Here is a 72,089-nt window from a genome sequence, read left to right on the forward strand (position 1 = left end):
TTGAATCTTAGAAGTGTGTATATTCGACCAGTCATCCTTAATAGTCTGTACATCTCATCATTGCCTCAATATAACTTTAGAAACTGCAGAAATCACAAGAACCTTAGCACATCTTCATATCTTTTCTCACTCCATTAAAAGAAAGAAGAAAGCATATGCATATCTGAAACCTGGATTCTAAGTACAAATCTCTACCCTTCAAAAATGCATTCTACCACTGCAAATCTTTTTAAGTAAGTGAGAATTACAAAGTAACAAAGGGCATAAGAAAAAAAATAAATTAAAAGGGATTTAAGTACTACATCTGAGTTCAACACACTTGGATGATTCCCCATGGAACATGTTATGGTTTTTGTCCCATGTGAAAGGAAGCCAAAGCTAATTATAGAACACAGCACTGGGCAAGCAAATGAATCAAGCTTTGCACTGCTGCATGCTCACATCTGCAAACTAACAACTATGGGTCTGTTAGAAGACTCTTCTCTAACAATAAAATGATACCAAATCTAAGTATAGTTGCTTATCTTAGGATAAGTAGATGTAACTCAAAAAGTCCACTTCATAGAATTCATAACTGTGGGCTAAATCAGCACACATCGAAGTCAACCTTAGAAGGAGACCATTAGCTCAGTATATAACACTGCAAAAGCCAACTTGCAGTATCTGTGTAGAATTTATGTATGCAGTATATGATTTTAGCACTGGAAACAAAATCTCAAATATTGAGGCTGACTTATTATTATATCCTGTATATTATGCATGTAGCACATATGGATCATATAAAAAATAATATATAAGGATACATATGATTAAGTTTGTGCATGTGTGTGTAGGAGATAGAAAGAAACAAAGGCAGGGGGAAAAACATGCAAATAGTCGTCCATCCAGAAACTTCCCCATAAGTTAACACTAAAATTCACATGTAACTGAAACGGCAAAAAGAGCCTATACACCTACTGCACACTTAAGAACCTGTAGCACAGAAATGGTGCAGTCATCTCCATATCTGCAAGCCAAGCTGAACATTCAAATTAAGAGATTAGTTTAAGCAATCACACTGGTTGTGAGCTCACATGGTTCACTCACTTGGAAAAACTGGTTTCAAACTAAATTCTTTTCTGTTTGCCAGCAGTAAGCATTTTCAGGAAGAAATGGAAAAACACTACTACAACATTAAAAAAAAAAAATCCAAACCTGCATGGAGACTGTTTTTGAGGCTAAATACTGTGCTATGCAGTATATACTTAAATGTTCATTGCAGGAGTCTACTGTAAGGTTAATTTTCCCTAAATTAAAAGGGAGGTAATATTTACTTGCTGCTAATTCACTTGGCTGTTTGTATCATTCATGAATGGCAATATAACACTTTGAATCACGTGAAACCCCCTATAATGTCACCAGCACCATTATTACAGGGAGGAAGAACAACTTCCTGAAATAAAATTGGAACCAGTTACTTTTTCTCTCCCCTCTGAAGAACTGGAGCTCCTATATAATTTCAACTCCTTCTATTTTCTTCTATAGCTTTGTTTCTGCCTACTTGGCCATTATCTCCCAGGTGTAAGTAGGGTGGCATCATAACCTTGAGGGACGATTCTCATCACAAGACATTGCAGGATTACTCAAGCTTCTTTCAAACTAGTGCATTTAGCCCCAGGCCATAAGAAAAAACACAACCATCCCACCCTGTCAGTCACAATCATGCTCAGGTGCTTTGCTCCATTGATTTAAATGTTTAAATACCTTTCTGGATTTTTCTTTCCTACATGTTGCATTTGACCTCCAAAAAGGATAGCTTTCTGTAGCCAGCTAGCTTTTAGCAAAGCAGAATTGCTAAATACATATACAGAGTTATCAACAGGATTTGTGTAACACATAGGGAAGTCTGCAGTCCTGATTTCATCAGTCTTTTTATCTGTATTAGGCAAGATTAAAGCTAGCTAAGATAGCTAGCAGAGGAGGTGTTGAGTTGTGTAAGGGCACCATTTGACTTGGGAGAGCCTTGCTGTGCCCACTTCAAAATGGCTAAAGCCATTCCTTACACAACACTAAGCCACAGATAAATGACAGGAACTCAGTACCTGAAGAGTGTGCTCTCACTGACATAATACAGCCTTAAAGAATTAGAAAAACCCTCAGCATTGCCCAAGCTCTGCCCCTTCACAGATTATTCTAGTCCTCCTGCTAAAACCAGCAGTGCAGAATTAGACCACCACTGAACACTTTAAATATCTCGAATGCACAGATTAGCATATATGAAAGCCACTGCCTTTTATTGCTCTGAATCCAGTTTGCTTAAAAATGTATCATGAACATTGTATCTCTGGAGATCTTCCTCTCTTTTTCTATAAGCTAGACACTGACTGGATTATATCAAAAAGAGGAAAAATCACAGGGCCTTCTTTCAGCAGCTGACCACACAAACTGGAACAAGAACTTAGAAGGAAATAGGTTGGTTTGGTAGATCTTTACTGATTTCCAAGGATCCTTTGGAGAGAAAATTAGAAGCCAAAAGTAAGTAGACAGTAGTAGACAAAATCCGCTTAAATCTGTAATAGGCATTCATGTGCAGTAAACCATCAGCATCTGTCAATGCTGCTGCTGCTCAAAAGTGGGAAGTGAACTGTGCTTCCTATTAGCAATGCCTGAGTTGCATGGTATTTCCCTAGATAACTTGGAAATAGAGTTGGCATATATTTGAATTATGAGGTAAATAACTGTGTGTTCGGAAAAAACAAACATAAGAGAAAAAGAGGCACCAATCTCGTATAAGAAAAGCACTGCACAATGCATTTAGCAATTACTGCAATGTAAATGGATCTCTCATCATTAGCAAAAAGAGTTTTTATGAAATGTTTCAACTTTGAAACACTGCATGAAAAGATCAGAATGCAATCAGTAGCTCATCTTGATCTGCTTTCCATTATTCTTCTACAGAAAAAAAGATGTTTTGAAACAAGACAAAATGCAGTTCCCAGCTGTATTTTGTCATCAAATGGCTTTCATAGCTCACAGCTCTCAGCAGCTGGGTAAATACATTCTGCTTTATGGATGCTGCCTGTTAATTTTGCATCTAAAGCTTGTCAACGTTATAGAACTATAAAGCTTCAGAAAATACCATTGGTGGGAAGTTCAGTTGCTATATTATGGATAATTCATAGGCAACAGATGAAAAGGATCATGCTGGCTCCTCTCATGAAGCATCCCAAGATCTGTTCTCAACACAGAGAGCCCGTTGATGAAGTAGATAGGTAGGCAGTCAGATGCTTAGACTGTTATTGTACTATAAATGTGAGTGCATATATATATATATATAGACTTGCTGTCAGTTTTCAAGTATGTTTTAAACCATTTGTTTTAAATAACTTTTAACCTCAGGAAAGAGTAGCTTTAGCATCAGCTTCCACCCCCTTAAAAGGCACCAGTATTAAAACTAAAAAAGAAATTAAAATTGATAATAGAACTTCATGCTACAAATGGTTTTACAGATATGGTTTTAAAATATTATTTTCAAGTATTAATCTTTGTAAAGCTACTGTGCATTGGGTTTGTACCTGGAAATGTTTCCATGCACCTCAAACATGTATAACATATCTTCATGGCATAAGGTGTTGCTGGCAAGTGATATCAGCATTACTGCTGAATTTACTTCAGATATGGAAACAGTGCAGCTGTTAGCATGATCCTGCAGTACTGAAACTAAACAGCTCTCCTTCCCACTATCCCAAACAGCCTGGGTGGACCTACATAACTGAAAATGCAACTTACATCAGCTAATCTGAATCTATATGAAAATGTACTTAGAGGAGGCACCATCCCTTTCCAGTCAAAAATACTCTGATACAAAGAGCTCAGTTACCCCTTTCCACCCCTTCATGCTGTGTCCTCCCCACCGTGTTCGGTCCAGCTCCCATCTGTACAAAGATACCACTTCTTTCTCCCTTAGTCCCTTGCAAGAGAGGTTTGGGACTCTGATCTTCTCCCACACTCCATGGGTTTCTGGCATACCCGTTAGCTTCTATTCAGGGTTTTCCTCTGACAAAAAAGGCTGAAGAACCCTGGCACAGAGAACCAGTCTTGGGGCAGCTTTAGATAATCTCCTGAACTAACGACTAATAACTGATGACTAATCAGTTTGAAAAAGAAATAGTAAATGGAAAGAAAGATCATCTGCAGCACAGATTTGGACTGATGCCATTTGCTGTCAAACCTAAACCAAGTAATCTTAGCATCTGCAAAATTTCAAATCAGTTGCAGAGGCTATAAACTAAGTAACAGGACGGAAGGAAGGAAACATAGAGAACAGGGAAAGATGAACTGTTAAGCTTCTTTTGCAAACACAGAGTTTGATTTAATGTTCCATATTACTAACTTGGATTATTTGATGCCAAGTGCTGGGGTTAATCAGCGCTTTCCCTTAACAAGTCTGAATGAAATGTTCTTTCCATAGCCCTTGTAGAGATTATATAAAAATACACAACAATATTAATAATAGGGAAAGTCAATATAATTCTTCATCCACTAGAAAATTTCATAAAGTAGTTTGGTCTCTATAGGAACTACACAAAATCTGAAGCTTGTATTTTGCAGGTCTCTCTGGTGTTACCATTGCAGAGACTGCAATGGACATGTATTGGTCGGTCTAGAGAAGGGAAAAGAGTGTATGTAAATGTCCTCCCTTGAAATGGCTCTCTTTTAAAGGAGCATTTGAGTACAGTGCACCCGAAGCTAAGGAAACCAGGACTCCAATCTACTAGAAAATCAGTGATCTACCCATTTATATGCTAAATAGAAAATAGGAAATTACTTATTTGCTATTATTTATTTCTTCAGAAGCAGGTCTGATGTAGTTTTCTCTACTGTTATCATAGATACATGCCTTGTCTATTGTATATGCAGAAAAGCACCATTCAACAGCTTTTCTACTGAAAAAAAAAAAAAAACCACCACCACAAAGGGCAGCTGGTAGCAAGCGCTTAAAAATTTTACCAAGCACTGAAATACCATGGATGTTCTTCAGATCCTTCTGTTTCTTGTGCAGCACTGCCTCTGACGGGTACAAGCTCTCATGATATCTGAATTTTCTTCACTGGTTAAGGGCATAAATTAATGAAAGACAGGATTATTAGAAATCCTCCAAAGTTAGAGCATCATAGAATTTTTGCATGCCTTTGGGTTACTAGCACAGCTTCTAAGTCTTCTCTCTACTTATTCTAAATAGAAATAATAATGCCCTCTCTCAGCAGTGTGCCAGGGAAAACTGATTACTCCCTTGCAGACTAGGAAGTCTTCAGATATTGTAGCAGCAAGGATCTTATAGGCATACTGATAGCCAAAGCAACACGTTCAAAAGAGACAAAAAATACCATCTTATAAGGGTCAATTATAAATTAAAAAACATTAATCAATACAGCCAGTGCGCTCTCAATGGGCCTTAGTTTTGCTACACTTACTCGAGCAAAGTAATCATAGATATTCACTTGCTGTGAATATCTACGGTGAAGCTACTTGCACCGTAAAGTTCTATCCTCATTATGATAGCAAATGATAGCTAGTAATGATAGCAAAACCGAACCTGGCAGCTCTATTTTCCTTTAAATCTTCCTGCCGTATCGTAACTAGAATAGCACTGAAAATTAAAAGGAGACAAGGGAGGAATACAGATGTAAAGAACAGGAGCAAACATTATTATTGTCAGTGAGAATTAGGCAATCAATCTTTCTGACCACAAAGCAATTTAATTTGGCCTTTTACTGCATCCATTTTCTCTGATTAATTTTAATGATGTCAGACTTCTTGTCCCTTGGGGCTGGAAGTCTGCGGGACATTGTCCAAGTCTTTAACCCAGCTGCTGTGTCTGCCTCTTTGGTGATCCTGCAGGTGGAAGCAGCTGGAGTCCTGACACTTCTCAAACACCCAGGTGATAATCTGACAAGCGTTCTTCCTCTCTCTGTGAAATGTGCTATAGCATTAAAGGTCTGAGTTACTGCTCAGCGTTCAACAGATGCTGGCTCTTCCTGACAGCATTAATACAAGATTAGACATTGAGATGTTTTGCAAGTGATAGATGTTTAATGAAACTGCAGGTCTGTCAGGTTTCTATTGAAGGTGCTTATTCAACCAGAGCTCACATCTGCAAGAATTTAAAAGAAGAATTTATCTATATACAAAGATACCAGTAGCTTGAGTCATTTGCACACAAAATGACTCCACTTGATGTGAAAAGGTTTGCATTTTCTGACTCCTCTTACAGGAAGTCTAATCTGCTGTCATCAACACTTAAGCTTTGTCTGCTTGAAAAGTTCATTGTCTGTTATTAGGACCAAGCACAACAGCTGTGTCTCATTCCTGGTGTTCCAATGCTTTTCCTTAAAATCACATCAAGAACTATTAACAAAAAAGAAAAAAAAAGAAAAAAAGCAGCTTAAAAAAACAAAGCTTAAAATAACTTAAAAAAAAAAAAAAGGAACCTGGTGTTTAACACTTTGATTTTTTCCTTTTCTTTTTGGATATCTACTTCCCTCTGCTGCTTCTAAGTCTAATGCTCAGGACTAAATTGACAAGACAATAACACGTGTATTCTTCATAAACTGCCATATAAATTAAATAGCTGTGGATTTATTCATCTTAGCTACTCCCGTATTTTGTCCCAGTATTCCAGCCTGTTCCTTCAACATATATGTTTACTTCTATATATATATTAGTTTTACCTATTTCAAGTTCTCTCATAATATACCTGAGAGCAAGAATTCACTATGTGAAGCTTGCATACCTTCTTATCCTGACATCTTCTTTAACTACTGATAAATCAGGATCCAGATGTAAAAGTGGGAGGACAAGTTTAATAGCAACATGGATTTCTACCGGTTTTCCATAACACCAAATTTTAACAATATTGCTGTGTTCAATGCATTAAAAACACATTATCACGAACTCAGCTGCTTTGTTCTAGAAACATGGTAGGAAACCACTGAATACAGTTGCAGTAAAATAAGTATTTTGTTTTCATATCATTAGACTTTCTACATGAATGGATGATGATGAAAAGTTCAAGCTAAGCTTTCATCTGACACTTAAATCTGACAGCTTGTGGTTGCAGATGTGGTTAAAAACATAGTTATTTTTTTATTAATGTACTGGAATATAAACCTTTTTCACTACGTAGTGGGGACCATGCTTCTGTGTTAATCACTGAATAATGAGAATTTCTTTTAAGAAAAACTGAAAATACATATTTTTATCTAAAAATGGGTTTTCCATGTAAACAAATTCAATGAATTATTCAGTCAATTAATGACTGTATCATAGTAAAAATGCAAAAGGAAAGGGGGGAGAGATGTATTAGCACCCTTAGTTCTAGTATTTCCTGACATCTGCTTAGCTGCTCTAACTGAGCATTAGTTTAACCATTGTTTTTGTTTAGAAAAAAAAACCAAACAAAAAATTAATCAGATGGTCAAGAAATATATCTAAATCTGTCTTTCCAGAAGTGACTGAGATGTTCAGAAAGATATTTTGAGAAGGAACAACCCAAGTCCTTCAGGTCTTGCAGGAGCAGCTGTGGAATAATCCAAGTACTGCCAATATAAATTTAGTTAAGGTGAGTTGTCAAATCCTTCCCAGTTAGACTGGCAGTGTCATGGTTTGAACAGCTTGTTCTCTAAGAAAGAATGTAATTTACTTAAAATAACATTGGTGAGGAGAACAAAAGGCTCAAGTCCTATTGTATACTTCTCTGCAGTGGTGGGTGGCTGTTTTTTTCAGTTACTCAGAAACTGATTTTAAGCTGGTCCAGGTACCTTTGGGCCTCTGAGTAGCTGAGGTGGAGCAGCACCTATTCCAGGTTACAAGGTTTTTCTGTGCATACACTATGTTGATTGTTTTCTCAACATAGCAACACTGCTCTCACCATCTGAGACAGCGAAGGTCAAGCCCAGTACAGACATGTCTATACTGGATGAGTTACAGTGAAAGAATGTGGCTTCCCTGCCATATCTAACCCTATAGACACAAAGTTGATTGTATTTCTGGCTTTATTTACAGACAAGCTAAAAAAGAGCAGTATATTTTGGCAGGACAAGTATAGCCCTGCAAAATACAGTATACTGTATAATTTCATATGAACTGGGAAGAAAATGTGAAAAGATTAATACTTGTACTTTTAAATGTCTGGGAGAATGACCCACAGGTAGATGATCTCGTTGTCTAAAATCAAAGAAGCTACTTGACTCTTTGTCATGGTTTAAGTCCAGTCAGTAACTCAAAAAACCAAGCATCCTGCTCTCTCACCCCTTCCCCCATTTCCTCCCCCAGCTCCCAGAGGGATGGAGAGGAGGATCAAAGGAATGTAACTCACACGGGCTGAGATAAGAACAGTCCAGTAACTAAGGTATAACACAAACCACTACTGCTGCCACCAATAATAATAATGATAAGGGAAATAAAAAGGGAAGAGAATAAAACTGCTCACCACCTGCCAAAAAATACCCAGCCCAACCGAGCAGTGATCTAACCCTTCTGGGTAACTGCCCCCAGTTTTACATCCTGGGTATGACGTGCTGTGGTATGGAATACCTCTTTGGCTAGTTTGGGTCAGGTGTCCTATCTCTGCTTCCTCCTGGCTTCTCCTCCTCCGTGGCAGAGCATGAGACTCAGAAAGTCCTTGGTGAGGGTAAAAATGACTTAGCAACAACTAAAAACATCGGTGTTATCAGTGCTGTTCCCAGGCTGAAAGTCAAAACCACAGCACTGCGCCAGCTACTGAGACTGAGAAGAATCACTGCTAGTGCTGAGCCCAGGACACTCGTTAACTATGTTACTCTGCTAAACTGCTATGTATGCAAAATCCAAGAGTCAGGTGCACTTGGAGCTAGATGTCTAATTCCTACTGATGTTAAGAACAGAAATAGTCATTTATGTGGGGAGACCCTTGCAACAAACACCAAAATACACTTTCTATAGGAATGTGCACCAGCTCGGGCATTGTGTCATGCTGTTAAGTCTCCTTCAAGTACAACTTTGACTTTGGGAAGGAATACCAAAGCAAGCAGAACACCATTTCTCTCCAGTAAGGGGTTTTATCTATTTTGATTTCAGATGATTTATGGTATATGATTTTGGATATTTTTAATTTGTGTGTCATTTGTTCAGAAGAAACACTGAATCCAATCCTAGAAACTCTAGCCACATGAATAAAATAAACTACTTCTGAAAGTTGTTTATATGCATATGAGCTAGCCATCCAAGAAACTCATCATAGCTGATTGCTTTCTGAATGTAACATTATTCTTGCAGACTGGAATTACATTGCATGGTACTGCTTGTCCTAAAAAGCTTTTTTTTAAGGTTCTGGCCATTGCAGAGAACATACATTTGGGCAGCAGAATTAAATGTTAACTTCTAAGTTTATTTTAGCCAAATGAATATAGTTGCTAGGATTATTCAGATTATTTTTCCCAATGTTCCATGTACACTCGAAAGAACAATTTTACCTTTAAACATCCATTTCCTTGTCCAGTTGATACTTGCCATATAACAGTTACTAATTAAAGAGCAGATGATAACACTCATCTTGATGCAATAAAATCTAGAATACCAGGTTGGAAGGGACCTCACGGATCATCTGGTCCAACCTTTCTTGGCAAAGCATGACCTAAATTAGATGGTCCAGCACTCTGTCCTACCTGTCTTCAGCTTTTTGTCCTTAATAAGCCTCCTTTTTTTCTTGTTTTCTTTTAGTTAAGCAAGACTCTTAAAAACCTTTATATTTACACTCAGAACTCTACATTCATATTTAGGCATAAATCCTATTCATGTCAGTGGGTCTCAATAGGATTTTTGCCTGAGGTAAGTCTAGAAGATGCTGATCTGATGTTCATGCATTTTGACAAAAACATCTTCACACATTTTGAGTTCTTCAGTGCTGACAGTACTGGTCTTGTTTCTTTCACATCCTACCAACTCAGTGCATTGAATATTTAACAATACAGCTGACACGAGGTCCCATGGTATGACTCATATAAATAGCACAAAAATTGAAACCAAATCTTCTTCCATCTCTATAGTATATGTAAGGCTGGGAAACTGATCTAAACCAATAAAATGTCTCCCATATACACCAGTGGTAATGAAAAAGAAGCTAGGATAAAGAACATTTACCAGAAAAATGAAAAGATTTTAAAATATTTTGCTGCCACCTTATGGAATTTAATAAAGTGTGCAGCTCATGTTTTTGTGACATGGACATGATTTAACCTGTAATAATGTTAGTGATTGCTAACATATTAGCAATTGCTAAAATTATTAATAACAATATTAATGTTGGCAATCTCTAACATTATTACAGAGAAAGAATATATATATTTCTTTTTTCTTACTTTTTAAATTCTAAACAAGTATGTCCAATTTCCATAGAGAGATGGAATTGCACAAAGATGGAATAGCATAGATGCAAAATTAAGGCTGAATAGAGCACAAAAAGTTGTACAGTGAAACAAGGGGAACATAAAATCACAAAATTGAATATATAAACCTTTAAAATTAGTTGTAAGTAATGTTAAGTTCAATGGCTTTGTAGCAGTAGCAGTGGAAAGTTACTGAGGTGCTTAGTACATAGAAGAAAAATAGAGTACAGATAGAGAACATACTGGCATAAGATAAATCGTTCTAGTTGAGGTAGTTTTAAGAAAAACAGTCTAGAAAAACAGGACGCAGGGATAGGGAGTATCTGGGAATAGCAGGTGTCCAGGATAGGCTGTGGGTAAACTAACTGATAAGTAGGAGGACAAGGGGACTATTATGTCTCTGGTGCTAACGAACCAACTAAACTGGTGTAAACAGCTACTGCACATGCTTCCGAGGCTGCCAAGAGTGATGAAGATCGTTGGAAGAAGTAAACGACCCTCAGAGACCACCACCACAATTATGTACGCATGCGGGGAGCTTTCTGGAAAATGATGTAATCCATACGTAACCTCATGAATATGTATGTATGCCCAAGGGCTATATAAGGATGGCTTGTGTAGCAATAAAGGGGACACACGCTAGGTGGAGCTATTCCCCGTGTCTCTCGGCGCCGGAATAAAGAATACCTGCTTGTCAACTTGAAAAATTTGTTGGCGAGTTTGTTCCTGGAGTTTTCTCCGAATCAACAGCAAGCATAACTCTCAAGAAATGCCATGAAAAATCAGCAGATCAAGCATTAGTTGGTCATAAATAAATATAGGTAAACAAAGCAGCTAGCTACTCATGGATGATACATAAGTATCAATTAATCATTCACAGTTGTTAGTTTAAATCATTAAATTGTTCGGTGGATACACTGGAGGGAAGGAATGCCATCCAGAGGAACCTTGACACACTTATGAGGTGGGCTGATGCCAACATCGTTAAGTTTAACCATGACAAGTGCAAGGTCCTACACCTGGGTCGGAGCAATCCCAGGCACAGCTACAGGTTGGGCAGAGAAGAGATTCAGAGCAGCCCTGCAGAGAAGGACTTGGGGGTGTTGGTCGATGAGAAAATGAACATGACCCAGCTGCAGTGTGTGCTTGCAGCCCAGAAAGCCAACTGTATCCTGGGCTGCATCAAAAGAAGCATGACCAGCAGGTCAAAGGAGGTGATCCTGCCCCTCTACTCTGCTCTTGTGAGACCTCACTTGGAGTATTGTGTGCAGTTCTGGTGTCCTCAGCATCAAAAGGACATGGAACTGTTAGAACAAGTCCAGAGGAGGGCCACAGGGATGATCAGGGGACTGAAGCACCTCCCATATGAAGACAGGCTGAGAAAGTTGGGGCTGTTCAGCCTGGAGAAGAGAAGGCTGCGTGGAGACCTCATAGCAGCCTTCCAGTATCTGAAGGGGGCCTGCAGGGATGCTGGGGAGGGACTATTCATTAGGGACTGTAGTGACAGGACAAGGGGTAATGGGTTAAAACTTAAACAGGGGAAGTTTAGATTGGATCTAAGGAAGAAATTCTTTTCTGTTAGGGTGGTGAGGTACTGGAATGGGTTGCCCAGGGAGGCTGTGAATGCTCCATCCCTGGCAGTGTTCAAGGCCAGGTTGGACAGAGCCTTGGGTGACATGGTTTAGTGTGAGGTGTCCCTGTCCATGTCAGGGGGGTTGGAACTAGATGATCTTAAGGTCCTTTCCAACCCTAACTATTCTATGATTCTATGAGTCTGTGATAAAATCCAAGGTTATGTGTTAGAACTTGGGTCCTCTTTCCCCCAGGTGTATTGAGGTCTTTGCACAACTGTGCTGTTTTTACAATATAACTCTACATAAATAAACAAGAGGCAAACAAGTCCTAAGACTCTGTCTTCTGTCCTACATATTATCTCCATGTTTCTGTCAGAGAATTTCTTCTGCACAGCATGTGAAAGTGTAATGCATTTGGTGGAAGAGTAATACATGCAAATATAACACCAGTACAGAAAGCATGTTAGAAGTCCTTTATTATCACTAAACAACTGGATCATGTCTTATTTCAGTAAAGTAGCAATCAGAAACATTTAAACTGGAGGAAGAATAGAAGTCTGTATTTGTATGTGGTCCTGACGTCAACGGTTTTCTTTTGATGCATGAGATCAATATTCCCAGACCATTCTGCAGTTTGGTTGCCCCATCACTGCTCATATGAAGGACGGACAAGCTTGGGGACAGGCAAGGACACGTGCAGCTTGGCAAGGTGTCTGTCCAGCCAGGAGCTAGTGAGCTTGACATGTGTGCTGCACAACCACCATTAGGGGAAATATAAACTGGAGTATTAGGAGGTATAAGCACCAGGTGAATTACATCCATGCCATTGTCACTCCTTAATCTCTAATATTTAAGATTTTAATCTAAGATTTAAATCCAAAGAAGGACATTTTGGACAGTTACCCAATTGGAAGAGTAGGGTTGCTGAACCAGTGTCTTCTGCCACAGCGATATACCTGTGGTGGCACACAGGTATGTCTGTACCTTGCGGGAGCAGGTATGTGGGCTGCATGTAGGGTATGGACAGAAATAATAAATCCTGTGGATCACATATGGTTTCTTCAAAGCACAGGTGAGGTCTGACTTGGGCCCAGGTAAGAAAGTTGCCCAGTGGTGGCAGAAGGCCTCAGTGCTAATGCACAGACATGTCTGTCCTCTACTGCCCTTAACGTCTTCCCCGGCGGTCATGCAGAACGGAGGCCCCGAAGGCCTGGGCCGGCCACTCAGCGATCTAAGTCATCGGACCGCTGGTGCCACCCCACCTGCAGCCCTGGCGCGAAGGCGGAGCGCTCCGCCGGCCGGCCGCGGGCCGCCGCTGGGCCGCCCTTTGTACAGCCACTCGGCGCCGTTACTAGGCGACAGGCGGTGCCGCCGGGGCGGTGGGCCGGAGCTACGGGGCCTCTCGTAGGGCCGGCCGGCAGGAGGAGGTGCCGCCATGTCGAGGGCAGGAAGCGGGCGGAGGGCGGCCCGCCGCGGCGCGGTGCAGGTGAGCGGGGGTGGCGGTGGCAGGCCGCGGGAGGGGAGCGCTGCCTGTGGGGCCGGGAAGCGGCGGCTGTGGCGTTTGACTGCGAGGAGGTTTCTGCGACCGCGAATACAGCAATTTGCCGTTAAAGACAGCACACAGAGAAAAGCCGGTTTAGCAAATCAAAATGAAAACTGGGCAGCTGGTGTCGTGTGCGGACACCAGAAGCTGCTTCCTGTGCATGACCTGGGAACCAGTAGCTATAGGATGTGGACAGCTTGACTTACCTGGCCTTCATGGTCCTGCAAACATGTCTCTGGCTAAAGGACCAGCAGCGGCTGACAGCAGATGCCTCAGGCACAGCATAAGGCATATCAAAAAACCTGCTCTAAGGCCTTCAGCGGTGTGTGACTCAGCCTTGAATCAGCTCAGATTCCTGTCTTAATGTATTTTTAAGCTGTAAGAAAGGCTAGTTGCATTTATAACCCGTGTACGTGTGCTGTGTCCACGATGTCCTGCAGCAGGGAGTCCAGAATACCAGTGGTTCTTCCATTGTTTTGGACCTGCCACTTGCTTCAGGTTCTTGTACTGCAACACTGAATGAAGAGGTCCCTGATCACCCTTCCCTGTCACTGGTGGCTGTGCAGGCATTTTTGTTGTGCTGCTCTTGCCCAGCAAAACCAATGAAAGGGGGAAGAAGTGTCAAATGATGATATGTCATTATTGCCAAAAATGGAAAAGGTATCTGCAAGATACGTTTCTTATGACAAAGAAATACAAATTTAATACATGGATTTTATACACACACACACGCATACATATATATATAACAAAGGAAAGTTTGGGGAATTATGATAGATTGAAAATAATGTGTTTTACTTACATTTCACAATAACTTACAGTTAAATAGAATAATCTTATGTATGTGTGGGAGGGAGGAAATGATGCTGATCTTAAAGAAGTGAGTTTTCCCTCCTATGTAAGAGTTATTTGTGAAACCATTTCAGGATGAGCTACAAAAGGCAATTACTGTGCATGCAGCAAGAGAGCAAGCCACTGAATACTCAGATGACTTTGAGAGTGACAAAGATAACATGATAAATGGTAAGACAAAAATATTCTTCGTTGTTGTTCTTCCCTTTCTTAACTTATTACTAGATCACAGTCTTTGTGAGTCAGTAGATTTCATTGTCCAAGCTTTTGTGTTCTAACAATTTCTAAATCATTTAATCCTTCCAAGTTAGGAGCAGAGCGCCCAGTGGAATCAGTGGTGGTGCCAGCCTCCTAGACCAGAAGCTGTTTCCCACAGTTCCGGTGGCCAGTTTTACTTCCTAGCCATAGTGTTTACACCTGGATGGGACAGTAGCACACAGTACTGTGAACAAAAGTGTTACATGGGCAGAGGGAAAGCTGTGTTGTCTTACTGCTTTCCCAGTCTGGACAATCGGAAAATAAGGGCTGCAGGACACACTGTAGAGCATGCTAGTATGCTTGCCTTTCAGTGTACACTAACCAGGAATAGGTTTGATCTGTCTGTTTTTCTTGGGACAAGATGCATTTTATATTTGATAATATTGATACTTAGTCTAAAGAGATTGGTCAAATGTCTCTTCTTCCTCCTCATATGGTAGAGCATATTAAGGCAAATATGAGTCTTAAATACCATGATATGTTTTTCATAGAATCATAGAATAGTTTGGATTGGAAGGGAACTCAAAGATTATGTAGTTCCAAACCCACTACCATGGGCAGGGACACCTTCCACTAGTCCAGGGCAACCTGGCAACCTGGATCTGACCCTGATGGGTCAGATCCCCATCCAACCTGGCCTTGAGCACTTCCAGGGATGAGGCATCCACAACTTCTCTGGACAGCTTGTTCCAGTGCCTCATCACCTGCACAGTAAAGAATTTCTTCCTATATCTAATCTAAATCTGCCCTCTTTTATTTTAAAGTCATTTCCCTTAATTCTATCACTCCATGCCCTTTTAAAAAGTCCCCCTTCAGATTTCTTGTAGGCTCCCTTTAGGTATTAGAAGACTGCTGCTCTAAGGTCTCCCTGGAACCTTCTCTTCCCCAGGCGGAACAAGCCAAACTGTCTCAGCCTGTCCTTTCTCAAAGGACTTCCTCTGTGTCTTGTTTTCATTCACATCTGAAATGTCTTTTAAAAGTTTGTGAGATGCTTTGATTTGCCTTTGCTAACAAGACTTAGAAAAAAAGCTCCTCCTGCATTAACTGTGTTACTCAGCTATCATGACACTTTTTGTTGTCTTCCTCAAGCATTTGAACTCTGAAATTAAGCCACTTAAAAATGGCAGACTACACAAAGATAAAAGTATTTTTGGTAAACACATGAACCTTAGCATTGGAGCAGATACCTCCTTTGAGTATCTTCAGGTAGATTTTAGATGGAACAGAAGTGAAGAGACTAGAATTCTTTCTATTAGAAAGAATTACTATTCTTTCAATAGAAGTGGGTTGAATGGAGATTGGATTCTGGTAACCAAACATGCCTAGTTTTGTGATTGCTGACTTGCTTCCACTTAAGGCATAACTGCATAACAGATAAGAATTAACCAGTGAATATTTGAAATGCTTTATTTGGATTGGGCCTTTGGAAATAGATGACAGGAAAGGAAGTAGAATAAGTATCTAGCTTGGTGGCTTTGCAGAGATCAGAGGTACAGAAAGAGAAATGCTCAGAGACTTAAATCAGAAGAATATTATATAAAAAATATTTTTCAGTTTATAGAAGATACAGTTTGTGTCCCGTTTTTTACACTTGTCTCGAGTGGAAGTTGATAATGTGTTATTTTCAGGTGCTGGGGAAGAACTTAATGAAAGTTATTCAAGTGATGAAAGCACTAAGAAATCAGTTGCTGTTGAGAGTCCTCTCTCAGATGATGATGCTTCACAAAAAGCAGCAGATTTGGAAAATGAAGCTGTTGATGACTTGTCTTTATCCTTTCATGAAAAGAAGCTTCAGCAAATAACACTTTTAGAAAGTGAAAACATAAAGGATGACAGAAAAGATGGTGAAGAAGGATGTCTGAAAAGTCAAAATGGGGGTGATGACAGAAAAAATAATGAAGAATGTTCATCTGCTGAAGAAGTACAGCATGATAATAATGAAAGTGACCACTGCAATGACTTGCCTATTCTTAAACTACAAAAGAAAAGAAATCAGGAGAAAAAAATACCAATACCAAAGCCACGGGTGCACAAACCAAGAAATGCCTCAGCATCAGGTGAATAGAAACATTTGAATGTTGTTGCTGTTATTTGCTTAGCCATATTACAATATTTTAAAGTGTGTAACTTGACTTATTTTCTGTGTTAAGTATCAGCTGCTTTGGCTTGCACGAAATTTATTCAATATTCTTCTAAAAATACATGTTTTGCTATCTTCCAGCTGCCAGAGGCTAAACTGAACCAACATGGGCCAAATAGCAGGAGGTTGTTATTTCTCTTTTCCTTTCAGGAGATGAAAAACAGTTGTTTTGGGTGCTACTTTGGGTACAGCTCTTCATCAGTGTATGTCCATGGAAGGTGTGGGAGGGCTACAGAGTTACCTTCTCTGTGTGTGCATGGGACAGATTCACGCAGTATCCGCAGCATATATGTACCCTTTAATGGAAAGGTCCTTAAACAGGCATCCATTCTCTAGGGCCGGTTAAGTTGGACTGCGGTGTTCACAAATACAGTGTTGAAATTGTGATGCTGGGACATCAGAGTGCTGTAATGCAACAGAATCCAGAAAATGAGCTGCAACCAAAACATTTATGAATGATAGACTTCTCATTGTCACAAAATTAAAACTTCAAATGATCTTTTATTTTGAAGTTACCGAACCACTTTTGATATACAGTCAAATATATAAAAAACCTGAACTTTAATATTCATTATAAGAACAGCTAATTAATTTTTAATATGAAAACAAAACTTTCTGATAACAGACTTTATATACTTTTACAAATTTAAAATACCAAAGGACTTCATATTTTTTATTTACTTCCTAACATGAGAAGAATTCATTCTGTTTGATGTTGAGAAAAATTTATGACTGTCATTACCTGTGATGGAAGATTAGAGCATAATTAGTGATGTCAGCTCCTTTTTTTCATTCCACATGATGGCACCAAAGGGCTGGATATGGGAATGTGCAGCTAGGCAGATGACTCTGGTATGCTTGTATAGTTTTAGACTGACAGAAGACGTAATCCTTTTCTTCATATGAATCTTAAATAGTACAGTGATACTAGCATATTATCATCAGTAGTCAACCATTGTAAATTTTCTTGTGTTAGATAAATTGATCTCAGTCCAGCAGAAGAGGTGATTATCCAGAGATTTATCAGCTTTTTCTGCTGCTTTGATTTTTCTTGTGATTTACTGTATGGAAAAACTGTTAGCGTATTTGCAGGAATATTGTGACTTCTTAGCTCTCTTAACTTTACACTAATTACGTAGACATTACTCAGATGAGTGTGCTGGATGGGTCTGGTGATTCTCTCCTTTCCTGATACAGCATTACATGAACTAGGACTTAGCAAGAAATGCTTACATGGCAATGTGTAGAACTAGGTAAGTGTTTCTGTGTGGATCAGCATGCATAAGGAAAAAGGCAGGTAGAAAGGTTATATGGCCTGATTTTGTTGGTAGCAGGGCAGGGGGAAGAAAATGTGAAAAAGGTAGGATTACTAAGCAAGAGGAAGGTGAGAAGCCAGAGGATAGAAATCTGTGAGAAATGTTTGCATGGTGGCTCTGCTGCCCAGTGACTGACTGCCTTAGGCAGGGAGCAGAGATGTCATTGAAGAAGCTAGAAACACGATGCAGGAAGCCCTCCTCTTCAACTGCATTTCTTAATGATGTCTCCTCCTACCTAGGTTATTCTGTTCTGCACCGTGCAGAACAAATGAAGCAGTCTTCCCTTTGTACATTTGCTAGTAGATAACTGGACAAGCAGAATTGCAGAAAGGTTTTCTTATGCCAGAGCTATATTAAATATACCCTCTTCTAGATTTATGAAAACTCTGTATCTCTAAGTCTTTCTCTCTAATAGCAGATAAGCCCTTAAGTGTTGTTTCAATATGTACAGAGATAATGATAAATGGAAAAAGTAAGTTCATAGACTGTCTATGTAGAGATTTTATTAGAAGCTGTAAAACTTTCATTGTTTGTATATGGCCTCACTGTGTTAAGACAGCTGTGCTATTATTTAAATAGCTCATTTAACTGAAAATAGTTGAATCTGTCTTGACAAAAATAGTGTTCCAGACTAAAATGTCTTTAACTAGACATAACTGAAACTGTAATGTTTATTTTCAGCTGAGAATGTCAGTATTCCTTCATTAGATACCTGTTCTAGACCATCACCTCAACGAAGAAATATGCTGAAAAAAGTAGTCCTGTGGAAAATAGGTCAGAAAGAAAAATAGCTTCTAGAAAAGAATTTTCTCATTTTCGGCATCATCATCCCTAACTGCTAAGAATGCCCAAGCCATATCCAAGAAAAAACTGCTTGCCAAAAGTGATGGTGCTGAAGTAAGAGAGTATATGTGTTGATTTTTTGCCACCTGCATTGAAAACTTGAGAAACTAAACTTTCATTTAGCTGATAAAGCTTTCAGGGAGAAAAATAGGACAGAAAAAAGGAGTGGGAAAAAATGTCTGCCAGTAGCATTCTTTTGAGGGCCAGATAATAGAATGTCATTGTTTTTCTTTCTAACTAGAAACAGGATTTTGTGATGGTTTCCAGCCATATGTGCTGATTGTGCATTTATTTCTACAAATATACAATAAGATTTATACTTCTCCTAGAGAGTTCTGACACACATTCTGTCAAAGTATTATAAAGTCAAGTTAAATTATACTGATGTGCTATGATTGCTCACTTATATGTCTGTCACTTTCTGATCTCAGGATCCATGCCCAGAAAGTATTTTACCATCATATTCCATTAATTTTACTTCCCCAAATGAAAGATTTGGAGACTCCGATTTACTGATGTGTGGAGAAGCACCACCTGTAAAAGGCAGAGCCTAGATACGTACAACCAGATAATTGTTACCATTTACACCTTAGAATATCTAATGGTACAAGTAATCTTAAAATCAGCAGCATTCTTAATTTCCATTCTACTCCATTGCAGTATCTTTCTCATGCCCTTGTGTCTTCTGTTCTGATTTTGAGAATGACCTAGCCTCCTTGCAGGTATGTTCAAATACAGTATCATGCCAGGTACTGAGAGATTTGGCCTTAGAGGCATCCCAGGAATGGAAGGAAGAGGTTAAAGTTGGAGAATTTAGATTTTGTACTTTGACTTATGTCAAAGGTATGCATCATTGTCTATAAGCATCTTTGAGTCATTTAATTTCCTCTCTTGCAGTCAATGTGACTAGGGTAGACCTTTCACTTCTTGGACTTTTCCCACAAAGTTTAATATAAACTGAGCTGTTTCTTGCTTTTTTTTTTTTTTTTGTGAATCACTAACAGTTCTTAGGGGATGTGCAGACCCTTTAAGAAATATCAGATCTGTAGGCTTCTCAGCAGTATCCATTGACTTTACCTTTCTTAGTTCCGTTTTTTCCAGACTGGTTACAAAAAATCTGTGGTCCTAAGGTTGAAAACCACTGGAATGGGCTTTTAGAAACCTTTTTACACATCAGTGTACTGGAATGGGTAGATTCTCCACTTGTAGGAACAGCATAAAAGAAAGAGAATAATAGCAGTGGTGGTGTCAGGACAAAGGAGGACATAGAAACAACAATGATACAGAAACTTTAACAAAGGTAGAGGAAAAGGGATTAGAAAAAATTGTTTAAGAATGATGCTGAAGTGTGCAGGTGTAAGAATTCCCAGAAGACTGATCAAACTTGTATAGCTTGAACTGTCAAGAAAGTAACTACAATAATAATACTTGCAAGTTTCATGTGGCATTTCTCAGCTAACCAAGGGAAGGTTGGCATTTTGTATCTATTTTTCAAACAAAGCCAGACTGACTTGTGTGTTGATTCGTGTGTGTGTGAAGTTCATCCTATATAGTGCTCATAGTAAATCTGCTGTCAACAGTGCCCTGTGTGCTACATGTTGCAGCTTAATTAGAGTTGTACACTTTCTGATGCCAACAGTTTACGTACAGTTTTACTATCTTTCTTCGGGTAACTTGGAATTAATCTCTTAATCCACAATTTATATTTCTTTTGAGAATTACATCTAAAGATTGTAGAAGACTGGAATTTGGAGTTTACTGTGGCCTTTTCTGGTTTGTGTCTGAATTGTTTTACAAATTTAGATCTTTGCATTGATACAGATCTGATAAAAAGGGGGGGTTTAAGTATTATTAATAAAGTGTTTTGTAAATTACAAGTTCACTATTTAGGCATACATTTAATTTGAAGTGATGTTTTGTTTAAATCCCCACCACAGGATCTTCCCATTGTTTCCCTGTGTGTCCCGTACCTCTGAAAAACACCACACAAAGCAGTTTTTGTGACCCAAATTGTTGTAGAAATTTCATTAGTAGTTTGCTAGATGTCAGAAGAACTCTTGCTGTGGTTGCAGTGGCTCTTGCTTTTGTTTTTTCACTAGAACCATGTTTGGGTAGCAAGGCAGATGGGAAGTTTTGCCTTTGACATGCTCTCACACTCCAGAATGTTTGTTAAAACTGCAGTTGCTACTCCAGTCTTACATGTAAATACAATACAAATGAATACTCCTCTTAATAGTCCATATAGTTCTTAGAAAGAAGTATACAGAAAAAAATATCAAATTTCATAATATGTTTCAGAAAGAGATGGTTTTAGTACAGAAATAACAATACTTGGAAACAATGAAATTCTTGTTAATGTGTCTTTTCAATATTTTTTTCCTGTTAGATCAAGATCAGATCAACACCAGTGACTTGAAACTGGAGGACAGTAATAGAAAATCCTCTGCTGTGATAGAAGCAATGGTGAATGCAGTAGATGAGGAAACAAAGAAAGTAGAGAAGTCAGCAGAAGATAATTCAGATGAAATGGTGAAAACAGTGGAAGGGCAAGTAATAACTGATACAATACAGGAGGTATCGGTAAATGATCAATCTGAGCATCTGGAGGCAAAGAACACTTCAGAGGACTGTATCAAGGTATTATTCATATGCATTTTTACCGTTGTTTAGAACAATGTCCTAGAAGCACAGTGAAAAGTTTTGTAAAGTTGCTTTTGGTACCTCAAACGTGCAGACTTCTGTAAAGCTGATAATTTATGTCTGGCTTGTAGAACTGAGGTCTCTGAGAAATTCTGTGTAGTTTTAAGGAAGATATAGGAAATATCTGTTATACAAATAATTTAAAACAAATAAATGTGTGTTTTCCAATCTCAAGAAATAACCTTATCCAAGTGAAAACATCAGATTGCTGTTGTGAGGTTAGAAGAATTGGAGTGTGCAGTGTCTGTTGGCAGAGAATGGAATCCATGGTGTGACTTGAATAATGGATAAGATGCAAAGCACTTCATGCTTTATCATAAGAAAGAAAATATTTAGATATACATAATTGTTAAAGCTAAGTATTAACAATAGTTAAAAAAGTGTTGATACAATAACAGGGAAACTTCTTTTTTTTTCTTTTTACCCTGTACTGTACCCTTTCTATATTAAAGTGGCTTTCTTGCTTATTTTTCTGACATCATATGATCACAGAATATTTCGAGTTGGAAGGGACGCATAGGAATCATTGAGTCTAATTCCCTCCCAACATTGTTGCTAGATTGTAGAAATCTGTTTAATCCTGGTCTGGTTCTGTTACATAACTCTATAATTTTATTTTGCCTCTGTGTTTCTTAGAAACTAAGTGAAACAAAAGAGACTGTTCTACAAGTCAGGAAAGCTTCTTTATCTGACAGGTAAGAGAAAGATGCTATGTATCAGACTCCGCAGAGTGTGAGATGCACGTAACTGCCCTGACAATACTGCTTCATTCTTATTTTCTGTCAGCATTGTCTTCACTGCTGACAACTAAACAGAAAAAAAGTTTAGTAGATGTGGCATGCTGTTCTAACCCATGCTCAGGGTTGTACCAGATCAGATTCCAAGTCTTTTGCTAGTGTCTGTAATGAGTGTGGTCTACTAGCTCCACCAATGCATCTAGTTTGTGATATCTTTACAGGTTTTATGTTGGTTTGTAGATAAATGGGCAAGAGATTTTTAAACTTTCTTTGGCTGGATATGTTGAGTAGTGGCAATAATAAATCCCTCAGGAGAAAATGGCTTCTTCCACTTTCCCCTGTGTCCAGCCAAGTACATGTAAAAACAATCACAGTAACTTTTAATATACACTGAGATAAAAGGAAGACACCTTGGTATCAGCTACAGTAAATGGAAAAGTCGTTAATATATTTGTGTCTTGGTATTTTTATAGGTCTCTGTTTTCTGCACACTTAAAGAAAAAAGTGAAAGCTGTTCCATCAGCTACACCTGTTTCATCTCAGTATATGGGAACATTAAAGGTGTTGGAGGATAAAGACGTGCAGAAGAACAGTACAGAATTTAACAAAGCAGATAGTTTACGAGCAGCTGTTTTCCAGGTAGATCATAAAAACGAATAAAAAATGAACAAAACAACCAACAAACAAAGCTATGCATATAAAGGCCCTGTTACAGGAGTCGACACCTCCTATTTCCTGGAGATCAGTATTTCTCAGTATATTCTTTGCATATGCTTACAGTTATAATAATCCTTTTATTCTGTTGGCTATGCCTTGTTATCAAATATGGACTAAAAAGCTAGATATGAGGGATGTACCATGTTTCACAATTTATTGTGTTAGACCATTTCTAGACATGTATGTTATTTTTCTCTATTTCTACTTCTTCCTAAACATAGGTAAGTGTGTAGCTTCAAGTTTCTTTTCCTGCTATGTTCTATTAAGTTGGCATTCAGGAAAAGTGTCTAGTCTAGTATTCTCACCAGAAGGATTAATCTATGTGGATTCTGTGTAGAATTTCATAAAGATTAGTTTCTGGGTTCCAACAGATTTATCCTACTAATCTGTGGGGGAAAAACTTTTATTTACAGATGCTGTTCATATTTGTATGTGTTTAGAATACTGGTTATTGTTCTAGAATAAAATTTCAAACCTCAAATCCATACTTACATTGTCTCCATTATTTTTAAAGGTAAAATAGGCTTCATTTAGGACACTTGCATCTCTAAGCAGCCTACCAAATATTTAGTTAAACCTTGAAAATTTAATCCTGATGGCTCATAACACTTTATGCGTACTTGAAGTGTCTCTTTTGACAGTTGGATTTTATTCTCTTAATTATAGGTAGACAATTATAGTGACAATAAATGTAAACAGTGTTCTGTATACCAAGTGATAAGAATCCTTATTCCATTCTTCCTTTTTTTAATGCTTACATTTTTGTAGGTTTTTTAAAAAGATTTTTTAAGGGTTCTTTCTTAAAGATCCTTAAGCTTTTTTGTGTTTTATAGCTATAATTTTGGAACCTTAGGCTCTTTTGATCACAGTGTTTATGTGATCACAGCTTGGTCTTCCAAATGGAGTAGTTATTTAAGCAGCACATGGAAGAACTTAGAGTAATTTTGGTGGTCATTATATTGGTGCTACTCTAATAATATTTGGTTGTTTTAACAGAACATTTTTAGTTATAGCTTAAAAAGATTTCAAAAGTATAAAACTCTTCTACAATTCTCACAGAATTGGTTGGAAATGAAAAAGCACTACCTACGGGAATCAAAGAGGATTGAAAAGGAGAAAGCTGAAAATCTAAGGAACAATATTGAACAGGTTTGTTTACGTTCTTGTTTAAGAAACTGGCAAACTATAGTTCTTCGAAGTATGCTTACCTGTGCTTTATGCCTAATTACATCACTGCTATTCTAAGGCATCCTGTTTTTTCTGAATATCATGAGGTGAGTTCAAACACTAAATGGTGTGTCCTGCTTCTTATGGTTGCTGTAAAGTGTGTGTGACTGATGCTTCCCTACACATTTTCGTAAGGTATGTTAAAAGTGTGCTTTGTAGAGTAATTTTCAGGTTAGTTTACAAATACCTTGGGAGGTGCAACCCTTGAGGTGTTAAGTTTTAATTTGTCATTAAATTTGTCCTATGTTATAAAATGAGTTTGCTCCCTATTTCAAGAGATGATTGTCTGTGGAAGACTCTGTTTTGATTAGTACCATACAAAATTCTTAGATTTGGCTTTTAAGTATTTATGATGTTTCACTTCTAAGCATTTAACATGTATTTAATATTCTTCTACACATATTTTGCAGGAGTAGTTTGTCTCACTCGATTAAGTTAAATTAAAAATGAGCATTGAAATAAACCACTCTATGTAGTTAACATTTAATATTGAGTATTACTAGGAATGTTGTCTGCAAATCATTTTCCGTTTCTGTATCACTCCATCTCATCCTAAATTTGATAATAGGTTTAAAGCATACTATTTCAATTATAGTTTTATATTTAACTGTATTTAAATTTAGACTTATTTTCATTCTAGAAAGAAGCTGTTAAAAGAGAGGAAGCAATTGCATCTTTTGAAGCATGGAAAAGAAAGAAAGTAAGAGAAGCAAAGGAGTTAAGGGCAAAAAAGAAGCTTGAGGAACGTAAGAAAAGTGAAGCAGCAGAACAGAATAAGGATAAAAGTGAAGCAGCACAGAAGGTGATGTGAAATATGTACATGAATGTTTATCGGATATGGTTCAGGAGATTGTTTAGAATAATTCTGACTAATCCAGCAAGAGATAGAAACAAACTAGATTCTAAAATCCAAACATAGTGGTATTTTAAGAAAACTCATACTAGATTCTGTTCTGTTGGAAGTATGTAATGTTAACATTTGCACCCAAACAGACATTTTTCCATATTTCCGTTCAACTAATTGAACATAAAATAAACTCCATATGAATACACTGGCAATGAACTGGGAAAAAATAATTTATTCTTTTGGATACAGTGATACCCATTTCTGAGCAATGCTACAGACACATATTCCAAAATTGGAATATGCAGAAATTAGAAAAAAATAATAATACAGAAAAATCAAGTGAAGTACTGACAAAAAGGTGAGGGATAAGATTTCTAATGAATCTGTAGTTTTCTTCAGGCATTTGAAAAATGGAAAGAAAAAAAAATGGAATATTTAAGAGAGCAAAGCAGAAAGGAAAAACAGTCTGAATCAAGAAAGAAGAAGAAAGAAGAGGAACTGATTGCAGAGAAGAAGAGAGACAGCATGTCAGCAGTTGAAAAATGGTACTTCTCCACTGGAGTTTGGAATATCATAGTTTCCACATCTTTGTTTATAAATGCAACAGGTCTCCTGTGAGTGCTTGATGTGCTTTTAATTGGGAGACAATGACATGCTTGGGATCACAATCTTCAGTCCCAATGGAGAACAAATGTAACAATGAGGACAAGCTTCTTTCAGTTTAGTAACTTAAGTGCTTTCCTCCCCAGAAGCTAACTGACTAAGGAGAGATACTGCAGCTGAGGAGTAATATTCATTGAGTGGTTGATGAGAAGCTCAGCATGAGCTGGCAGGGTGTTCTCAAGGCCCAGTCAACACTGTCCTGGGCTGTTTCAAAGGGAGGTGATTCTCCCCCTCTGCTCTCTTGAGACCACAGTTGGAGTACTGTGTCCAGCTCTGGGGCCCCCAAAAAAGAGGGAAGTGGACCTGCTTGAGGGAGTCCAGAGGAGGCCACAAAGATCATCAGAGGGCTGGAGTACCTTTCTTATGGAGACAGGCTGAGAGAGCTGGTCTTGTTCAGCCTGGAGTAGAGAAGGCTCTGAGGAGACCTTAGAGCAGCCTTCTAATACCTAAAGGGTGCCTACAGGAAAGCTGAAGAGGGACTTTTTAGAAGGACATGGGTGATAGGGCAAGGGAGAATGGTTTTAAACTGAAAGAGGGTAGATTTTGATTAGATATTAGGAAAAAATTCTTTACTGTGAGGGGGGTGAGACACTGGAACAGGTTTCCCAGAGAAGTTGTGGATGCCCCATCCCTGGCAGCGTTCAAGGCCAGGCCAGGTGGGTGGAACTCCATGATATTTGAGGTCCCTTATAACCTAAACCATTCTATGATTCTGTGATTCTGTAATTTGTCATCAGATTAGTCTCATGCTTCATTATGAAGCCATAGGAAGGAAGGTAAATCTTTGTGTAAGAGTTCTGTGGAATACAAAGTGTGAATGTAGATGTATTCAGAAGCAAATGAAATGTGTTTGCTGGAGCAATTCTTTGTTAGTTTTACAAGACAACGAGTTTTTATAGAATATATTCAACTTGCTATTGCTCACAGAAGTTTTAAGTCTGTTTTTTTATATGATACTAAATAAGGGTGAAAGTAGTGCAGAAAAGCTAATGGCACACTAGAATAGTAGGTTCATGTATACCTTGGTAATATATAAAGATGTACTTTGAAGTTTGTAAATATATATTCTTGATCTTTTATCAAATGTGTAAAATATCTCTTTTGACTCAGTTAATCAGTCACAGATGCAGCATTTATTCTGTTACATGATGATCTCCTGTTCTTCCCTCTTATTATACAGGAATGAAAAAAAGGAAGAATATATAAAACAGAAGAAAGCAGAAAAAATCCAAGAGAGAAGAAAGCAGGAAATTCAACAGGCAAAGAAGGAAGAAAAAAACAAAAAGGCTGTGGAGGAATACGAAAAATGGCTGGTATATTTTTCTTTTCACTTTTTCAAAACTAGAAAGATTAATGCATTAATGAGTGGGAGCACTGAAGTACTGCTATGCAAATGTTTTCTCGTGCTGTTATGAGAGAGGCCAGATGATGGCAACATTGCGTAGCTAGCTCCCCAAATTTCTGAAGCAAATTGGTAAAATATGGTGGGCTTGATATGTAGCATGCAAGAAAACATATTCTGCCTACCTACATATCATAGCGTTTTGCATTTTACAGTTAGTCTTAATTTTTTGACATTGTGTGTCAGGAGCAACCATCTCTGAAGGGCCAGCCATCCCTGCAAAGCCAAGCAGTATCACCAGCAGCAGCAGTGTGCATATATGTTTGAATAAGCATTTAAAGTGGAGACTTGTATACCTTAAAATTGATGAAGGCACTTGTAATGAGCATATCCATTTACTAGAAAGGGTGGAATTCTGATGCTCCCAACTATGTTTTTCCTGCAGCAGCATACTTTGGTCACAGTTCTTAAGCAGAAAACTAACCTAGTACTTGAGTCCTAACAATAATGCAGTTTTGTTATTTTTCTCCTTGCTACAGAAAGGCAAACTAGGAGAGAGCATACATTGTTTTCTTAAAGATGTGTGACTTGTTAGTTAAGGGAAAACTTGGGGGTTTCACCCTCACCCTGTGGCACATTTATCATAGTGACTTTCAAGGTTTTCTTAGAATGAGAGTGCTTGTTATGTTGCCTCTCTGTTGTGATTTTTGGTATGCATCCTGTATGTATGGTCTCTGTTGCAATTTATAAGAATGGGATCAGGCAACTCAGCTGGTTTAAGGTCCTTAACATTCAGTTACATAGAACAGCAAGAATCTGCATGTTTTCCCTTCTGTTTTCAAACCTTTTTACTCTTAGGTTTAAGTCTTTTAAGATCATTTTTGACCTGTTTCCCTGTTAGAATACCTCTGATTTCTGTAACCATTGGAAAGATGTGTTTTCTTTGGTCTTCTTTGTCAAGTGATTTCCAGCTCAGTTTTGACAAATAATTAATGTCCCATCTTAGATTATTTCTTCCTGTTTTTCAAGAAGGAATTACTATCCTTTGAGTAGCTAACGCTCTGTCCCAGTATGCTCCACTTACTCAGACTATCCTCAATTAGTGTAGTTGTACCAAAGCATGAAGTTACCTCTAACTGTACATTTGACTTCTTTGCAGTCTTGGACTCTGTATGAAGGTAAAAGAATCATCCTTTTTGGGGGGGAATGTAATGTGCTGCCTAGCACATGCTCCCCCTGTCCAAATAGTGTATAAATTCATGAGGTCGTCACTTCCATGTGATTATTAATTAAAGTTTTACTATTTGGAGGAATTACTAGAGAGGATGTACAGGTGCCTACATAAGACTTAGAGTTCAAAAAATAAGCAGGTATTGGAGGATATGATAGGTACTGAATTTGTTGGCAGAGGAACCTCTAAAATTGTCTCATTTTCAGTGTCTATGTGCAAGTGTTGACTGATGTGTCTCATTCCTGGTCTTCACAGGTTTGCTTTCAGAAATTGTGCTGGCTTTTGTAGCTAAAACACATTTATTTGAGCAAGTATATCAGACAATAGGTCTGTATCGTGTTTGGCCAGAATATTATCTCACTTTGTATAGTAATAAAGAAAACGCACACCTTCACTGAACTGCAGGAGAGAAATGCCCATGAAGTCACAATGTATTCCCAATTATCAAGGGAACTAGGATGATATCTACCTACAGGCAGATAAACAAACATCAAATCTGAGAGGGCAGAATTGTGGAAGCCTTTTAAGCGTATTACTTCAAATAAGAGGATTTTGTCTGAAGGGTAATAGGATAGGGGTAATATAGTGGGAAGTATTCTACTATGTTTTCATTAACATGCAACAGAAATACATATGTAAATTCGTCCTCAGCCTTCCTGAACCAGGTGTTGACTATAATGCATGGGTAAAACAGACATAAAAATCTTGTAGTTTTTTCTAAAATATAAGTAACATTCTGCTTTTATGTTAATGGAAATCTTGTCACTTACACTTTTAGAGGTCATTTTGTAAATGTTTGATAACATGAATGCATAGAGAAGATTACTTTTTAAGCATGAAAATAAATGCCCTGAAAAAGGCTATTAATGCTTGTTAAATGCTAACATAAAAAGAATAATCTTGAGCTGAGATACTTTAGTACTGCAGAGGAAATTTAAGCTTCTGATTTATTTGTTTCTTTCATAGTATTTGCCTCTTGCTGCTCACCAAGTAGTCTTCAAGCTAATTTAGATATGTTGCTTGATAAATTATCATTTTTTACTTAATGCATAATACCAGTGTCCCGTTCTGAAAAGTAGAATGTGGAGAGAAATATGTAGAAAGTTTATAATGACAGACGTAATATGTTCTTCATTTCATGTGGTAAACATTAACCTAATATGAGCTGATGAAAAGTAAGGCTGCTTTCAAATAATTCTTGAAGATCAACGTAGTGAGTTTAAATGCCCTAGAAGTTTGAAATTTTACCTTGAGGTTGAGCGTGCTCAACACCTATTTTTGGCATTCTAAAGCTGCTTAAAAACATCATTAAATGATGTACTAGGTGAATCTTACGGATTTATTGCTTTTCTGGGTTAGAAACAGCTGACGTGCATTATTCATATCAGGTGATTTAGTGAAATCTATCTGAAAATACCTTATATATGTTGGAATTTTAATCTCCTGGCATTGCAGTATGTTAGAAATAAGGCTGTTATTGTTACTCCTCTTAAACATTGTAAGGCTTCTGTGCTATCTAAAATTCAGTTATTACATGGTAGTCATACTGCTAAAGAATGTGATCTTCCCAGAATTTTGTAAGTGAAAAATGTGTTCATCTTACTAGGCTATTCAGTAGTAAGCTTCCACAGAGAAATCAAGCTGTACAATAAAGTTGATCTAGTGTATGACAAGCTATAGTTATTGATTTAATCTTTTATCATTTCTTCCCCTTTTAGTTCAAATAACATTTATTATTTTAGGAAAGATTTTATCAGTTGTGTCTTGTGAGAATATTAACTATAGTTAGGACTAGAACATAAAGTTTTGTTTGTGTTGAAGGCAGAGAATAAGCCCAGGGAATAAGGGCTAGGATCATGAGTTATGTAAGACTGCAATTTATCTTACTGCTATCTTGAAGGAGCAGGACTTACACTGCAATACAGTTACATATATGTGTAAATACAAAACCTTTAGAATGCTTCAAAATACTGGCTGATAGGCTGCAAAAGGGGAAGGGACCAAGGCTGGATTTGGTACAATTAATGATCTTAAGCTGTTATATCCACATTACATCTTTATGTAATCAATAATGTGTATGCCAGTTCTTGGTCCTAGAAGTGAATGCACTGTTTATGTGCCAGAAAGCCAGCTGCTCAAGGGCTTTTTATCCACATGTCAAATGGGGTGCTGTGCTCTGGTTCATAATGTCAACCTTGGTTCCACCAAGAGAGAAATTGCTTTAAGTCAGTTAAGTGGTCTGCTCAAGCATGCAGCACCAACCATGAAGAACTCTCCAGTACAAATGTACCCTTAGATGCTGTCCTCACAATGATGAAATGTCAGTCATGTATATAAAATAAGCATAAGAAGAATGCTTATTTTATATAGAACAGAACAATATGCAAATTAAAAAATAATATAAATAATTGTTAATTATTTTTTAATTACATGTCTCCTGAAAATCATTAGTTATTCAGGCACAAAAAGAATATTGCAAGTATCTTGCCAATCCTTCATCGTGCTAATTGCCTATCACTGGAACAATAGAAAATATCATCACAAACTTGCAGTTTAAAGATTAGATAGATACTTGTTTATAATTAAATTGTTTAGTTCCCAATTTGTTCTAGTACATAGGAAGCGTGATTTAATGAGTACAGAATGTTACAAAGATGTATCGATGTTCTCATTACATGAGAACAACATATTTAGCATTGTGATTTAGGTATCCTCTTAGCAAAAATAGGTGATTAAAATGAAACTAATTGTATACAAGACAAATACAGTACCTAATCCACTAGGCTTTCTGTTGGGCTTTTTGCTTAGAAAGTGCTCAAAATCAGCCCATCCTTGAGGCAGGAACCTTAATCGTAAATGACATCGAATGTACAGCCTCTTGTGGTGTATTTTGCAATGTGTGACTGAATCCCTGGAAGGGGTGCACTAAGCTCCACACCTGTGTTAACTTAACTTTTCATACAAGAAAGGTATAACAATAAAGGTAACTTTTCTTTTGGCTTTTTTTGGTGGGGACTTTGTTTGGGTTTGGTTTGTGGTTTTTTGACACCTTTTTTTTTTTGTTCTCAGGAAAAGGTAGAGATGAGAGAGCAGCTTGCGAAGAAGCAAAAGAAGTTGCAGACTGTTCATGGGTACGAAGTGCTTTCTCCCTGGAATCCACCTGGCAAAGTCACATATTAAAAGAACTACTGAGCTGTCTATTGCCTTCTATGAGAAAAGATGATCCACAATGTTCTGACAATGGTAGTCATTATTTCAATAAGAGCTGATTTTCACTGAATCTGTTATAGATGTTGCATCCTTTCTTTCTAGATTGTTACATTGTGAAATGTAAATTAAAACTGCATCAAGCAGAAACAGGATTTCATGGGGACAAATCCAGTCAGCCATGTGATGCTACAAAAGAAACTGGAATGCATATAATGTAAAATGATCCAGGACTAAGACTGTAGCTGTTAATACCATGGAGTCATAGAATAGTAAGGGTTGGGTTGGAAAGGACCTCAAGATCACCTAGTTCCAAACCCCCTGCCAATTCAGATTTCCTGCTTCCTACAGGAAACAGCAGTTTCAGAGGCATGTTTTGCAGTTCACGCAAAACCTTACATAAGAACTGCAAGGGCAGAACAGTGGTACTCTCATGTGGCAACCTTAGACACTGAATATTTTTTCTTTGGAACTTAATTTAAAGGCTTCTGTGGTTGTTTGTACATGATCAAGTGAATCCTTCCCAAACACATGTTCATCATTGCTAATGAGCTAGTTGCTGTAGTAAATTATTAAAATTCCTTCCTTTTTTTTTATTTTTTCATGGCTATTTGCCTCACTATTTTGGAAAAATAGGCAAGACTACGTGTCTTTAGAGATCTTCAAATCTCTTGTTTGCCTACTGTCTAAACTCAAGCTGTTACTTACATTTGTATTTTCTATTTGAATTTTAATAATCATTCCAGATCAGATTTGCTCCTCAAATGTGTATTCTTAAAAAAGAGCAAAAAAAACCCAAAACCACAAACCAACAAACAAAACAAAACCAACATCACCAACCAATAAGAAAACTTAGTCTATAAATTATAAATGTATTTTCTCAGATGAGAATCTTGCTCCTGTTTAGACTGACAGCCTCCTCAGGAAGTCAAAGGAACATTTGAGAAGTAGACTTTTTCACTCAAGGCCTGTGCTGTTCATAAATCACTGGGATAGTCATTAATTCTGCATTTCATGTAACCGTGGGGCATCTCTTCAGAAAAGGAAAACCACAGGACTAGCAACCAGATGAATTTCTTTAGTTTCCTGATGTTTTTCTTAGTGAGAGCTACTGAGGGTTTAGAGGTGTTTGTTTTTGTTATAACTGTTTCTGTTGCTAGAATGTTGAACAGGTGAAATTTATTGCTAGAATGTATGTAAAGGTGAAATCAGAAGGATATCTATTCTATCTCATTTTTTAATATGGGCCTGTTCATTAAGTTTAGTATGACCTCTAGTTTTGTGAATTCCTAATTCAGACTTTTTGTGAAGTTTGAGATAGGAAGAAGCTGGTGCTAAAAGGCTGAAAGATATGTTTGTTAGAACAGTAGGTAACGGAGCGGTTACCATCATTAACCTAGTTTTATCAATACACAGTATAGAGTAAGGCTTGTAAAATGTACAGTATTTCTGTTGCATATAATCTATCAATCAGCAGTTTCAAGATGAATCTGCTAACCTTAACAACAATGAGGAGGTTTCACTGGTAGTTGTGGTGGATTTGGGTACAGCCACATCATCTGACAATCAGATTTGATCCACTGTGAGGAGGGGTTGCAGATTTGATAGAGCTTCTAGATTATGAGGTATTTTTATCCAGGTTCAGGTTTTAATATATTTCCTGGTATTTAATATTGCGGCTGCCTTTCACGCACCTTGTTCGTGATAACCGTGTTGTGTATTGGGGTTTTTGAGCAGGTCTGTACTGGTCCTACCTCTTGCTTTCAGTTCTGTTTCTTCCTCAAAAGAAAACTGAGCTGAACCTGCCTTTTATTATTTTATTTGTTTCTCACTTTCTGCCACTGGGTTGCACATGCAGAAATGTTGTGGCTGGAAGATTTTTGTTTCATTAAGGAGTCTGTAGAGAAGCTAGGGACCTTAGGTGACCCCCATCCTTTGATTATATTCAGTATGCAGGTAATGCACACTTGAGTCTTCCAGTGGACCTTATTGGCAATAGTGACCTTTTTGCCTCTTCTTAAGACTCAGGTTTGTGCCAAAAGTCATCACTTGAATGCTGAACTTCTAGGTAGGGCAACATTCACATGGGTCCATGATAAGTTCATCTTTTTTCATATGGGAGGAGGAAGACGTTTGTCAAGAAGGGGAGAGGGCAGGAAAGAGACTGGAGCTTTGGCTGTCTTCCTAGGCCATTTGTATTTTTTCTTGTAGGCTCTCTTTGTGGTAATACCCATGCTGGTCATCTTGCACTGCAGTGTTGCATTACCACAGAAGTTCCCAGTTAGGGAATCCCACACATCAGGTTTTTTTCAGAGATCCAGCAAATGCAGATATTTATCTGGCTTAGGCCAGTCTGTAGCACAGATACTGCAGGGCTTTCATAAACTCAGGGTCTGGATCTGACTGTTACCTCATGGTATGTCAGGCATTTCTTCCAGTAGTAGTGATATCACAATGACAGTATTGGCATCCAAAGAGGAAGAATCCACTGCTGACAGAAACTTTGAAGAAGTTGAGAAGATGTCCAGCCAGAGCAGCTTCAGTGGGCAGCAGCAGAAGTAGGCAAAAATTACAGATACCAGCAGGGGAGGTAGCAGAATTACAGCACGGGCAGAATGCCACAGAACTGCCAACTCCAAATTGATCCACCCAAATTTTATGGAAAAGTACTGAACAAATGCAGGCATTTAGGCTGGAGCAGTGGTGTGCGTCATTGGTCCTCTAGGCTTCTAGCACTTGGAGCCTTGAATACAGGGTTAGTACGTTAAGAAATTGCAGCTATAATATCATGGGAAGATGTAGGAGACAGCACAGTTTGTTGTATGGCTATCATGATCAGATCAGGAGAGTCTGAGGCAATGCAGTCAGCCTGTGAGAAACAAATTGCATCTTCATTTTTGCATTGTCTAGCTAGAGCAAGTAAGGCAGGTCCCTATGCTGACAGACCTCTGGTTGAGGGATGCACGTGAAAAGTAGGGTAGGGATAGTGGCAGAGCTAGAAAAGGGTTTGTCACATGGCTGAACCTAAACTGAATACTGCACCCTCACTGGCTTTAAGCTTTTACATGATTGGATGGAAGATTTTTGACAGGAGTGGGACGATTTTGGTGACATCTTTCAGAGGAATGATACACTCAGCACTCACATAAATTCACAGCTTTTAAATTAGAAGATGCTGAAGATCTCTAGACATGGAAAAACAGTTGATACAACTGCATGTTTAACTTCTATAATAAGATTTTGGGAGCTTTGTCTAATTTTACATTGTAAAAACTTGGACCTGTTACAGCATGATGAAAACGTAGAAAAAATAGAGCCAAGAAATAATAACATGTAGATTAATTTATATAAATGTTAAATATATCTGTATAAACCCTGTTAATATGTTTATTGATGACAGAAGGAAAATATTTTGTGTTTAATAAAGTATATTTTAGTATAATGTCCTCAATATTTTCATGAGATCCTAGGATACAAATCTTTATTTAAAGCTTTGATGCATGTAAATGAGCTAGGCGATGTCCCTAAGCAGAACCTATCCTTTTGTCATTGCTAATATGAGAAGTAGAAAGGGAACTGTATCCCACTGAAGTTGGAGTTCTGACACTACAGCAGTTTCCTCCAGGTCACTGACACATTTGCTTCCTGCCACACCAATGCAAACAAGTGTTTAATGACCACAGGGGTTTTCAAGTAAGAACCTGAAAGTTGATCAGTATCTCTCTTTTTGTTTCTTTTTTCTGGAGAATTTCATTCAGGCATTAAGTTGTTGCACTGGTGTAGTGAAGGGGCAGGTTGATAAATCATTTCCTATTCCAGTTCTCTCATCCTGGATAAGAAAAATTGTACTTTGTTCTCCATCATATAGTTTTTCTTCCATATCCGCAAAGTATTAGATCTTTTTACCTGGTCTGTGTGTCATGGGCTACGTTCTACTCAGTTAATGTGTGTGTTGAAGAGACTTACTTATATCTGACTAACAGGATGTACTAGTTTGAGTTGCAAACACCGATGGCACCCTTGCAAGTCAAGAGCTGGGCTTGCCCCATTATGTCGGTATCAGGGCGCCCAAAACTGAACATGATGCTCCAGATGCAGCCTCTCACCAAGATGGTCTTACACATGCCAAACAGAAGGGATCAGTTGTTTCCATCAACCTGCTGGGTGCACTTGCTATTACAGCCCACAGTGTCGTTGGCATTCATTGCTCTAAGAGCCCCTGGCTGATATGTTCCATTTCTTGTCCTCTGGTACCTCTAGGTCCTTTCCTACAAAGCTACTTGCTATCCTGTTGGGGCTGAGCCTGTACTGTTGCATGGGGTTATTTGGCCCTCGATACAGGACTTACTTTGCCTTGGTAGAGCTTAAAGGTCCCCATCAGCCTGCTTCTTCAGCTCTGTCTGAAACACCCTACCACTAAGTCACCTAACCATTGAGCAGCAGGACATTTTTTTTCACTGTCAGTGTACTTACAGGAGCCCCTTTTGTTGCATTTCAAATCCTGTAAGAGCTTTAACTCCTTCCAAGCTTTGGCTTTGTTAAATCCTTCCATGTTCACTCAAGTAATATTTCTATATTGCTCCTGGGTCACAAGTACTCTCCACCATCTGTGTGCTTGCTTACTGGCTGAACTCAGGCAGGAGAGCCCTGTTCAGGCATGCTGGCTGCCTGCCCCATTTGTTCTTGTGCTCTGATGAGGATGTTCTTGAAGGTCAACCAACTCTCCTGGGTCCCCTTGCTCTCCAGGGCAGTCTCCTGTGACATCCTGACAAACAGATCCTTGAACAAGCCATCATCTTCTCTCCTGAAGACCAAGGTTGTAGTTCCACTATTTATCTCTCTTACTCCTTACAGGACTGAAAGCTTCACAATCTCAATGGCCATCAGTATTCACAACTCAGACTACTTCATCCCTGTAACCATGCAATAACCAAGCACAATTCCCAAGCACCTCTTAGGTCATCAGTACTTCCACCTTCAGATTCCTACTGAAACACTGGCTTTTAAAGAATAATTTTTAAAAATTTGAAAACATTTATGGGTTAGATTTTCCCTAATGGGTAATAAAGTAATTGCAAAATCCTTCAATTTCAGCCTGGGGCATGGGAAAATCTGCTCATATTAGCAGACTGCATTCAGACAGATATGCTATGTTTACAATATAGCACATGATTTTAGCACTTACACTCAAAACAGAAGAAAAGTGCTAATAAAAGCTGTTGGCATTGCAAGGTGTTTTTCTTTTTTACTACTATTTCATTTATGAATAGTCTTTTCTGTGATGCTTTAATTTCTGTGTAGATTCAGGCTAGAACAGTTGAAAGATTTTTCATTACTCCTTCATTTAAAGAAGAATCAAGAACTCCCATTATAGGTTAATAATTTTTCATGCATAGAAATATAAAATGAATATATATTCATTTTCATGAATATAAAGAGGGATATCCAGTCCTTGATGGTAACAAGTGGTTGGAGGAAAACGCTGTTTTACAAGCATCATTAACTCTCAACAAGTCAGGTAGGATGTTACACCATTTTAACTCTTAATATCCAGGTGTTGCATAGATGTTAAAAATAATACCCTGGTTGACTTATATTTTTCTTTGCACCTTTTAACATGGTGTAATACACTGTAATACATCCCCATATGCTGCTTTCTGATAAAATAATTAAGGAAAAACAACAGGAAAAAGAATAGAGGAAGGGAAAATATTGAAGCTGTCCTTGATCTATTTCCTTTTATTGAAGAAACATCTGCAGAATCATTGAGAATAAATAACATTTGGGAACAAGATTCTCTTAGCTACATTTCTTAAGATGTTAAATATTGAAGCACAAGGAGGATGTGCAGGGGTGATTTAGCACCTAGTCTAGGAGGTTGGTCATGAAACCTTGCAGGTGGGCAGGATAATTTTTCCCATCCTAAAGGCCTTGTGGGACACCGGGGGATTGAAAGTTGTGTTCCCTGACACAGGCAGGGTGGTATCCACTCTTCCTCTCCCATACCAGAAATATCTTTTCACTGACAGCAGTAGGCACACAATGAGCAGCAGTTAATTCAGCCAACAGTTAACCACTGCAGGAACTTTCTAAACATCCCAGGTTTTACTTTTGTCTAGGTAGACCCTTGTTGGTATGATTTCTATTGCTTAGATCATCCCACTGAAGGAGAATGTTGTCCTTGATTGAAATGGGAGCAGGAAAAATTTATATTGTAAAAACTCAGGAAGCAAAAGGCAGACATTCAGGCTTTTATTTAAATGGGTTTTGGTCATGATGAAAGAGGATACCAGTGAGAAAATAAAAGCAACCAGTACTGCTGTTATTAAATTTACCATTTATAGAAATATTAGTGGTTATGAACATGGTGCTGGCTACTGCACAAGCAAGATGAACAAATTACTTGCCACAGAGGTTCCCCATCCCAGAAAGCATGCAATAGAAATTTAGTCAAAAGCACAAGGAGAATTAGGGTGGTCTTGGGAAGGCAGCAGGAGTTTCAGAGCAGCAGCTGTGGCACGATTGTATCAAGAGCTCAGTTTGATTTCACAGTCCACCAGCTATTGTCCTTGCTTGCTATCATGCATTCAGCAGACAAAGCCAATGTGCTCTTATTCCCCTTGACTCTTCTGCTATGTTGTCAAGTATCCTTTGTTTTCCTTTCTTCTACTGTACCAAATTTCTGGTCTTTCCTGCTTAAGATACCAAATAATTCTGTCCATTCTTGTTGTCATATAACGCTTCCAAAAGAGATCAATCTGCTCAAAGAATGAGTCCACTGTCAGTATTGCTGTGCAACTTGAAGTATTATTATAGCCTTAAACCCTAACATCAGCTTGATGCTTATTTTCCTTCAAACAGATGGTAGTGCATCAAGCTGTTAAATTTCACTGCAGCAAAGATGAGATTCTGCTTCTCTTCCTCATGTGAATCAAAATGTAGGAACATTGCATTGAAGAAATGCTCTTTGCAAACAGCTATACATTTGTAACCCATACAAAGCAAGGGCTCATGATAACAAACTCTTATCTTCAAGGGCAAATTATGGGGGTTTTTGGCTTTCTAAGTATAGCTAGGAAGAGAGGTTATATGCAAATAATATCAGGGAAAAGATAGGTGGAAACAACAGGATTAATAGCTCAATGTAGCAAGTGCAGGTTAAGCATTTCGCTAAGCCTGTCTCCTGATTTCCAAGTCAAATATCCTTTACACTATTCTCTTTATGATTCATTTTCACCTTTTCTCATGCAGATATTTGCTTTAAATAATCATGTGCACTGGTTTAAGCAGTCATAAAGTAACAAGCAGGGAGAGTTTTACCTGTATATGCAATCTGTGCTGTCAGTCTATGAGCTCCATGTAGGAGTAAGATTATAAAATGGGCATGGATGCAAAAGATAAATTGCTTAAAAAAATTTAGCTGGTAATACTCTATTACTTAAAATTACTGTCACAAGAGAGGGATATGAAGTCTGCAAGCCTGCAGCCCAGGCTAAGGGCCTCTGCATTGGGTGCCACTGGACCCAATTTCTAACATACCTTTGCCACTGGGTTAATACAAAGGTGTCCCCAAGGGGAAATGCCACAGAGCTGCAACAATGTCCCAGACTTTTGCAGTGTCTCTCCACTGATGCGGTAGAACAGAGCAAGGACAAGACTGACTAGTGAGGGTTTATATAGATTTCACTCTTCATTACAGGCTGAATGTCTCTTTTCTGACCTGCTCAAGTTTGGGAGAATGCCTCTTGAACAAGCATCTGCCCCCAACACGTGCCAAAACAGGATCTACAGTGGGCATGGTACATTATAGTCATGGCTGGCAGGGCACAGTTTTCATCAATTTGCACATTAATTCATAAAAAAAAAGGATTATCTGTTGCCACAGTAAAACACTCCGTGAAAAATGAGTGTTACTCATCTTTAGCAAAACAGGCAGCCAGGAATCAGCACACACAGCTTCATTGCATTTGCATAAGGCCTAGGCTGCCCTTAAATACTGTTAAGAATACTTAAAGGAAAAAGTAAGGATTGTTGTTATGGCCATACTTAAAAGCTTAGCAGCTCAAAGACACATCCATCTGCCTTATGAATCCTGAACTCCAGCTGTGTAAAACAAAGCAACATTTTCAGGTGTTGAGCATCTGAACTTCCCAAAGATCTCACTTGTATTCATGTCTAGCCACACCTGGAATAAATTAAAACACTTACTGTTCATGGACAGTTTGATACATTTGATGCACGAGGTAATCATTAAAGAGATTCTCCCATTGTTCAATGGGAATTGTTAGTTGTTATCCGCCATGTTAGACAAATGTAGTTTCTTAACCTTGAGACACAACAAAATCAGAGGTCAGAAAGTATGACTTCTTAATTCCCAGACCTGCACTGTCTCCTGCGGATGTTGCTGGGTTTCTCATAAAGTCTTTATTGTGCAGAGATCACCATAAAGGCTTCAGGAGCTTTGTGTTCTGCTGGGTTAATTTACTGTGGCATTCTCTCCACACATAGTCTTTGATTGTTGATTGTTTTAGGAGTTTGATTGTTGAGGAGATGGCAACTTTTATTTCAGATATTTATACTGCGAGTTATTAAAGAGATAGAGAGATAAAGGCATTGAACAAAGCTCAGCAACTGCCCTGGTGTAACCTGAAAGGTGTTCCAAGTCCCAGATTCTGGAAGCATTGTCAGCCAATATGGCCCATCTCTAGGAGAAAATTCAGTAGCTGATCATCAGTGCTTAGTGTGCTGCAGATTCATCAGGCCAAGGTGACACTAAGAGTATCATGCTCTGTTATGGCTTACAAGATCAGTTCATGGGAAATTCCATGGAAAATGTGTGCTGGAGACAAACATTAAACAGGGCAAGCAGAGAAAACCCAAATCAGTTCATTTCAATGGACTGTTACCAGTGTGGATGGCTAGATAGAGCCACTATCGAGACTGGAGGTGAAAGTCAAGAAGTAGAAAGTACCTGAATGGACCCTGAGGAGACAAACCACCTGAATATGTGTTTGAATAAAGTATTTATTAAAATGTCTTTTGGAAACAGGAAACCAGCAACAGACCAGGAGTCATAAGCTGTATTTCCCCTTCACCCAAACACCATAACATACCACCTTTTAAAGACAGTGATCATGAAGCCAAGAAGCATGAAGTCCTACTGCACCTGTAGCATGGATGTCAGGGTACCTCCTGTGACCAGCACCTGCCCTCCAGAGTTGCACCTCCATCACCAGCAAAAGCTCTGGCAAAAAAAGTTACATTTCACATTTTCCATAGTGTTAAATTTTCAGATGAAGTAGAAACTTACAGCTGCCTGCTTTTGCAGTTTGGGCTGCGGGATGCCCTGCTACCACTGTGCCACCAGCCTTGCTCCTACCTGCCCCTGCCCCCCACATCACCCCATTCCCACCTCCTGCAGCGCTTTTCTCTCTCCATTAGTCTAATGGCATCTTGCCTTGGACATAACATCACTGCACGGGCTCACAAACAGCATGCACCCTGCCTGCCAGGGACCTGTAAAAGCATTCATTAAACATTTATAACTGCCCCCCCACTGTCTCAATGAACTGACAGCATGCAGCTTCAGGGACGGGGATGGAGCACACAAGATGGCAGCAGGAAGAGGTGGCACAGAGCTTCATGTAGCCTGCTGCAAATAGAGAGGCTTTCTGCTGGTAAGTACTGTTTCTGCTCAGTCACTTTTTTCCCTGACTCTCACTAGGAATGTTTTGGTACTTTGTGTGGCTAGTGACCCCAGCAAATTGTTTTTTTTTGTCTGGCTCCGCACTTACTGAATGCAGTCAAAAATACCTCAACACGCTACACTACACTTTGATATGACATTCAGGCTTTCAGTCTCCCCTGGGAGCCAGACCCCTTGTAAATATCATTATGGTAAATATTTCACATGTATTGCATGTGGTCCATTACACAAAACCTTGCGTGACCAGAGCCCCAGGCTAACAGGCAGTTGGGGTCATCAGCTTTCCCAGGTGACTGCTCCAACAGGGCTAAGTGCTACTGCCGGCTAGTGCTCAACTGGTGAGGAACAAAGCACTTTGAGCAGCCCAGTAAACCCAAAGCCCATATTCAATTATGGATGGGGAACGTATGTTTTGACTGAGACTCTCAAAAGAGTTTAGCTTACTTCTTCTGAGAGGGAAAGCTTTGGAAATAAGTATTTCTGAATTATTTTTATTGCCATAAAGCCTAGATTAAAAGCTTCTGCCCTCCATTCACTGCTTGTGAGAAGCTGAATTTTAGCTGAGATTCACTTTGCCAGCTAATGAGGGAGGCTGTATTAAATGGCAGTAGCAAGGACGGGCCACGGACAGTTCATTACCACCCCCCTGAGGGCAGCCCAGAAGGGTCCGACACAGACATGCCTGTAACCAGGATGAAGAGAGTCACTCTTTGCCCTGGAGATCCCACCCTTGGGCTTGACAGTCGTAACACACAAAGCAGTTAGCATTGATGTTTTACTGAAGGAGGGTTGATACAGCCACACATTGGGAACTGGAACTCCCTTGAACATGATTGCACAAGTATATTTGCTAATGAGTCTGTGTAGGACACCAGCAACTGTTTATTTATCTTCATTAATGCTTTATGTTGATTCACTGGAAAAATAGGTGTTGCTGTAGTCTTACAGCAAAGAAACTTGCTGAAAACAGTAAGGAAACTAGAGACCAATCTTTTATTATTATACTGAAAATACTCTAGATGTGTGTCCCAAATGTTGGTTCTTGCATCTGACAGGGTTGTGATATAGGATAAAGCATCTCTTGCGTTAATGTTGCTTGTATAGTACACTCACTAAAATGCCAGCAAATGCAGAGCTGGTTGAAATTGCTTCTGTAAGTGGGGGAGGGGGAGAGGGTTACCCAAGCCTGTATGTGATTTACAATGCATCGTTTGGAAAGTCTAAGTCTGAATTCAGTGTGCTGTTAAGAAGGCCTAGTGAAAAAGCCAGCATGCTGGTGTTCAGCATCAACCTGGTGAATCCCTTTGGCCAATCTTAAAGGTGCTCTGCCAGCTGCCTGGCCTCTGCAGGACCCTTACATACTGGCACTGACACAAATGGGTAAGCAAGATTACCTGGACTTGTTTGCATTTAGTAGCAGCTACAGAATTCACCATGTAAATGAGGGTCAGGAAGTTGGAGAGGAGGTTGTGCCTAGAAAGTACCGTTAGATGATGGGGAACGGTTATGGCAACTCCCTGAGCAGTGTCCCAGCTGTGGAACTGAGGAATAGCAAGAACTTTTTTGCTGTATGTTCAGGTATAGTCTAACTCCCAAGTTTCTTTCTTCCTGCTGGAAGTTTTGTGGTCTGGATCCTGATCACTCCTGACCTGCCTCTTTGTGAGCTGCTTTTGTCTGGGCTTAAGACACAGGTATTTTGCCTCATGTGAATAGTATGGAAGTTCCAGGAACAGGAGGAGATCTTGGATGGGGATGTTCAGGGAACGTGGATTCTGCTACTGCTGTGTACAGGGGATGAGAAAGGGAAGCTAATAGGAGGGGCTGTTGAGAAGTGCGATAGGCAGCACCAGTGAAAAGGGTGGAGTAGAAGTTGCAAGTCCTTTCTATTCATTCCCATCTATATTCCTTTCTGCTAGACACTTCTGCCAGCATTAAGGCTGTATATTTAGCCATTGTAATTAGCAACAGCCTTGTATTTCCACAGAGTCTCTGTATTTATGGAAAGTATTGCATATTATTTATATATTTTTGTATATTATTGCAGTTGATGTATTATTGCAGAGGGGCAATGAGTCTAGGATTCCTGTCGTGTTCCTGCTGAATACACATTATTATTATTCAGTCAATGCACTTCCAGTGTGATTCCTATATTTCAAAAAGCAGATAGATGGGAAGGGGACAGAAAATCCATAGTAAAAACCTGGGAAGTGCTAGGAAGGAAATATGGTGAAGTAAATCTCCCAGTTTTGCCAGAGGGAGTCCTTGCCATGAAAATACATGTCATGGTTTAAACCCAATCCGCACAGCTTGTTCACTCACTCTCCTCCCCTTGCTCCCCCAACTCACGGAGAGTTAGGAGAGTTAGAATCCAAAGAATGTAGCCCCCATGGGTTGAGATAAGCACAGTTTAATAGCTAAGGCATAACACAAATCACTGCTGCCACTACTACTACAAATAATAATGATAAAGCAAATAACAATTGAAGAGAATACAACATCTCACCAGCCACTGACCCATAACTCACCCCACCCTGCCCGACCGAGCACCAACCAATACCTCCTCCATCCCCCCAGCATCCCTAGCCCTTTCGGGCAACTCTCCGTTACATCCTGGGCATGACGTGCTATGGTATAGAATACCTCTTTGGCTAGCCTGGGTCAGGTGTCCTGTCTCCACCTTCCTCCCAGCCTCCCCTCCTTCCCTGGCAGAGCACAAGGCTCAGTCCTTGGACAAACTGAACATTTGAGCAGTAACTCAAAACATACTTGTTATCAGCAACCGTTCCCAGCCCGAAAGTCAAAACACAGCACTGCACCAGCTACCAAGAAGGAGAAAAAATTACTGTTACTGCTCAAACCAGGACAATACACAAATTAGAAAAATAAATGCAACAAAGGAAACCTTAATGAAATGAAATTATATAAAAAGAGAAAAGCTGAATTCCAGTACCCAAACAAAAGCATGAAGATTAAGATAAAAATGCTGGTATAATTTAAAGGGTGGGTGACAGAACATGGATTAAACAGCTAAGAAAGTACTGGTTGGAGCTATCCCTCAACAACAAAAAGCCTCAGGGTAAACTTGGCTTGCCTATGCTTGCTGTGAGAGCTATAGAGATAGTGGCTCAGAATAATCTATTTTTGCTAGACACGATACAGCAACCATGATGATATCAGATGGTCGTGATTTGGTTGTGATGTTTAAATGTTCTTAAAAGTGTGGTTCTTTGACTGTGTAACAGCAAGCTCAAAGCATCTGTAGTGAAACAGTCTTCTGGAAAATGCAGTTCAAACTGCTAAAAGCATGCTTTAAAATGCAGGCCAGTACTTGGCTCTATTAAATTACAGTACAGCACCCTGGAAAATGGCACTGCCACTTGGAAGTAGGATTCCCACTTGCTGAAGTGTTATTTAATAGAAAGCTTTAAAACCAGAAAGGTTAGAAAATATTCACAGCCAGCGGAAGTTGTGTGCATCTGGGTAAAGTGTTTGGTAAAACATGGCCCAAGAGACAATGTTCTCTTTTGAGGTGATTTTTCACTCTGAAGTGTAACTTACAAAACAGGTGTATTCTGTGAGGAAATAGAAGTCTCAGAATCTTACCTGGAGTTGTGTCCTAGGTCTCTGTTCCAAAATGGACCTAGCTACTGAGGTGTGAGTTCAAGGTATATCAGTGAAAAGGACTGAGCAGAGTATTGTGGAGACCAGCCCTTATGGTAGTCTTTTCTTCATCCTTTAGCACTGCAAAGCAATTTGGAAGCTGCACACTAAATGTTTCATCCTGTCAGTTATAATTGAATGGGCAGTTTTCTCTATAGAATCCACATGGTGTTGCCACATGAAGACACTTTGGATGAGAGTAACAGTAGACATGATGCTTTGCAGATGTTGGGATCCAAACTGAGAAAGTGTGCTTTGCCAGGTGCCCCTCTCCCTCCTGCCTTGCATGTTGTTACATCTATTCAGTGGCATATATTGAGCAGGCCAGATTTCAGGTGGAAAACAGCAAGACTCTGTGCACCTTAGCACATCCCTTTCTGACATTAAAGGTGTTGATTTATGTGACTCTTTTCATTTAGAGCAGTTGAAGCAAATTATCTGCCAGCATCTTCAAGTCAGCTATATTCATGTCATTCAAATAATCATCTTCCCTGCCTGTCACCCTACCGCCTCCAGCTGAACACAGTTACACACAGGTCACAGGTCCCAGTGTTCAGCATAAAATAACATGTACCTATTTGAATACGGCTGCACAACAGCTTCTCAATGCCTGCATTACCTATGTTAAAGCAGCAGGAAGCCAAATTAATACGAATATCAATTCTCAACACAACACTGGTAAATACATGACGTCACTGTCCAAGGGCATGAAGGTGTGCTTCTGACACCTTTTTGCTTGTTATGCTTCTTGTCCTGTTGAAATTAAAGACACCAGTAATGTGCTAGGCATTTTGAATCTGAGCAAACTGGAGGCAATTATTATACAAGGTCATAGGAGAGCCCGGGGCACCTGACTTAGTGTGCTTCCCTGTTCCAGTTAACTTGTAGAAGCTATTAACCTCTAAATGCTATGAAAACAGCGTTATTTTCTCAGAGCTATTCCAGGGAAATGCGGACATCAGGAGGAAATTTCAAGCAGCTAGGTTCCAAAATGTGTTATATTCTTTTAAATAAAATACAAATAAGTTATAATACCATTCTGAATGTTTTATTATGACTCTGTAGTAGAGGAAAAACAAATATGAATTGGACTTTTAAAACAAATAACCAAATACTGGAACATCTGCAGTTACAAAACCAAAATTTCTACACCCATGAAAGTGCAAGAAAAGGGATGCTCTGATTAGCTTCACTAGTCAGACCACATGAGATATTAGCTGTTGTTTACCTGCCATATTTTCATGCTTAGTTGTAGTCTTAGAAGTAACAGTGGTATTTTATTCCACTTAGTGTCACATAAACTTTAAAACATACACACTTATAGCCATTTATAACTAAAATAACCACTAGCGGTCACCTAACAGGAGAAAACCAAGAGTCTAGAATAGGAAAAAAACCAAGAATCTAGTAATCTGTACCACCCAGATGTATCCAGGTGTCTTATTTATTTGTGTGATCATTCCTCCAAGAAAATCCTGCCAGAACATGCACATTACAAAAATGCAGGAGAGATAATTGTGTCCAATTTTCTGACAGAGAAGATCTGTCGAGGTATTTCTATATAGTGTAAGCAAATAGTTGAATACTGGATCAGTTTAACAGTTAAATGATCCAGAACAGGAATTTTGTTCAAACATGTCCCCTCAATTCTCTTTTAGGGGGACTTAGATGTGACTGCCTGGAAGTTATTCATAGACCAGCAAGTTCGTGGTTTGAAGTTTGAGAATAACTAGCCTTCTGTTAGCTGATGAAGAGCAAAGATGCTTCTTTTGTAGCTCATGCTCTATTTGTTTCTAATGAGTCAAACAAAACAAGATTAAAGGGATGGAGTACAGTAGTTAATTTAATGGAAAGATCTTCAAACTGCAGTAGTGGAAATAGTAAAGAATTTGAGTCTAGGGGAGGAAGTAAGAATATGGGGAAAAGAAAGGGTAAGCTTTTTCTACAGGGCAACTTTGAATTTTCTACCCTTGAAAATACTATCTACATTACTAGGGTTGTTTGAATAGGAAAAAATAAATCAGAATCTGAGATGCTGGAGTCTAGCTGGTTAAGTATTTATCATTCAAATGTAGATGCCCATTCTACCACAAGCTGCCGTTTTAATTGCTATAGGGTGTTTAAAAGCTACTTGGGATCTTCAGGCTGATTGAGGGTAATAATGGTGAGCTTGTACTTACTGCAAGGAATAGTCCCTAATTTTTCTACCCTGCTGTTTCTTACTAGTCAATTTCTGGAGGTGGAGAGACTCTTGAATCCAGTTTTAAATCAGTGGGGAATTGGGCTCCTTAAATTTATCTGCAGATTAGAGCTCATTGCTCTTAGGTTTAGGACATTTGATATCCTGGCTCCTGTACATAAGCGCTCAGCAGTGCTGATCGGCACTGACAAGCAATCCATAGGGCAGGCTGCATCTCGGAGCTTTCACAGACTTTGCATAAAGACCATATGGCACAGAATTATGTGCCATACATATATATATATATATATATATATATGCAGTTAATTCAGATTGCATTCACAGTTGTTAATGCTGTGGTTCACTATCAATTCCATATTTAAGTTTTTTGGAGGTCCTGCTCTCTCAGCTGTAAGTTGTGCAAAGTACTTCATCAGAGACAATGCATTGCAAATCATTTATATTGTGGATCATGGCCAAGAAATATTACCCAAGAAATATATGCTGCTGTCTGTTCAAAGTCAGACTTTTCTCAAGAGCAGTGATATATCTCCAGGTAAGATAGGGGTAGAGTCATGCCTTGCGTCACTACTCATTCTTCAGGGCTTTGTCATGTAACAGCATGTCATATCATGCAGGGTGACAGTGAGTTCAGGGAAGAACCCCAGTTGCTTCTGTCCTGGTTCTTGTAGTCCCGTTTCATTTTTTGTTTCTCTACATTGTCTTTTTGAATACTTTTTTACTGTCAGGAATTCATATTTCACCCACCAGCCACTGAAATTGTGGATATCTGAGTAGTTAATGCTTACATTCATCTTTTCCTTGCGCTTCAGAATAATATTTTTAACTGAGCAAGAAAACTTTCCACACCCAGTTATTTTTCAAGCTATTTACAGGAAAGTAGATATATAATAAATAATACCTGATCTGTATTTTATTTTTACAAAGACTTGCATTTGCATTAGTGTGTTAAGCAGGTCATAAATGTTTCCTGGGGAGGTGGGAAATCTTAAACGTGTTCCAAGCCAAGAAGTCTTTATCTATATCAGCCTTTCAGGACACTCTAAAGTTGGCTGCTGAACAGAATACAGTCATTTTTATTGCGTGTTTTAGTTACAAAGACAGCTACAATAAATGAATTGTGATGTTAAAATCAATGCCCACCAGTTATGTGAGGGAAGCCTTTGGGCAAACCTTGCCCTCTATTAAGCTGTAGTAGAGTCTAATTTTCTTCTGCAGACAGTTCTGGAGCATGGGGCAGCTGCAGTTCTTACCTGTCCTCCTCTTCCCTCTCTATCAGGTGGCATACAGCCCCTCTGCAGCAGGGTGGAAGCTTCATCTGTTTCCCAGGGCTTCGCAGGGCTGTGGCAGAGAAGTAGGAGGAGGTCATAGAGGGGCAGGATCTCAAAGGGTTCTCCTGTTACTGCAGTGCATCCCCTTCATCTGCCTTTACTAGAGTGATGTGATGTCCTGTGTCACTGCACCACATGCTATGTGAGTGATGCAGGTTGGGATTCAGATGGTGCTCCCTAACATACCCCGTGAGAACATCCCTTGCCATCATGCATGGAAGAGGCAAGGGAGAGAGTTTTACCTCATCTTTCTCATTCACATAGAAACATCTTTAGCCTTGTAAATAGAATGAGTCTATTTCCTATCGTAAAATGCTGAAAATGAAACAGAAATACCTTTATGTTCAGGCTAATAGTGAGATACTTCATGAGTGTTCAAAATTCAATGGAGGTTAGTCTTCTTTCTCATGTTTAAAGGGAAAACTTTTGTACATTACAATAAGATGTACCCGTACAAAAGCAATCAAATTCTGAGTGCCAAGATAAATAAAAAGTTATTCACAGTCCCAGGGTGACTGCATAAAATTATGTTGAAGACTAGATTTGATATGAAAGAATATGCTAATTAAGAAATCCTTTAAATGAGAATTTTTTCTTACTGAGGGAAAAAAAAGCTCTATCAGAAAAATGAAATTTGATGCAAGTCTGAAAATTACTGTGCATCTTTTTACTGTATGTAAAACTGACAGAGGAGCAATTTCTAAGCCTCTGATGAATGATCTATTGTGACCTTCTGAAATGCTTCTCTTATGAATAAACACTTGAAACTATAGGTCATTCAGGAGAATTAGGGTATACTGCCCTAGGTGCACGCACAAGTAATTAAATGATCTCTGTAAACTGATTTGCCATACATCTGACTTGTGTGTGGGAGTCAATAAATGGCTCAGTGCACTGACAATGAGACTGGAATTTTATTATAATTCCATGGGAGTTTTGCAACAGGCTACATTTGGCCTTTAAGGACTTTAAATAAATTCCAGACAGAAACCAGGTCTTATCCTCCTACGTGTCCTAACTATTTAGCTTTCACTTTTTTCTGTTATGCTGTCTTAAACTTTCTTTCTATTTAATAAATCTTTCAGCTCCTTTGGGTAGTTAAATGCTGTGCTAATGGCAGGCAGCTCCAGAAGGACCTAACAGAAATGAATGGGGGAAAAAAGGCAAAAAGGCAGACAGTCTTTAAATTAGATTATTCTGTTAAAGCAAAGTAAGGCTCTAGAGAAAATAATAATCTGTGCGTATGGGATGGGGAGCTCAAAATTGGTGGCTGCAACTCCCGAAGGTGGTGCTGAAGTTTCTGGTTCTTTTTTAAACCATAGTGTATATACCCTCTGACAGCACCAGTTCAACAGTGCTGGGAGTTGGAGTAGCCTGAGTACTGGCCAGGCTTTCCCTAACAGTGTTTCACACTGCAGCTGTGTTTACCTACTGCTCCATCTTATATCTCTTGTCTGCAGTTCTGCAGTCTTTCCAGGTAGCAGCTCTTTTTGAGCATGTGAGAATACCACATACATATGGAAAGGCATGGTGGGTTTGGGCTTTAACACCTCTTTCATAGCCAATGTGTAGCACACAACCCTCTGTCCTGACCTCTTGAAGCAGCTTCCTTGCTACAACTTCCAACTGCATTTTATGAGAGCTTCCTTTCTCAGGTATCTGAGAGATATTTGTGCAATTCCAGCAGAGCAACACATTTCCTTTGTTTACAGGAAGATACACACTTGTCAACATGTCTAAGTCTATGTATACTTTATATCAGTTCCAAGAAATGTTTATTATCATTTACCCAGAGGCATACAGAGATTGTGCTGAAGATTAGGTATTTAAGCAAAACTCCCATCTTGAGCTTTATCTCAGGAAGATCTTGAATTGAATATCCGGCCTCTTAAACTCTTCTTTTTCCTTGACTGCTTTTCTCCAACACCTCACCAGGATTTTAATAAATTAACTGCTTTGATTTTAACTCTCCTTTTTGAAACAGTGACTGTGTCAAACAGCTTTAGGAAATGCTGAGCTATTTGGCATAAACAGAAACAAATTCTTTCAAGATAGAAAACTGAGCTTGCTTGCACTTTGATACTTAATTGCTTATAAACAGGTGATTACCTTAATGTAAGGAAAACATTGTCCTTCAGCTGGCATTGAACCATCAAGCCATCTTATATTTACACCAGTTCTTTATGCTTGTCTGACACCTTTATTTCATTTAAACACAACTTTAACACCACACTTTCTACAAGCAGAAGGATAATGGTGGGAAGATATTGATAGTTGTTGTTAGTGGCAGCCTATGGTTAGCATGTGTTCTGTGACAAGAGTGCAGATGGACTGTCTTGTTGCTCAAGTCAGTTTTGAGGGGTAATCCTGAACATGACCAAGGACCTTTCATAATATACTGAATCCAAGGTGGTGTATTCCATTTGCAGTAGTGGCTAATACCTGGTGTGTCAGACAAAGATGTAAGTGGACAGGTTCTGCAAGCTAAATTAGAACATAATGTACCCTCCAAATCATATGCTTGATGTATAATAGTGGTAAGACTTATCAAAGACTGAAGTGTGATCTGAAATAAAGTTTGCAAATACAAAGGTCAAAATTTAATATTCAATAAAAGACAAGACAGATGTAGCTTTTTCACTTTTTAAAAATGCTAATCAGAACTGTATAGAAAACTAAAAATTCCTTCTTTTGTCATGTGCCCTGTTTTTCTTACAACAGTCAGAGCTGTGCTCTGTGTTCCTGTAATATCCAACATCTGTAGCAAATTGAGTCCTTAAGATTTATTACCACTTTCTGAGTTTTAACATGTGGAGTGTTTCCATTCCTTGAAAATTAATTTTTCTGATATCATATCACACAGCTGTGTAATCATAGGAACTATGAAATTCAATAGAATGTGCTCCTTAACATCTCCAACAGAGCTTTTAAAGCTTTGGATGGAGCAGATAACACAATGTTGTCTTTTGATACAGGAAATAACTTTTTAAATTCCAATTTTACATTCATTGCTAGAGATATACAGTGACTGTTGCTCCACCAAACAGAGCTTCAGCATAACTGTGATGTTTGGAGCAGTCCAGATTTTTTGTCTAACACTCAACCACAGCCAGGAAAATAAGGCAGATTTGATATACACTTCTGCTTTATTCCTTTATTACACAAGGTAAAAATTAAAATGGAAATAGCATGACAAGATCTGTGCAATCCATAAGTGAGGTTGAACTTTGTGCATAGTAAGATTTTTTTTGTTTTTTAGACCAGTTGCTGCAAGTCACAGGGTAAAAGCAAGATGGTTTTAGTAAGCATTAAAGGAAAGTTGATTTATTCTTCCTCAGACTAAAAAAGGCAGCACTGTTCTGTAATTTGGATTTGGTATTTCAAAAGATTTGCTATAGAAAAAGCAAAGTTGGAAGGATCAGTGAAAGCTGATCTTTATTATCTGTAAAGCTTCTCTGGTATGTCTGTGACAGAATCTTCTGTGGCAGCATCTCTCAGCTAAATTCTTGTGTCTGTCTTCTGCAAATAAAATGCAGATAAATCAGTTGTTGACAGCATTAATGAATGTGAATATGGAAAATGTGACCACTAGGAAGTCAATGGAAAAGTCCTGAGAGGACATTTAGAGCATGATTACTTGAATATTTATTAGTTTTTACAGCAGAATTTAATCTGCCTCAGAGAAAGATGAAATACAGAATTGATTATTTTCTTCAGATCTGCTCCTTCATCTGCTTAATGACATCTTAATTTTGACAATACTTAGCTCTTTAAGTCTGAGAAGCTACCTGTTAACTCTCACAAAGCTGCATGAAACATAACATTTGCCTACAAGACCAGGGCTAACATTTGTTAGATCAGCTATGTTGTAATTGAGCTTTGCCTGAGATTGGCTTTGCCTCATGGTGTCTACTCCCTTGTTCCTTTCCATTACCTATTCCAAGAGCATGCAAAGAGTGCACAGGCAACTTACCAGCTCAAGGGATTGCTCTATTGGTGGTTATCACCCTCATAGAAAGAGCCTGAAAATGGTACCTATCCATCACAAAATTATATCCTCTGCACTCACCAGGAAAGTTGTAGCAACCTAGATGGAGCTACCACAAAAACAGAGACACAGATCTTGGGCTGCAGGGAGTGCCAGAGCCTTTCACTGTTTCAGATGTGACCAGGTGGATGATCTGCTCAGCCTGGTGGCAGGGATGATCATTTAGCAGAGTCTGTTGTCATGAGGTTTTGAACCAAAAGAAGAGAGATTCAGGCTGAATGTGAAGAAAAAATCCTTTACAACAAGGGTGGTAAACTGCTGGCATACATTTTCAGAAAGGTGGCGGATGCACCATCCCCAGAAGCATTCAAGGCCAGGCTGGATGTGGTTCTGGGCAACCTGATCTAGTTGAAGCTGTCCCTGATCATTGCAGTGGAGTTGGACTACATGACCTTTGAAAGTCTCTTCCAACCCAAACTATTCTGATTCTATGTTTCTGTTCTTGGCTTTGACAAAATGCTGATTAAGATGTTAATGTGTGTGCAGGTACATGTATTCGTATGTGTAATAACTGTACTTACTTTATCCATGCTTCATGGCTTTCTCAAAGGGAATGTGTGCTGCTAACAAATATTTAAACCTTTAGTTTTAAATAATTCTAGGAGTCAGAGCTAGCAATGCTTCTTAAAACAAAACCAAGCCTAACCTAACCCAAACAGCCAAAGGAAAAAAATTCTTGTAGGCATTGAAGGCACTACAACTGTTAACCCAGGACAGAATATTTTCCTTTACAGAGAGTATGTTTAGCCCAAGTAAATAAGTACCAAGGCTAACATACATGGGAAGATCAATGGGAGAAGAACAAGGAACATCACTAAAGAAATTATTCAATATATCTACTTGAACAATTCCTATCTATGCGTATGTGTCTGATATAATGTATACTCCATGAGGAAAAAGGAGTAACCATGACAGCATTAGTAATCACAAAAGGATAAGAGTTGAGCTTACTGTATTGAAAGATTAGGTTAAAGATGACTTACACCAAATATTCTCATTTGGGTTGGACCTGGTGAAATTTAAGTTGGTTACTTAGGCAAATTGCTTCAGCCATCCTAAAGGCCAGTGATGACCTTGGAGTCTAGAAATCTGTTTTTTAAAATCTTCCCCTAAACTTCGAGCATATATAGGAAAAGACTGCAGAAAAGAGCAGCCAAACAACTACACAGGTGTCATTGCAAACATCCTGGAAAAATACCAGAATATACGCAAACAAGCAATTTGTAGGGATCTAGAAAATGACAAGGAGATGAGTAACAATGAGCATGGATGTACTAGTAAGAAGTCATGTCAAGCTGATCTAATTTTATTCTCTGACAGGGTGAAAAAGGGAGAAGCAGTGGGAGTCAAATAATTTGACTTTTACAGATTTTTATGCTCACTCAACATGTTTAACAACTTGGAAAATATGCAGTAGTTGAGATCATTAATAAATGTAGATTTGGTAAGAAAAATCTGCTTTAGAATGGAAAATCAGTGCTTTGACATCAAACCAAAAGAACCAAATATAATACTTCAAGGACCTTGCATGAGTATAGTACTATTCAGTATTTTCATCAGCAATTTTTATGATGGAATAATGCTTTAACTATGCAGATGATATTAATTCAAAAGGTTGTAAGTGCATTGGAAGACAAGATCAGATTCTCAGACTCTTGAGAAATTATCTAACAAGTTACTTGAGATGAATGCCAACTTCAGAAGTACAGAAGGACAAGGCTGCCTGGAGAGTAGAACTGTAGGAAGGGATTTATTCATTATAAAGGTCTGCAAGCTAAGTATGCCTGAACAGTATCATCCTGTTAGAGTAAGACACATCAGAGTGGATGTATCATCAAAAATAGTCTTGAAATAGGAGTCTCCTACTCTGTTCAACACTGAATTCTGCAGATCAGGAAGGATGTATACCAAATATCGGGGTCCAGAGCGGTAAGGCCAATCAGAGATCAGAAAACAGATTAAGACGGTATACAAGGACAGGTTTGGGAGAAACAACAGTAAATTCAAACTTAATGATGAGAAAACTGAGGAGATCTAAGTTTTCAATTACAACAAATGGTGAAATTAAAAGAATTAAATTCCCCTCCATGTGCTGCAGGTAGGGCAAGTAGTAATGGACTTAAATGATAGCAAGCAGACTAAGGCAAGTCTTTAGAAAAGGTTAGACAATATAGTTCAGCACTGATATTGCCTGGGTGCTGATGAGATTATGTCATTCCCATCTGGGGCATTGATATAGAAACAGACTCAAGAACTATTAGGGATGACAGTTCTCCCTCTGGGCCAGAAGGATAGGCTAGCTGATGCTGTGATGTTCATTATTGCCCTTGCAATTTCTGCTCCTATAAGGCTTTTTTCCATGGTCAAATGTGTAAGAATGTTATCTAATTATGTGGATAATTTGTGTGCTAGGGCCACTAATTTGTTCCCTAGAAAAATGGAAACAAACCTGAAGCAGAATGAAAGAGCTGGACCTAAATGTAGGTAAAATGTTGCAAGAGCCAAGTACAAAAAGGAAGTGCTGGAAATGAATATCAGTTTGGCACCTTATTGTAGGCAATGTCTGCTAGAAGGCTTAAAATCCAACAGTTATGCATAAAACATTTTAAATATTTAAGTAACCTCTTTTTTTTTCTTTCAAGTTATGTGCACATTGTAACAAGATCAAATACTTTGCTTAAGGTGATCTGTGTTGCTCAGTCCTCACTAGTACTAAATCTGTATGCTCTACTTTGTAGAAAAACTGGGTCATTCTGCAAAACTGAATAAATCCCTTTAGGTTGCTAAATACTTCCTCACCCAGAGGTACCACATTCCTGCATCCTGTCCTTTGACAAATGTTTACTGCAGTGAAATAATAATTCACTTTTTCAGTAATAAACAGGCAGTACTTCAAAAACATAGCAAAGCACTATTTTAGAGAAAGATGGCCAGGTAGTCAGTGATTTACTAACGTTCCCATTGCAGTTGTCATTGCCTGTGTGTAATACTGGGTCTTTGGTTTGGGGGAAACAGAAAAAATTCTAAGGGTGTAAGAAAGGCCTGACTCAGCCCAAAACTGTAGGAAGATTTCTACTTAGTGAAAAGTGGCACCAGTAATATAGATGTAAAGTTATACATTCAAGTGGTATAGTATATATTCACTTAGTAACTGGCTGGTACCAAAGACTGTTAATGATGTAACATAGTAAGTAGAATATTAGGAATATTGTCTCAAAATCTAAGCTATATCAATGAATGTCACAAACTGCTAAAATTGCCCTTTCTGTTAACATAGCGCAGGCAAGAGAAAGAAATATATCTCTGTTCAGATTGACCTGATTAAACACTACTTTGAAGTCTTTTTGATTTATATATTAAGTGTACTGTTGATTTTGTTACCTATCCACACAGGCAATTGTTTTATGGGAATTTAGATTTTAGAAAACAGAAGCCATAAAGGCCAAGGCAAAGCAACCATCTTAGTCTGAGATTTTCATATATGAATGGATAAAACAAAATTGGGAGCAATCCCTTTTCAAGCAATCCATAGCCTATTTGATCTCAGGTAATCTAAAAGTAATCACCAGTTTAAAGGGCATACATGGTGAAGTATGGGCAGCTACTTTAACCTTTTGAGTGGCTGCTAGACTCTCTTTGTATTCTTACTGTGTTTATGTTGGCACAAAGAGTCAGTGGTCTGATCCTGCTTCTTGAAGATTGATTTTGGCTATCCAGTACCATTTGTCATCCTTTCCTATGTGTTTGTACTGAATTCCCTGTGTAAAATAATAGAAAGCAAACTTTTGTTTTGTGTCAAACAAGTTCTGATAGAAATGAGACATTTCACAAGAAATGCTGATGAAAATCTTTTCAGCAATGTACCAAAAAGGTAGGTTGAATGGAAGAACTATTTCTGTGGAATTGGCTTTCTTGATGAAAGTGTCAACAGTGACTGATAGCAGAATTCTCTCTGCAAAAGCAGCACTGGCTCATTAGATTCCTTTCTGAGTATAGCAAATGTTGGATCTTGAGTCATAATGAAGGTCCAATCATATGGCATAACAGTTCTAACTAAAAGTGTAGGCATTGACAAGAGCTGGTTAGATTTCTAGGTGGTGTAAGTCAGTGTAATGAATATCATACTGGACCTCAGATGAAGAGCACAGTTTTAAAATCCTAGTATTTTCCTAGAAAATCCCAGTGCCAATTTTAAACTCTTGCTCATATGTAAATAATTTCAGTATCTAAACATTTTTAACTATGCCAGAGCTGTAAAATTTGGCCATAGGCTCTATTTAGGAAATGTTATTGAATTACAAAATCAAAACTCATAGGCAGTTGAACTGTTGGCAGTGTGGCAGTTCTTTCAATTGTTGTGGTATGACCATGTTATCTCCCAGAGCCAGTGTTAATGTGTAAGCAGCCAATCTGGATTTAATTATCTTCATGGCTACAGTCAGAGTTGGCAGGTGTATTCATTGTGCTTTGAAAGTCAAAAGAAGAACCTTTACTTCGCAGTAGAGGCATATCTGTAAAAACTCCTAGCTACCCGATTGCTCTGAGTTGCGCTATGCCTCCTCTCAGTATGGCTAATATTAATAAAATACATAATCACAACCACCACTACTACCTCTGAAACTTTTGGAAGGGGAAGTGCCACAGGGGTTGTGCTGCTTTTCTCCTGCCTGTCTTCTACCAAGTTTAACAGCAGCAATGAGCAGTTTCAAAACCTAAGCATTTTTCCTAGTGGGGTAATGAAGATTTCTAGTTTGGCTTTTTTTTAACAACTATGTTTTTCTTAAATCTTCTTTGCTAAATGTCTTGGTAATTATGAGGCAACTGAATCACTTTTCCGTCATAATCATATTATTTTTCCATGCCTCATTTCTAAGTTCATGTGGTTTAAAGTGTTTTATCCCGAGAAGTTTCTTGCTTCAAAAGTAGTGACTCCTATGATTTTTATTTTTCTTTCTGCAGTCAGGCTTTACATATGAGAAGAGCAGTCAGGGTTGCCTGGTTTTAGGTACAATAGTAGGATTCATTAGCCATTAATTACTTAGGAATGACACAAATTCTGAGTTTCTGAAGACATGAGCTAGGCAAAACCTGCGATTAATGACATGAGAAAATCAACAGGGTTTTTCTCTCTAAGGAGAATGTAAAGTTTAATGTAACAAGTGTGGACATAAATAGGTAGAAAAGGTATGCAACAGTGGCAGAGTAGTAAGTTACCTTACCCAAAATTGATATAAGAAAGTGATTTAACCCTTTTTAGTGTTTGAGCACATTTTGATTAAAATGTAGTTATATTAGAAAAGCTACATATAACTAAATCTCATCTTAAAAAACAGACTGAAGGCTGAGAGATTCAGAAATGCAGATGCTCATGAACCTTATTCTCTGTGAAGTCACTTCATAAAAATACTTGTAGTATTCATTAGATTTTAGCTAAAAACTCAAGAGCTTGTTCTGCCTGCACCTTGGTTTTAAAGTCAATGATTTGAACTCTGTTTTTTTTCCTTTGTATGCTTATGTCTTAACAGTTTGATTAAGATGGAAAGAATTCAGACACTTTATTTCAGTAAATCTACTCAGACCTATCGATAATTTAACTGTCAGAGCTGACATTTAATGAGATTTCTATTAGATAAGCAAGTGTGGGTTACAGTGTTACTGAGAAAAATTCTGTTGTTTAAAACAACTCTTGACTTGGCCTTTACTCCCATGGGTACTGGGCATCATTCCTAGTATATTGCCAAGAAACAAAGTGGCATAATACAATTTCAAGGTAAATCACTATGAAATGGGACAAAGTTTTCACCAGAACTATTTGTGAACTGAATTTTGTCTGGATAGGTAGACTAACAGCGCTTCATTACCAGAAAGCTGCTTTTTAATCCTGTGAGCTAAGTAGAACAAATCAAAGCGGGCTAGCAAGGCAGCAGGTGTAAGCTGTGTAATAGAGCCTTCTGGGTCTAAAGTCAGGGCAAGTTGCTTTGTGGCACCTGCATGGAGAGGAGTGGAGCTGGAAGTGGAGCCAGTGAAAAAGCATGGAGGGCTTTCTAGTCACCCACTGGCCTGACTGGTCACATCAGGAAAAAATCACAAAGCAAGAGGAACGTGTTCTGGCCAGAGCCATATGTGACGGTTTCTGCTCTAGGTTCTTCTGTAGGCATTTCTGTCGTGAGGTAAAGTTATGCTTTTTTTCTGGTTTGGGTTTTTTTTTTCTGTTTGTTTTTTGGTTGGTTTTGTTAGTTTTTTGTGGGTTTGTTTTTCTTTTCCTGTTATTGACAGACAGTTTGTTGCACACTCTTGTCCAAAGGCCATTAAGGCAAGCTTTTGGCTTGAGGAGACCTGTTCAGCCATGGCTTTAATGTGGAGATTGCTTAATGGAGATATAGTGAGTAACAGTTCTCATGGTTTAACTTCACATATGTAGTAGTTCAAACTAATTCCCCTGTTCAGTATTCAGGACTAGAGCAAGTTAGTGTGAGTATGGGCACTTGATATCATGTCCTTAAATGGGATGGGAGGAAGTTAAAAAGAGAGGAGATCCTAAGTTGTGCCGGCTGAAGCCTTATCATAATGTTTGCATATCTGTATAAATTCATCATTTTCAGTATTAAGAATCTGACTGTACAGAAAGTATTGTCAAGTGCTCTGAGCAAACAAGCTGAAAAAAGAAACATTTTCTCTATTCCTTTCAGTTATCTTGGATTTCGTTTGTAACAATAATAGATAAAGCTCTTGCAGGAAGTCTTATATCATGATTTAAATAATGCAAAGCCTGTGTCAAGCCTATTAACATCAGCAAATGCTGAGTCAACCTTGTTTGGCACCATGTTTACAGTATTTGAACTGGTATGTATTTAATTTCCATTATCAGGTTAAATATTTGTTTAGCAATAATAATATTTCAGAAGCACCAAATCTTTACTCAGCTTTTTAGTTTTCTTTCAAATAAGTAAGAGAGCAGAAAACTGTAGAAATTAGAGAGGGTAACAAAGGATGGTTCTTGATCTTCAGTCAGATGCTGTCTGCTTTTAATCTTTCCCCAAACCGTCTTTTATTGAAACTAAAATCAGACTTTGTAGCAATGCTGAGACAGTATTTTCAACTTCCTTCATTATGTGCGTAGCTGAACTGCTTTTCGCTCTACTTCTGTGTAGATAGACACACACATTGCACAAAAATAGGTCAAATGCTACTTTATAACTAGAATGTCAAGATATTTATCATGAGCTGACCCAATAGTGGCTGTTTGAGAATACACTTGGTAAAGGTTAGTAAGCATGTGTAATGTGTAATGTATAATATACTGCAACACGTTTATTGAGGCAGTGGGCAGCTGCTAAGTACTGATAATCCCACATGTGAGGGTGAGCCATGAAAGACTGCTGTGTAAATTAGCATGGATGGCTTTCTGTTGTTGCCTTTATCTATTTTGGTGGGAATATGATTTGCAACTCAACAAATTGTGGTTTTGTTTCCATCTGATGGCACAGATCTACAAAGAGGACTAGGGCCCTGATCTAAACTGTAGTCCTTGGGTGCTTGTACAATAATAATAATTCAAGTTGCCTGCAATCTTTCTGAGGTATGACTTGGTACAGCAGAGACAAAACTATGTAGGAGATGTATGCCATGTCTTCTGTAAATCTTTCACCTGAGGAAGCCTAGAGATGTAATAGTTGTTATGAAAACTACTGCATGTACATCCATGCTTATCTTTTGACAAGTGCAAACTACTTCTAAGTGTTAACAGCCATCTTTCATATCTTGTTCTGCCCTAGACTATTGCCTGTCTGTAGATCATAATGAATTTTACTTTAGCCTTTAGCAAAGCAAGTCAAAGAATTAAATCTGAAAATGTTAAAAAATTATTCCAGAAAGTAAAAATGAAATAGTGTTTCAGTTACAGATACTTAATACAACAGACTCATTGGAGTGCTTACAGGTCTCATACGTGTGCTGTCACAGAAATGTGCTATAAATACCTTTCAAGAAAGCATGAAGGTAAAGGTCATGCTAACATATGTAGCAAACACCTACAGTTATAAATCATTGCAGCTCAGTTTCAGTCAGAGCCACTGTTTTCACGCTGCTTGCTCACATACGTTTCCATTCTGAAAATGTGGAGAAAACTGACATTTCAGGGTCTTGACAATGAATTGCACTCCTCCATTTCAACACTTTAAAATACATGTGGTGTGCGATGGCCCATTTGTGCCTATGGATATGAGACAAATAATCCATGCTTCAGTGGGTATAAAATAATCCCTCCCATGCACACCATTGTGGAAGAGGTGAGGCTCTGGGATGCATCCCTGTATGTGCCTATGCATCAGGGACAAATGGGGGCTGGTGGGTGCAAGACTCTAGTGACAACAGGGAGCAGAGAGGTGGGAATGTGCCACTGTGTGCATTTGTTTCCTGAGCATCCAGGTACTCTGCACATCAGTGATCTTTCTTTCACATATGAAGATATATTCTTTTGTAAGAGAAATAAATATTTGCTTCTGCCTAGTACATACTGTATATATAAGCAACTCAACACTTCAAGTCAGCCAGGCTGCAATTACCTTTAAATGAGGTTTAACTGGAACTGCATATTTACACAAGGAGACATTTTATTTATATATTTTTTTTTTATACAAAGATATTCTGGTCTCTTCTGTGCCTAGGCATATCATCTAGTGAGAAGAGGTTGTTCCAGTTTGTTGCCTTCAGCTAATACTTGGTTATATGAAGTACTTGTTATGTTCCAGAAGTGTTTTCACGTATCTCTGAGCATGGCTTAAAAACCTGACTTACCCTGTTCTGTTTTTCTGGGAGGAATATAGCTAAGAAATGAGTTTTGGGTGATGAGGAGATATATAGGACACTGAAAGTGAGATGAAAATTAAACATTTCAAACATTTCTGATTTCTGAAATAGAACATCTAACTGAAAATTTGCATTCCTCTATAGCACTTCAGAAGGTTCTAACTTTTACTGTATATCACTTACTGCCTCTATGAAATCTGTGCTTTTTCAGAGTATGAAAACACTCCAGTTCAATCATCATATCAGCTGACCTAGTGCTAAAATTCAGAATGCTACTTGACAACAGTAATTGTCTTCTAAAATAGTGTTATTGCTGAGCTGTTCCTAATATTGACCTTCATTTAAATTCCTTCGAATAAGGGAGCTAGTAGTTGCAATGATTGTATAACTTCTGAAAATAATTTAATTGCTCATGTTTGAAATCCAACCTGTTTATTACTATAGGCATGAGCACTATACTGTGCAAATGGAAATTTCAGTGTTCTTTTTCAGGATTTCTAATTCAATTTAAAAATTTAACAGTATAAACTTATTTTTAATAACCTGCTATTTGCTCACAGCCTTCCAAGTTAAAGATGAGAATTAGCTCAATTCCACATAAAGCCTGTGGAATTAAAGGTGTCTTCAGATGCAGTTAAAGACTGTTTCTATTTCATTTTCTCTGTTCTCTGATGTTACTTCATCATTCTGTTCTGAACTATTTTCCAACTAGAAGTGAATGTCAATTGACTTTTCACTTGGTGTAGCAGAATGCTAGGTAATATTATAAACCTCTGTTCTGTATGGCCATAAAATTTTGGAAGTATACCTCCCTAACTTCTAACTTCTGAGTATACCTCAGGAAATGAAAGAATCTCTCTGGACTGTTTTAAGTGAGTCGCTGCAAGGTTTGCTGATAGCATTTATAACATGAAACTTAAAATGGCCATTCTGTATATATGCTAAAACTGTTCCTCCAAGGAATATTCTTCATTTCACGTAATCACACTCAGTTTTCTGAACTCTAAGTTTAAGTCAACTCCAGGTTCACCAAATTCTTCTTTCAAACTGCCAAAAGGGAATACAAGAACAATGAACAATTGTCTTGCAATTATTTGCATTACATTAATATCTCTAAATACATAGATTCATAATTAATTCCTCAAGCAAATTCTTCACACAAATTGAAGTATGTTCTTGGCAGTGCTTGATCCCATTTATCAGTCACGAGCTCAGAATACTAGAAGCATTATTTTCAAACAAACAGAAATCTACACTTTTCTTATTAAAAGCAGCTGCTATGGCAGGTACTACTTATGAATAGGAAGAATACTGCTTAAAAAAATGAGTCTTTTTCATTAAACATAAAAGTTTAGTCACTGCTCTTAGAGATAAGATCTCTGTTCTTTATAGTCAAGTTGTTTGGAAACCATAGATCCACACTAGTGCTTTGTTTATAGCTGAAGTAGGAGGAAGAATATACTTGCTGCCAGGAGAAATCCTTTTTTTCTTTCCATTTCTCAATTGGCACTTGGTTTGGAATGTCAGATGACAAACTTCTTACTATTTCTATGGGACTCAAGCCCAAACTAGCCTGGTTTTTTTATAGGATATATCATACCATGCTCTTAGTAACAGAAAATATCAAGACAGATTTGATGCATCAGATTCCTTTTCAGTACTTTTTGCCCACACTGAAGATAATGGAGAGAATCTTTTATGCAGGCTGTTACAGATATGACAAGCTATTTACTTGTCCCTGAAAGTGGACACAAATAAGATACTGTGCAGCACAAAGCAATGCCTCTCTTCAAATAAGAGGAAGATTAAACTCCCCTCTTTATCACCAACGTAGTGCATAACTGAAGCTAGGAGGTTTCTGTGCCTTCCAGTCTTCATATTCAGTTGTGTAATTTAGCAAAGGATTTCTGGGATGAGTTTGTGTGGTCTGTATTCTGTTAAACTAGGTAACTGAATTGCTTTTTCTCAACTTTATATTTGAGTCAAACTTAAAATGGGATCATTTTAAGGCCTCAGATAGTGATGCTCTTTTGCAAGTTTTTCAGTTTCTCTAAATATTATAGTTAATCAGATTATCAACAGCATGAAGCAGTCACAGGCTTTGAGCATGAAACCAGATAGTGGTTATAAGTGGTATTCTCTCTAGAAAAGTGTTTTCTTGCTCTGCCATGTGTTGTTGCATGTCTGCTCTTTACCTGTCTAGGTCATATAAGTAAACACACCTAGAGTAGTGCTTGGGTATTAAAACTGTAGTTTCAGCAGTTTCCTAGGAAGATCTTACGGAATCACTGCTCTAGGTATAGTGCAACACAGAGGCTTGTTTCCCTTGGCAGATCTTAAGAAAAGGTCGACCACTGTTATGAGATAGGACCATAAAATCATAGAATAAACCAGGTTGAAAACGATCTTTAACATCATCAAGTCCAACCATTACCACACTAAACCATGTCTCTAAGGGCTTCATCTACACATTTTTTAACACATCCAGAGATCTTGATTGCACCATTTCAATGGGAAGCCTGTTCCAATATATGAACACCCTTTCAATCAAGAAATTTTTCCTAATATCCAGTCTAAACAAAAGATCCACAAAAGGGTTTCTGATGATGATTTCAAAGGGATCAACAGAGCTGTAGTGGTAGCTTTGCTTAATGCTTCATCACATTCACAAGCTGCTTCACAGTCTAGCAAGTTTAGGACTGTTTTTACCTCATTATCAGTAATAAATGGTGAAACTTAGTCTGCGCCCATGTACCAATGTTGTCCTGCTTCAAGAGTAAAAAAGAAATTAAGGGCATAAGTAAATTGCAAGTTCATAACTGATACTGGAAGGTCAGATAAGGAGATGTTTTGCACTTCACTAACAAAGTTGGCTCATAAAAGTTTTCCTCATGCTAGCATCTGCATTTATATGAAAAATAGCTATTCAAATGCTGTCACATGGGAAGACTTAGTCTCATTGCTTAGAAATGCTGATGTTTAGAACCTAGACATTGAAGAAGAGCCTTTCAAATATAAGTTACTGCTGGTTTGTGCCCATCTTTTTATGCTTCGGGCTATCTTTGTCCTTGGCAGCTACACTATCTGGAATGCCTGAAAAGGCACATAACATATTAGAGGAAGGAAGGGGAGAAGCAGCCTTTTGTTCACTAACGTCTGCTATGCAGTCCTCTTGACAGACATTATGATTAAACCAATAACCTAGTCTGGCATCTGATGATAAGAAGAGTTCCATTTCATATACTGTAGAAGTAATTACAGTTAAAATAACCTTTCCAAAGGTATGTGCTCCTCAGCTGATGTCTGTTCTTCCCACACCACTGTGTGTTACTGGAAGTTAATAGGTGATGATCAACACACCTGAAAGCAAATAAAGCATTGCAATATTCTTCTTCTTGCGCTCCTGCTACCAAACACGGCTAAGTTTGTCCTGTTTCTTAAAGACTTCTGGGTGTGATCTGCATTTTCAGTAGACGCACAGCACTTGTTTTTAATGCCAAGCTACACCTAGAATGCAAAATTAACAGGGAAAAAAAAGACTAAATACTATTTTCCTTAGAGATTCAAAAGCTCACCTACAGATATTTTAAAATTTATTTATATTATTTTTTCTTATTCAGGAAACAACTATAAGGTCAAGCTGTGTCTTTAACAAAGAGCAATCTTAGACACTGTAGTTCACACTTATGCTCAGTTCTTCCTCTACTGTATAGAATCATACTATAGTTAGGATTGGAAAGACCCTTAAGATCATCTAGTTCCAACCCCCCTGCCATGGACAGGGACACCTCACACTAAACCATGTCACCGAAGGCTTCATCCAACCTGGCCTTGAACACTGCCAAGGATGGAACATTTGCAGCTTCCCTGGGCAACCCATTCCAGTGCCTCGCCACCCTTGCAGTAAAAAGCTTCCTCCTTATATCAAATCTAAACTTCCCTTGTTTAAGTTTTAACCCATTACCCCTTGTCCTATCCCTACAGTCCCTAATGAAGAGTCCCTCAACAGCATCCCTGCAGGCCCCCTTCAGATACTGGAAGGCTGCTATGAGGTCTCCATGCAGCCTTCTCTTCTCCAGGCTGAACAGCCCCAACTTTCTCAGCCTGTCTTCACACAGGAGGTGCTCCAGTTCCCTGATCATCCTCGTGGCCCTCCTCTGGACTTGTTCCAACAGTTCCATGTCCTTTTGATGTTGAGGACACCAGAACTGCACACAATACTCCAAGTGAGGTCTGACGAGAGTATAGGGGTAGGATCACCTCCTTTGACCTGCTGGTCACGCTCCTTTTGATGCAGCCCAGGATACGGTTGCCCTTCTGGGCTGTGAGCACACACTGAAGCTGGCTCATGTTCATTTTCTCATCGACCAACACCCCCAAACTCTTCTCTGCAGGGCTGCTCTGAATTTCTTCTCTGCCCAACCTGTAGCTGTGCCTGGGATTGCTCCCACCCAGGTGTAGGACCTTGCACTTGGCATGGTTAAAGTTCATGAGGTTGGCATCTGCCCACCTCGCAAGTGTGTCAAGGTCCCTCTGGATGGCATTCCTTCCCTCCAGCATATTAACCGAACCACACTGCTTGGTGTCATCAGCTAACTTACTGTGGCTGCACTCAATCCCACTGTCCATGTCACTGACAAAGATGTTAAACAAGACTTGTCCCAATACTGATCCCTGAGGGACCACTCTTTACTGGTCTCTAGTCGGACATTGAGCCATTAACCACAACTCTTTGTGTGCAGCCATCCAGCCAATTCTTTCTCCACCGTGTGGTCCACCTATCAAATTGATGACTCTCCAATTTGGAGACAAGGATGTCGTGTGGGACAGTGTTGAATGCTTTGCACAAGTCCAGGTAGACGACGTCAACTGCTCTATCCTTTTCCATCAGTCCCATAGTCCCATCATAGAAGGCCACCAGATTGGTCAGGCAGGATTTCCCCTCAGTGAAGCCATGTTGGCTGTCACCAAGCACCTTGTTGTTTTTCATGTGCCCTAGCATGCCTTCCAGGAGAATCTGCTAATGTCTTCTTCCTTGCCTCAGCTGCAGTGCTGAATCAGGCCTAATTGCTGTATCTAAAGACAGTGTAGTTCCAAACGTCTGATCCAAGAGAGGCAGTCGCAGGATTTGGACATTGGACACTTACGGAGTGAAATGAGTCCATTTTTACTATATTAGAATGAATGGTAGCTCTGGCTGAGCATCATTGAATTCTGTTGATTACATTCTCAGTTTTCTCCTTTCCTTCTCTTTGCATTTAGTTCTTTTTCCATCAAGTATACTTCTGTATTTCAGTGTTTGAGACATAAATGATCATTTTAATAATCATATTATTTTCTAATGTGGTATCAAAGGAATTACAACCTGTTATTTGCGAAGTAGACTACACCTTGCACTGGTGACATTAAATTTAGCTTCCCTCGGTTACAGTATCTCAAAATGCTGCAATATTCCAATCCACAATATTTTTCCAGGGCGATTTATATCGGAAAAGATAGGCAAGTTGTCTTTTTCAAGGAAAAAAAAAGTAATTTTTTTTTAAAAAGGCACCTAGTTCTTTCTTTAATGCTCTTTTGAAAAAAAAAAAAAAAAGAAAATTTTCAGGAGAGCTGCTAAAACTGCAGAAGCCCTGAATTACTGCCTAAGGTCATTTAAGGTCCCTTAATGGAAGCAGATGTGGCATTGAATGTCAGGACTTCGGTCTGAAATCTTGGGGGTTAATGAACTGTTGTCAGGAGGATCCAGGAGTGAGTGGGATTTGCCAGTGGGAACCTTTGGGGAACTATTTTACACCTGCTGCTAATCATTCATAGATGCAGAACAGACTTCAGTACAAGCCCAAGCAGGCAGATAAAAGAAATGATTTATTGCCTTGTTTTCCCAGTCTTATTAAAGTGAATTATAAAGTCATCCAGTTATTAATCCCTGTAAATTAACTGGCAGGGAAGCTGTTTATATTTGGACTTAGAGAAAGAGATGAAAGCATAAGAGCAGATCTTTAGCCTTTGAGGGGACCCTTATACTTGGTTGCCTGCACTAACTTACTGATTAATCTCTTGTTCAATTTCCTGTTTCAGTGGAGTCCAGGAAGGTGACTGGCAATTTTGCAGCTCTTATATGTGTTGGTGATTTAGACTGTTGGAATGCAGTGCTAATAACTGTTTAGACTTCTACAGAACAAGTACTATAAATACACCTGTATGAAATAAATTTAGTTTTACATTCTTCAGGAATTGTTAGATGTGGGTTACAGGTCCTGTAATTCAGGCCCTGCTGATTTTTCAGTGTGAAGGCAATCAATAGTATACAAAAAAAGAAACTTGTGAGAGTAACTTCAGAAGACATTAAAATTACATATGTACTAGAATTCCAGCAGATTATGGAGTTATTTCTGCTCATTAAAGGCAAATTCATTTGACTATATAAAGGCAGAGTTCAAGCCATGCATTTCCCTCAAGAGCTGGAGACGTGCTAACTTAGGATAAGGCTTTAACAGTATATGCATATTGTGCAGTAATTATAAGCTATCAGTGCCATATCTATTAATATTCTGAACAATGCAAGTGATACAGTTTGAGTGGAGACAAAACATATATGGACAAGCTAAGCCTGCTTAGATCAGTAAATGACTGACATTGATGGACACTGATCCATAATGTCATGAACACAGGTCCTTGTCAGATATTTATCGTTTGCTCTCCTGAGCTTATGTTGTCAAATGCATGTAGGAAACAGAAAAAAATCCAGCATTTTCCCATTTTCTGCTTCAGTCATCTTATTGGCATCTTTTACAGACACAGTTCAATGAGATCTTTATAAACTGTCAAAAAGCAAAGTGTGTAGAAGGCACACTTGCACTCTGCTTGACATGTTTTGTCTCTATTGTCTTCCATCATAAATCTGAGAAAGGAATGTAGAGAAGCAACTACCCAACACCTCTACCTTGTTCAAATTGTCACTGGCAGGATAATCAAAGAGATCTGTTTACACTCTTCTTGTGGCCATCAACTGACTGAGCAGCACAATAACTTGGACAGTCACTGGTGCCACCTTGTAGTAACAGCTGATGAGCAGTTCTCCAGGAAAGTGGTTTATACCCTAGGGAACAGCTGGGGAGGAAGTATTCATGGCAGGAGAGAAATTGGTATTTTTATTGCTACATTTTTTGTAACCACAGACATTTCCCCTCTCTGTAACAGCACTAATCCAACCTTTCATTTTTCTGGTGGCAGTGGCATCCAGCAAGATAAATGTGGATGGACTGGATGCCATTTAGAGCTGCTTCCCATCCATCCTAAGGGACAGATCTTTGCTCGTACAGGCAGTCCTAGTCTGCTGTCTTTGGCCCATGGTAGCCAATATAATGCTGTTGCCAGATCTGTGGAAGCCGCTGCCATGATGCCTGTTCTGGGATGAAAGATTTCTTCTCCATCTGGAGCCTACACATCTGATGAGTATTCTGCTGATGCTTGTTACTGTTTATCACCACCCTAACATTTCCAGTGGGATTCTCCTCTTGCAGTGACATTTGCACTTCCTTCTGAAGTGACTTTGTACTTTAGAGATACCCAGATACGTTGCATTGATGCCTCGGCTATCCTGTGCCAAATCAAGACAAATGCATGAGGAATGTAGTTACTCTTACCTTTCACTCTAATTACTGAAAATTCTACTGCATTGTGAAATTTTCCAAAGTTAATTAGATGTTGGAATGGAAAAGCCTTCATAACATTTCTGAGAAAATGATTTACTAACTCATGTTTGTTTCTGGCCAGTAGGATCCTGAAGGAAATTTTGCAAAGAGAATATGTAGTAGACTTACTATAATATCAAAGCATCTTTTATTGCAGTAGGTAGGTTTTAAGATGTACTGTAGTATCATTTTGGATTAGACTATTTTGCTCAAGGTGAAAAAAATAAGTGCATTCCTAGAGCCTAATTCTAGTTGGATGTGATTTCCAAAGCCGTGTGGAAGTGTTGAGTGCTCTGAGTACCCACTTCCATCAGATGCCAAATTCTTGTCAAAGCTGCTTTGAAAATGATGTCTGTTCAGCTTGTCTGCACTGGAGAAAGTAGGCCAAATAGCCTTCCATTTCTCTGGAGGCTGGAACAGTACAAAAAGAGTTTCTAAACGAGTTTATCAAGGTTAACTAATTACTAAACTAGTACTGTAGGAAATATGGGAACTAGGCATTTCTAAGAGAGTTGTTTTTTATTCTTTAAGAGTTTTGAGGCAGATGAATGTATCCCAATTGCTTGGAGTGCTTTTTGGTGTGTTTGACTTCAGGCACAAGATTTATTTCCAATAGGCACTGAAATATGTTACTAAGCCATCATATTCAAAAGAATGCCTTTTCTGAGGAGCAATATCTTTATTATTTGTTTTGTATAAAACTTGAATCTCCCCTTACTTGTGGGAGATAATTGATCTTTCAGTAAGGAAACAGAAAGTCACTCAAGTTCATATGAGGTTGCTTTGTGAAAAGTACTAGTTACAATAGGGAAGAAAAATCTTGCAAAGGAGTCTTGGATAATGGTTTCTCAGATGTGCTTAAATGAACACTTGTTTCTGTACCTGCTGTGATGGGCCTTCCCACTCTTGAATGTGAGAAGTAACTATTCTGTATTACCATCACTTAGTGGCTACTTAAGCATCTGGTCTATAATCTTTGACTTGTAACTTACCATGTTATTGAAATATGAATTGAGCATGGGGGAAACATGCATGAACAAGTAAATAGCCTGTCAACCCAAAACTTTGTGCACATTTGCTAAGTGTAAATGTAGCTGGGACTACCACAAGTATCCTGTGGGTACATTATTTATTCAGATTTAAATGTGCACTCTATTTGGCTTTACTGCCTCCCAGAAGCTGCATGCTGGTTTGACAAGTGATGCAAAGCTGTGAACACAGCTGGTTGAAATCCCATTTGATTTGCACATCTCATTTAAGTAAGGAAAGTACATGATATTTTGTTTCATCCAGCAATGGAAGGATTTCCCTGCCTTGAAGGAGATTTGCTATAGTGTTACTTCTGTGTAAGGATTAAGCAACTGTATCATCCTGCTTTGGTACTTGATTGGTTCCAGGATAAACCTCTTCTCTCTTTGGGCAGAACCTACCAGCAAACAGATGCTTATGTGCTGAGCCATGTTTTTCTATTAACTGAAACATGCAGCTATAACCATGCATACCAGAGCAGAAATGTGCCCAAGAATCTATCGTAATAGGACTCAGGACCAGTTATTGGCTTTTAGTACAGGCTATACATTTTCTGCAGGACTAAGCAGTATGAAGGTAAGGCAAGAAAATATAAGTTTAAGGATGCCCTTTGAAAGAATCAGGACTCTGTGCTATGCTTTGTACAAGTGAAGCCAAATCTGTAAAGCTTTTGAGAAACTGTATGAAAATAAAACCAGTTGAAAAGATGGTCTGGTCTGATCAGAGGCTAAAAGCAGAACAATGCCAGAGCTTTCAGCAAACTACCTGGGAAGAAAATTCAACATATGCCTCAGAGCAAGATTTTATTATGGTTCAGAGATACTTGCCACTGGGGTGAAAGAAAAGAGGGATCTTTGCTGAATCAGGGTTGAACGTGATAGAGTTTTTGCCTCCCACTGTAAAATAGTATCTTCAGAAATTATTTTCATCCATTTACTAAAGAGATTAGAGGTACTCCTTAGTTTGCTCTTATGTTACTGAGATAATATTCTGAACTGTAGCTGGTACATTAAGTCAGTGTTCTGGCTGCTACGGTTCACATCTGTTGGTTCTTCTGAGACCATTTCCGGGTACCTTCTGTTCAGGAAACTTCAATCGGCTAAATACAGCTCCTCACCACCTGCCCCTAACCCCTGCTATACAAAAAACAAACTGCAGCAGGAAGTCTAATGGGAATTGATATTAAGGACTAATGCTGTTTGACTGAATATTTTGAGCTACTTTAATCCCAGAATATATATTTGTTTCAACGTAAATTGCTTTTTTGGTGGGAAAAAAAAAAATCCCTTGCAACTCTTCCTTTCAAGTATAAAGAGAGGAATGTGGAAGCTCTAGATTTGATCTTCTGAGTAATTGTACTTGAGAAGCTACAGGGGTCATTTTTTTATATATTTATTTTTTTTTCTTCTACTTTATGCTTAAAGACCAAAGTAAATTGACCTGATTTTCTTTCCTTTACTGAGTTTTCTTTTCCAAGAGCATTAACAACTGAACATTATGCTTTCATTTCTGTACAATTATAAATTTTTTCAAGCACTAGCAAGATTTGTAAAACTTTCTCCTTGCCCATTATACTGCACTTGCAGCCCAGAAAGTCAGCTGTATCCTAGGCTGCATCAAAAGAAGCGTGACCAGCAGCAGGTTGAGGGAGGTGATTCTCCCCCTCTACTCCTCTCTCATAAGACCCCCCCCCCTGGAGTACTGCATTCAGCTCTGGGGACCTCAATATAAGAGGGACGTGGACCTGTTAGAGCAAGTCCAGAGGAGGACCATGCAGGTGATCAGAGAGCTGGATCCCATGTTTCCTATGAAAACAGGCTGACCAAAGTCAGGCTTGTTCAGCCTGGAGAAGGCTTCAGGGAGACCTTACATCAGCGTTCAGTACCTAAAGGAAGATTACGAGAACTCCAAAAAGGGACTTCTTGCAAGACCACAGAGTGATAGGAAAAGGGGGAATGGTTTTGAACTGGTAGAGAAAAGTCTTAGATCAGATATTATGAAGCCCTTTACTGT

General features: G+C 38.6%; 1 protein-coding gene across 1 annotated transcript; it reads left to right on the plus strand.

Moving 5' to 3' along the window:
- The first annotated feature begins 13,412 nt into the window (after nucleotides 1–13,412).
- MAP9 (microtubule associated protein 9) lies at nucleotides 13,413–31,594 on the plus strand. Its single transcript, XM_034064447.1, has 11 exons — nucleotides 13,413–13,463; nucleotides 14,447–14,543; nucleotides 16,259–16,687; nucleotides 21,316–21,566; nucleotides 22,266–22,324; nucleotides 22,840–23,005; nucleotides 24,143–24,232; nucleotides 24,951–25,112; nucleotides 25,557–25,702; nucleotides 27,001–27,133; nucleotides 31,463–31,594. The coding sequence occupies exons 1-11, from the start codon at nucleotides 13,413–13,415 to the stop codon at nucleotides 31,571–31,573; spliced, it is 1,695 nt and encodes a 564-aa protein (XP_033920338.1). The 3' UTR covers nucleotides 31,574–31,594.
- Nucleotides 31,595–72,089: the final 40,495 nt, after the last annotated feature.

The sequence above is a fragment of the Melopsittacus undulatus genome, chromosome 7 (assembly GCF_012275295.1).
Source record: "Melopsittacus undulatus isolate bMelUnd1 chromosome 7, bMelUnd1.mat.Z, whole genome shotgun sequence".
In the NCBI taxonomy this organism is placed as follows: Eukaryota; Metazoa; Chordata; class Aves; order Psittaciformes; family Psittaculidae; genus Melopsittacus; species Melopsittacus undulatus.

What these genes read in the sequence shown, in the direction of transcription:
- MAP9 (XM_034064447.1), top strand. Translation starts at nt 13,413, where the DNA reads ATGTCGAGGGCAGGAAGCGGGCGGAGGGCGGCCCGCCGCGGCGCGGTG. An exon ending in TACGAGCAGCTGTTTTCCAG is followed by an intron (nt 23,006 to 24,142) that starts GTAGATCATAAA and finishes CAATTCTCACAG; the next exon opens with AATTGGTTGGAAATGAAAAA. An exon ending in ATGTCAGCAGTTGAAAAATG is followed by an intron (nt 25,703 to 27,000) that starts GTACTTCTCCAC and finishes CTTATTATACAG; the next exon opens with GAATGAAAAAAAGGAAGAAT.